This window comes from Haliotis rufescens, unplaced genomic scaffold, assembly GCF_023055435.1.
Source record: "Haliotis rufescens isolate VD_foot unplaced genomic scaffold, xgHalRufe1.0.p SCAF_35, whole genome shotgun sequence".
Lineage (NCBI taxonomy): Eukaryota > Metazoa > Mollusca > Gastropoda > Lepetellida > Haliotidae > Haliotis > Haliotis rufescens.
Genome location: NW_025964057.1, coordinates 2100440 through 2172528, shown reverse-complemented (window position 1 = coordinate 2172528; position 72089 = coordinate 2100440). Strand labels below are relative to the sequence as shown.

Here is a 72089-nt window from a genome sequence, read left to right as displayed (position 1 = left end):
CTCATTTTCGATCAACACCTCACCTGGGAGGCTCACGTCCAAAACCTAAAAACTAGATGCAGCAAAGACCTAAACACCCTAAGATGTCTCACCGGCTCTAACTGGGGAGCCTCCAAAGATACCCCCCTTTCACTCTATACAGCACTAATTAGATCAAAACTAGACTACTGCTGCGCCATATATAATACCCTAGACAACTCTCTAACTACAATACCAAGCCCTTAAACTCATTACACGCACCCAACATGGCTACTCCTACACCTCACTTCAGGCCCTTACAGTGGAAATGCCACTAAATCTACGCAGGGAACATCTATGGCTTAATTTCTGGGCCGCATCCCAAACAAACCCTCTCATCCAAAACTTAATTAACCAAAACATTAGCCTAAGAAACGAAGCTCTAGCTCGCAAACCCCAATATCCCAAAGAATAACTAACTAACTCAATGAACACCAAACTCAAAATCTTAAACAAAACTGCAAAAAATCTTCACCCCTAAACTCAAAATACCCCAAATAGACACAACGCTAGCTAACCAAATAAATAAACAAACCGACCCAAACATAGCTAAAATCCACCACACTTGCATACATACACGAAAATTGGCGAAATTGGTGTCACATATACACTGACGGATCTTCAGACCCGATCTCCAATAGATTAATTATGATGTATTTGTGTATAATTATTATATGTGTGCAAATTGAAGTGTTGAGCACTGTGTTTCTTTGTATATGTTGGTAAAGGAGGAGTGTTGCATCTGGTTTGTTCTGAGCTGTCGGTTTCATTGTAGATATACATTGTTATAATGTGAAATCTCGGCGGAAACGCGGAAAATCGCGTTTTGTAAAACGGTAGTCCTTGGAAAAATCATCTACAAAATATTATCAAAGATTATTTTTTAAAAATACTACGAAAATATTGTGTTTTCTTTGTATATATTGGTAAAGGGAGATAATTATTATGTATTTGTGTATAATTATTATATATGTGCAAATTGAAGTGTTTTAAGTTGAGCACTGTGTTTCTTTGTATAGAGAGAGATTCTTTAAAGGAGGATAATTGCTATGTATTGCTCTATAATTGTTTTGTACATGTATGTGCAAAATAGTATCAGAAGTTACAAAAAACTGATATAGTGGCGGGTAACATTACTGGAATGTTTAATTAGTACTCCACACTGTTAGCGGGAGTACATACTGTCCTTGCAATGATATTGACGGGTGGGCGGTTGAGGTGTCTGGTACTCATCCTGGCGCGGTGCGTGGTATGTGAGTAGACTTTATGGTCAAATGCACAGAGAGGATTAGCTGTCGGGGGTGATTGCATTGGCGGTAACTTCTGTATTGAAAGGGGTTGAGCTTGGATTCGTTTTACGGGGAGGCCGCGATGTGTTTTGTAACATGCTCTCGTGCACATATGCCAACAGAGTGGATTGCACAGAGGATGAAAACTATTTTATCACTACTTAAAAGTGTTGAATTTGGTTTGTTCTGAGCTGTCAGTTTCATTGTAGATATACATTGTTACAATGTGAAATCTCGGCGGAAACGCGGAAAATCGCGTTTTGTAAAACGGTAGTCCTTGGGAAAATTGTATAATGAGCAACCGGATGCGTAAATAACGTGTGTAATATATTCCCGTATTATATTTTATAATACTTGTTCTTTTAATATTGTTATCAATTAGAGAACGAAGATTACCTTGAAAAAACACAACAGCATGCATATGTTCTAGCAAAAGGAAACTTGATATATATTCATTTGGCTTAATTTCTACTTTGGAAAACTTGGCTCTCTAAAAGCTTGACGCTGTATAATTTGGTACGCGCATGGTTGGGTGCAAACCATATGTACATCAATAATAATAATAATACATCATGATGGCAGTTTCAATGTAAAGATTAAGTATTTCTAAAGATATGGAAAATAAATCTTGATAACTGCTTTAATCTTTGATCTAAATAATAATAATGGGAAAATAATAATGGAATTGGTTGAGTGACTAACGTATTCTACATTAAAAGTGACAGGAACGTGATTTACATAATTAAAATATAGAATAATATACAAATTATAAGAGAGGGTTTGTGATTTATTTTGGAATGAAGTCAGTATTTAACTTGCGCTTTCCGACATTATGCGTATTTCGCGCACGGTTAAGAAAAAAAATGCAATTCATTCATTTATAAGTACGAATGCATCAATCCTACATCACAGGACCATGTACATAATTTGTTGAATGTTATTTCGTGAATACACAAATTGCATAACACATTCCCTGAGGACAAACCCAAATTGCCCGTCCCTTTGTGACAGGTGTTAATTAGAGAATGTATTATGTCCTGGCACTTTTATGACATGTAATGAACCTAGTCAATCCCTGGGTCTGTAACAACAACATGGGTCTAATAAAATCAAAGTAACATAAATGTTACGTAATTCGAATTTTAAAAAAAACTGAAAAAATGAAACATGAATATAATTGCCCTTTTGAGGGTAAAATAATTTTGGGAAAATATACGTTTTCTTGTATTTATGGACGACTTCACACAAGCTGAAAAATTAAACATATGTTTATATGGCTATATTTACATACATGGCATTAACATCTAATAATAATATTGATCATGTTTGTTAATTTGTACATTTCGTTGTTATTGGTATCCTGAGTATGTTGTAATAATGCATGTGTTTCTGATCTTATTTGATGTAGATTACATGAACTAGTAGAGTGACTTTCTCTCATCAGCGTGGAAGGATTACCCACACATATACCCTTAATCCTTTGTCAAACAGAAAGAAGTCATATAGATATCATATCTAACTGGTACTAAAAGTTCACTATTAATCTCCTCTGATAACAAACTTACATTTAATATCCCCAAGCTACAATACCAAGCATGCTCATGGAGTAATTATGAGAAACCCGAATGATATCCTGTCTACATGGTCACACCCGGTGATTGTTAAGACATTCAGACAATACGGCAGTCTGTATTCATTTCTTATATCCCAAAAGTCCCCACCAAGCTTCCTTTAATTAACAATTATGATGAGGGGAGATATACATATTGTATTAAATAATACAAATACAAAACAGAACAAAAAAGATAGGTCAACAGTGCGGTTGATGGAAAGGGGTTTCCTAAGAAAAGCTATTTAACTGTTTAATACTTAATACGTGTCTCAAAGTATGTATTAATTCTTACTACTAGTTATTATATATGTGCAAATCCACCCTATATTATAGTTGGGGCATGTGAAAAAATTAATGCAGTGTACCATTGCGACAGCCACAAGAGCATGCATGATGTGTTATCTGAGATGTGTTTTTAAAGCCGATGGAAGCTTAAAGTGACAAAATCTGGTATCATGGCTTAACTGAATATAACATTGTCCAAGTTTGATAATCCTCTTTTTCCGGTGACTATTCCAATTATTAATGGTATCAGGTAGGAATGACTTGGCATAGCATTCAGTTGTTTTGTTTTAAACATATTTTATTGACATATATGGTCAACGGGATTGGGCAAAAGTTAACCAACTTAGGTGGCCCTTTCCCTACTCTGTATGTACAGACATTGATTATACATATATATACACATATACATACACACATACATATACATACGTATACAGGAATACAAACATATACACATAATCATATATACACACGATCATATCATATATATCATATAGTTAAAGTATCAGGTAGGAATGACTTGGCATAGCATTCAGTTCTACAACGTATAGCCTGTGAATTGGTTAGATTTCTTTATTGTATGTAATCACTAACAGCAAAGATGTTTTCCATCTTGTAAAAAGGTGTAATGGCTACGTTGGTCTCACTATACCTTTTCTCGTGGCTTGTACCTCTTATCGCCCCACAAATAGTCCGTAATCAGTGAGTGGGCGAGGTAAAAATTAACGTCTCATCGGCATTATTTCAGCGTCCGTAATGAATTTATGTGTAGACATTCTAGGATTAATTCTTGTTCTTTGGTACATTTATCCAAAACATGGGAGCAAAATATTGGCAATATATATATGCTTGTTCATGACTTATGTAAAAGGGGTTATTTATCTGAGTGAGTGAGTATGGTTCACGGCGGAGGACACCAGAAAGGTATTTAAGACAATTAAACATAGGGCTTACCTCTTTAACTCGCCAATATCAGAATCTGACTGAAATATTAATACCAAAGTCCTTTCATTTTAAGATTAGGTTTTGCACTTTGGCACACTTTGACGTGATATTGAACAGTTTTCTTTTCCCCTGGATTAAGTTTTACTTGCATTCATTCATTTGGTAATTTTCTCCAAATCGGCATTAATATTTTACGCAGTAGTATTTGGAACTGTCCATTTTGGGAATTGGATGGACCCCACCACAAGCACAGTAAACAGAAATTCCAAGGTGAATAATATGTACTATAGTTTGTTGGCTCGACATGCAAGACTCCATAATTTTAGCTATAAAGTCAAAGTAATATTAAATTATTTTTTTTTATAAATAATTCATTGATGTATTTGACATGAGACGTAGCGACACTCATGTATTTTATAATAATGTACAATTTCAATGCCTTAAATCTGTTGCATTAAACAAATTCTTTGATTTGATGTTGTCATATTGTGACTCAATTTGTGTCTAGTCTTCCAAATGTTCTATTGCCAATACATATAGTGTCAGCGCTCATGATCGCCATATCTATGAATGAATGAAAATATCATCATTAATAAACTTACTTGAGCTCAATATGTGTTCTGAAGACAAATCGCTGTAAAGCATCTTGCACGGCTTCGTTCACGTTCACCCTCAAATGTACGAAAGGGAAATCTGCGACTGTGCGTGTTCAATGTTCGAATGCATTTTTGCGACAGGCGGTCGTTTATTTATTAAGATTCCACAAATTCATAAATCACAACTGATGTAGCTGCCTTGGTTAACTGGAGTCAGGATATAACTAATTACAAACTCTGTTCTAATTATGCTAATCGAGGAAGTGCATTATACTGGATGACAAACTTAGTAATCCTTTCACACTAATCTTTGTTTACAATGAACGCATGTCAAATGACTAAATAAACATCCTTTTTTATTTTCTTAAGTAGAAGTATCACAATGGGCGGTGAACACAACTGTTTGTAGAATGATAGTTTCAGAAAGGAATACAAATACAAATATACAGAAAGGGGTTTAAAATGGTTTCTTTCTTTGCATCCACGCATTGTTGTTGTGGATGCGGTTATTTGCTGTCGGAATTGTTTTTGCAATTCAATTAGTTAATTACATGTCACATGACAACTGCATGTCACGGGGGCCTGGACATAAATCACGTGGTGCACTATTAGGCCTATAATAACCCCAACGGGTCGGAAGGGATGGCGCAAGCATATAGAATATGTGGAAAACAGATGTCAAAAAGACCTGAACGTATTACGGGCAATTTCAGGCACATCTTGGGGCACATCGAGGGACACTCAGCTGGACCTCTACAAAGCTCTTATCAGATCAAAAATTGACTATGGTTGTGAGGCTTTTCACTCAGCATCAAATACTGTCTTGAGGCGACTAGACAGAATACAATACAAAGCCCTAATACTGGCCACAGGCGCAGCGACAGGCACCTCACTAGAAGCACTACAAGTAGAAACAGGAGAACTCCCATTGAAACTAAGACGAGAGCAGGCAATATTATCGTTCTGGGGACGAACATCAAACCCTTTGGTTAAAAAGATATGGCAAGACAAAAACGCTCGAGATGAGGCCCTAGCTCGAAAAAATCCCTCACTAAAGCCATCTGGGATATTAGTACGTGAACTCATTCGAAGTCACATTTGCGATGACATTCAGCCTCCAGAAAGTCACTACAAAGGGTTACACCCTCCCTGGACTTTACAAACTCCCAAAGTTGACACTGCTTTAACATCAGAAGTCACTAAAAGAGAAAACCCAACCCTACTACGTTCAGTAGCTATCACTAAAATGCAAACTACCTGGGACAGCTGGGCCCATATATACACTGATGGATCCAAGAATCCTATCAACAACAGTGCTGGTTACGGGATCCATATCCACAGCTCCAAACCCCAAGCACATTCAGTTCGCTTGCCCGATGGTCAGTCAGTATTCACGGCTGAATTGGAGGCAATTCATCATGCACTCAAACTCATACCGGAACTCCCGGAAGCAAAGGCAGTCGTCCTATCAGACTCGCTAAGTGCACTTCAGGCCATCAGTGGAAGAAACTCAAACTCCAGGCCAAACACAGTCAACAATATTCTATACGAATATACAAAACTATCGGAACAAGGGCAACAGGTGGAGCTGTGTTGGATCCCCTCTCACATAGATATTCATGGAAATGAAAAAGCAGACTCACTGGCGAAGCTAGCTCTAGACAAAGCGGATATACAGCCTATTCCCTTCAGTAAACTAGAGATAAAAAGCAAAATCAAAGCCTCCATAGCAAAAAAATGGCAAACCCAATGGGACGCAAGTAAGATCGGCAGATGGCTATACAAAATTCAACCCAAGGTCCAACAAAAGCCAAACTCATACTCAAATGAAAGGAAAATTGAAACTGCTATCTCACGCCTCAGACTTGGTCACAAAAAGCACTATGACAAGGTTTGTTCATCTTGCAATCAGGCTGAAACCATTGACCACCTGTTACTAGAATGTCAAGACCATGCCCCGGCCCGGGCTAGGTTAAAACAAGAATTGCAGTTAGATCCGCTATCTGTCATAGATCTCCTAAAGCCAAGAGATGCAATAGCGAAGGCCAAACTAACTCTATTTCTGAGAGATGGACAGCTGCTCGAACGTATATAAACAGAGCAGCCAAGGATAAAAATGAAATCATATCAATATAAGAAAATAGAAATCATATCAATGCAAAAACAGAAATTATGTGAACACCGAACTCACAATAGATATGTGAACCCTTCTCACACACAGGAGTCCCAAAGAGGGACAGGTCAGCCGAAATTGCCTAGGCAGAAGGCGACCTCTTAAACACCTAATGCAACAACAACGAAGGGATGAACCTTGATTCTGCATCAATTCAAAAACTCCTGAATCCTCATCGACTCTTGATCATCAGAACCATCAAAGGCCGCAAAATACAGTGAGCAACTTTTCTCCCACTTTTCAATTTAAGATGTAGACAAGTACAACACGTTTAGTAACGATTTAAAAAATTGTACGAGTTTCTTAGTGTCAATAATTAGTAGAGCAGACGTGAACAGACATACGAATGGACACGTTATCGACAACAATCCTATATATTTTAGTAACAATGATTAGTTGGAGTGACTAGTATATATTTGCAAAAAATAGATTTATAAAAGTTCAGCTTATTAAGTACAATATACCCATCAACTAGAGCTGCATGTGTCAGGGACCCAATCTAGATAGCGCCAACATCTTGAACCGCTGCGCCGGAAGTAGGTAACGTTTCTAGCTCTTACGTCGAGAAAAATCAGAAATGATTCGCGTGATACATATATGATGTACACATATGTGAACAGCCTCTCGTTATTAATGCCCTTTAATTGTAGTCATCTTACTATTTGATCGTTTATGCCACACAAAGCTATAAGTTCCGTAATAAAAATACGGAAAAATGAACAGATTAATCTCATGGACATATATTCAATAATGGTAGCATAACGAATGAAGTAATGTTTTAATTTCCGTTCCCATAATACTGTTTAGATGAAACACCGTTAGCAACTTGAATGGGAATAAACAGTGGTAGCCGTCACTAGCCAAAGGATACTAGACTATACAAGAACAGTTTTAGCTTCTCACACCGTCCCGACAGGCGCCAACCTCTCAAATATTGCACAACATATATTGATGGCGTAATATGATATTAATATTACATTGTTTCTTGAATACTGTGCGAAGAATATTTTGTACGATGGCAAGATTCAAAACAAGTATCATTATCTTCTTTGCGAGGAATTTAGAAGTTGGAGTATTGAGAGAGGATAAGATCTGTGGATGAACAACATCACTTGCTTGATAATGGTGTAACAACATACACCTAAGCGTCGCTCCTTACTGTAATAAAGACGTTGTTCATCAATATATCTTATCTCTACTCAGTTTTCATTATCGCTAAAATTAGACAAAACTGTAAAAATGGTTTAACATTCAATGTTATCAATATTAATTAACACAAGTATTGTGGTAGCACGGCTAGTCCCTGTAAAAATTTCGTTTAAAATAAATAAATAAAAAATCACAGCGCACAGGGAAATTGAGCGAGGCCCAATTCGAACGGTATTCCCATGTTATGTTCTGTTTTTCTGAAAATGTACATGAAGCGGATTGGTCAAGAAGTTTATATGAAGACCACTCCGGAATACAATGATTCAAAAATGCATACATGATATTGTAAATATATCTAGATTTTTAGACAGGATAATGCATAGATAATATTCGACAGTCATTACATGATATCAATAAAATCGACCTGATGTCAAGCACATGTTATTTGACAAGATTGCAGTAGTCGTGAATTATAAGTGGATATGTTTGAATTTCCCGTTAGGACTGTGGTGAATGAATTATGGCTCAATTCGGAGTAGCTAGTTCAAGAAATGGATGGGATAAATGATAAACATGTAAGGTTCACTCCCAGACATCCCATTAGTCTTTTGTCTTTAGACTTAAGAATGGAAAGGCTACAGGTGTGGATGATATTCCTGCCGAAGTGTTAAAAAAAAGTTCAGTTGATTTGTCGTACATAATTATTAACTATTGCTTTGTAAATGGAACTGTACCAGCTATGTGGAACAGCGATATATCCATCCTATTCCTAAGAGCGGTATGAAGGATTTTAGAAACCCTTTGGTATCATTGTAACATCTATTCCTAAAAAGTATATGCTTATGTACTCAATTAAAGACTGAGTGGCTTGAAAAGGACAATATCATAGCTGATAAGCAAAATGATTTTAGATCCAAATGAGACTGTAGTGATCATTTATAGGTTTTAAACGTTGAAGACGTATAGAAAAAACAAAACAATCAACCTTTGTTACATTTGTTGATGTAAAACTTCGACACCGTTTATAGCGAAGCTGAGGAATATTGGAGTTCGAGGAAAGATATTGAATGCTATCCAGTCGATTGTATGTCGATGTCAATTGTACTGCACGTGTAGGAGAATTTCTTACAGTACGTTTTACTGTTTAACATGGTGTAAAGCAAGGCTGTAAATTATCCCCAGCTATATTTTCTGTCTATGTTAACGACCTGGCTATTAACAATCTCAATTGTGGCGTACTTGTTGATGAGACTATGCTCTCCATTTTAATGTATGCTGCCGATATTGCATTAACTGCCCCCAATAAATGTTCATTACAATCCATGCTTAATGTACTGCATGAAAGGTCAACACGTTGGCAACTGTCAGTGAATATGAATAAGACAAACGTAATTCATTTTAGAAATCACAACCGAGATCATCGGTTTCATTCCTCTACGCTGGGCAAACACTGGTCTAGAATCATATCGTTTTCTGGGACTACGGGTTGACGAGCATCGAGATATGTGAAACTGTGAAAGAGTTGTACAATTCTGCCAGCCATGCTTTGTCTTTGTTTTATTCTGTCGGGTGTATGTCTTATGATGTTTTTATGAAACTGTATGAAAGTCTTGTTGAGCCGGTAATGTTCTATGGCTCTGGTATATGAGGATAAAACGTTAATCTAATCCAAAATAGAGCCTGTAAATTATTTCTTGGTGTTAGTAACGGTACCTCCCCGTTTGTTACATTACATGCTAATGTTTTTAGACTACCCCAAGATTAATAACAGTACTTGTAACGCTTTGATGAAGAAAATGGTTACTATGTAAAAGTTCATGGATTACTAAAGTTGTTAAAATTGCCTGTAATCTTAATATTTATGATGTTATGAATATTAGGACTGCTCCAATGACCCGAAAGAAGAAAATTGCCCAATTTCTCGTAAACAAAGATGAACTGAGCTGGAGAACAGAGCTTTGGAACGATAAACATAACGTTAAGGGCAATACATTAAGAACTTTCATGATCGTAACGTTGTTGCTCCTTATGTTTTAAATACAGGGACCACCGTCGCATTTTAGCTAGTTTTAGATCTGGATCGAAACAGGACGATTTACAACCCCCCAACCCTTTTAGAAAATAGAATCTGCCCGCACTGTTTTAAATTTGTTCATAAAAGTTTGTCGAAAATGAATTTCACTTTATTAAATGTTATGTCCTTTATGATCTTAGAAGTATTTTACTTAGATAATGGTCATCTCTTTTGAAACACGTGACGCATTCATAAAATAACTTCCTCTGTAGGGTTCACACCCAATTGTCAGACATCCCATTTGGCAGGTGACCGAATCATCAGACAGACCAGTCAAGTGTGACCAGTGTATTCGCCTGGTCTAAACTACTAATTACTGTGCTGCTCTCGACTGTGGGCAGAGTAAGCTATTCAAACTCGTTAAGTGATACAGATTAACCAGATTCCTCTATGCTGGGCAAACACTGGTCTATGTAGAATCATATCGTTATCTGGGACTACGGGTTGACGAGCATCTAGATATGTGCATCAACTGTGAAAGAGTTGTACAATTCTGCCAGCCATGCTTTGTCTTATTCTGTTGGGTGTATGTCTTATGATGTTTTTATGAAACTGTATGAAAGTCTTGTTGAGCCGGTAATGTTCTATGGCTCTGGTATATGAGGATAAAACGTTAATCTAATCCAAAATAGAGCCTGTAAATTATTTCTTGGTGTTAGTAACGGTACCTCCAGTATAGCCACTAATGGAGACATGGGTCTCTCCTCCCCGTTTGTTACATTACATGCTAATGTTTTTAGACTACCCCAAGATTTAATAACAGTACTTGTAACGCTTTGATGAAGAAAATGGTTACTATGTAAAAGTTCATGGAGTACTAAAGTTGTTAAAATTGCCTGTAATCTTAATATTTATGATGTTATGAATATTATGACTGCTCCAATGACCCGAAAGAAGAAAATTGCCCATATTAAAAACGTTCTCGTAAACAAAGATGAACTGAGCTGGAGAACAGAGCTTTGGAATGATAAACATCAATGTTTAAAACTACTTTCAACTACTTGTATGTATAGATCATAAACAGCTGGCGTACGCATTTTATATTGATCAAACTGTTATTAAGATCTGTACAAATGTTCTATTTCTTATGTAAAACATAACGAAATACAAATTATTTCATAACATCATATACTTGTCATAATGAAAATAGTATTAAAGCATTATTGTCACATGCAATAATAATACTGTTCGGTATCATTAGTAACCTTTGCAACCACATATTATGTGAAACCTTCTATAAGGGGGGTGAAGAAATTCAATGAAGCAGTGGTAAAATCTAACCATATATACAAAATTGTATAGTTTTGGAAATACCAACTATACCAAATTGTATATTTTGGAAATACCAAATATACAAAATTGTATATTTTGTATATATGGGTATTTTTTCTTGTGTAAAATCCTACACCCCTCTAAAAAACTTGACAGATTAATTACAAAACTCCAAACAGGACACACGAACCTAAATAACCACCTAAAAAAACGTAAAAGACACACCACAGGCAACTGCCCGCACTGCAAACAACCCGAAACCACAAAACACGTACTCATCAGCTGCACCCACTACCAAACACACAGAACCACACTACAAACCACCCTCAATCTAAATACGGTTCCTACTCTAGATGAAATACTAAACCCTCAAAATAAAACTTGAAGGCCCTAGACGTATTCCTAATCAAAACAGATCTAATTAAGCACATCTAAAAACTCATTAATCTACCAATCCAAAATCCAATAAACATACAAACACCCACCTCACCCGGCTCCCTTAGTTCCCTCCTCCACCCACCTCGGCATTTATTCCAAATTTAAACATCCCAAAAATTCAATATAAGCAACCCCTAAAAGCCCCCTCTTGGGTTGCACACACCACTTTCACCCTTTTCGGAATACACTAAATGGTCCGACCAGGCCCGTGTGCGAAATACGCTACAGTCGGAAAGCGCACGTTAAATCTCCTATATCAGTCAGTCAGTTATTATTCTGCCGAGTTGGTCAATTGAACAGTGCAGTTGTTAGGGCTTACAAAATGCCCATGGCAAATTGTGTTACAATTGGTATACAAAGGGTATTTGCCATTTAAAGGATGTATGTGACTCGAACGGCTTTATTCCATTCCCAGAGCTGAAAGACCTTCCCGACCTTTTCTCTACTGCAACAGACCTGTTATCTAATGAATACTACATGTATAAGTAAATCCCTAGCCTCCCTTGTCTACAGAATGTACAGGCGCCGTAAACTTTATATAAACTGTTAGCTTTTATTTTAATACTTTTTATCCCATCCATAATGTTATGCATTGTCTTATATATGCACGTAGGTGTGTAGGCGGGTGTGTTTATGTACGTTAGTACACAGTGCCTCTCATTTATATCATCTGTTGTATTTAATGTATGTTCATACTGTATTCAGTACGACACTTGTATGGTTGTATGTGTGTATGTATATATGGACTGAGGTGTGAATGGATGGATATAGGTATGGTTGTATGTGTGTATGTATATATGGATCGATATGTGTATGGATGGATATAGGTATGGATGTATGGTTGTATGTGTGTTAGTATATTTGGATTGAGGTGTGTTTGAATGGATATAGGTATGGATGTGTGTTAGTATATTTGGATTGAGGTGTGGATGGACCTGTGTATGTATAATACGGATTGATTTATGTTTGATGGATATAGGTATGTATGTAGGTTGGTATGTTAGTATGTATGCTGGTTATACATGTAGGTTAGTATACACGATTGATGAATTAAGTTGTGTGTATATGGACGCATATGTGTATAGATGTATGACATGTATGAGATTGCCGTGAGTGTTTTGTATGAGATTGCTGCGAGTGTTCTGAATGAGATTGTTGTGAGTGTTCTGTATGAAATTGTTGTGAGTGTTCTGAATGAGATTGCTGTGAGTGTTCTGTATGAGACTGCTGTGAGTGTCCTGTATGAGATTGCTGTGAGCGTCCTGTATGCTTACCTGTTTGTATGCTTACCTGTTTGAATGCTTTGAGCGGGATTTTAATGGGGATGTGTGTGAGTTGGTGTGTGGGTGTGGGTGTGGGTGTGGGTGTGGGTGTGGGTGTGGGTGTGGGTGTGGGTGTAGTCATATAAAAAGTTGCAACTAATTTTTCCTTTCTTTTTTTATATATTTTAAATGTACCATTATGTAATTAGTGTCTCGTAGGCCAACTGGCCGGGTGCTGTTTGTTAATGAAATGTTTATATGTCCATATATTTAGTACTGCAGCATGTGACACTTTAATAAAACAATTTTCTTCTTCTTCTTCTTCTTCTTCTTCTTCTTCTTCTTCTTCTTCTTCTTCTGTATTGCATAAAAGGTACTTTATTAGACTATAACCGTTTGCTCTGAAACATCCATAAGCAATGGGAAGATATTGTGCATGATGCAAATAATCTAAACACAATGCAATTAAACATTTCTTCTCCATGGTTTGATGTTCTTAAGACAAGCAAAGGTTCTAGGATATTTTATGATAACTTTTTTTCATCATCTAACTTTCCAGAAATTTGGGAGAAGTGGGAACAAGAATTTAACAATCAAATTAATTGGAAATATGTATTTTTACAATATAGAAAATCTACAAAAAATACAAAACTATTAGAATTCAAATTCAAATTCCAACACAAAATTATATACACTACAAAGGAATTGTTAACGATGAACTTGGTTGACAACAACCTATGTTCAGACTGTGAAAACATTGCTCACGTATATTTAGAATGTTCTTATGCTAAAGAGTTCTGGGGCGACTTTAATGCTTTCATAAATGTTATTTTCGGTCATGTTATTATTACAAAACAAGATATCTATTTTGGAGGTGCAAACAACTTCTTATTAAAACACTTATTGATATTAGCAAAAAGACACATTTACGTAATATATTAAAGGAATAAAACCATGTTTTAAATCATATAGAAATATACTGAAAGACATTTCCATGTCGACTTGTTCCTTGCAAAAAGAAACTATGGAACTATGATTTCTTTCACTAAAAAATGGAGTTTAATTGGGAAAACCATAACGCAGGCAGTTAAGCTTCCTTAATCGATATCTCTTACAATTATTTCACTGTATCAAATGTGAACTTACTGTCATATCACATCCTGTACATTTTGTCATGATATTTACCATGTAATTTGATGACTCTTATGATACGATGACTATGTACCCTCTGGAATGAATAAAAACAATTTAAACATAACAATAACAACTCGATGCAGTGGCCGTTCAGATAGCCGCTTCATGAAAAACTTATTTGATATGGCACTTTGCTTGGTTAACATTCATTTCTGTACCGTCCAGCAGTACAGAACCATCAACAAAATGAACATTGACATTGAGATCATGTCCCACATACGCGGCTCGTTTAAGGAAACTGTGGAATGCCTTGTTTCATCATGAGTCTTGACATGCTTCACAAGAGGATCATCAGAAAAATAAATGTGTGCACAATACAATTCTATCATGAAAAGCCTCCACGTTATCCAACCACGCCCTCCTATTATAACTGGTAAATATAATGTAAGCGATTGAGGGAATTCGAAGAACGAGGGCGCTGGGATCTATTGTCTGACATGATTCTTCGGGTGAGTTTGTCAATACCCTGAATTTCTTGTTTCGTCCAATCACCAACACCAGACGAATATGAAAGGACGGGTACAACATAAATATATGTGGGTTTGACCTTATTGCGAGTGTTCACCTCTGAACTCCAGATTTTCTTAAGTCGACATTTGTACTCTGCCCGAAGTTTTTCCTTGATATGGACATTTTGGAGTTTGTCCCTAACCTGCATCCCTAAGTACGAAAAGGCCTGGCCTTCCATGGCATGTCAATAACTCCCCTTGCATTTGATTCGGTGTCTAGAAGTGGTCTTTTGTTTAAATTATGGACTTCCAATGTTAAGTAAGTAATAGGGTAAGGTATTTCGTTTGATAAGATATATGTATCAGAAGGTTAAGTCCTGTATCTCATTAAATGAATGATTAGCTATTTTTTTATTGTATGTTTGGTGTCCGACAGGGTTGCCATATGTCGCCATTTCTCCTTTCCTTATACATGACGTAGTGCGTCTTTTGCGTGACGTAGACGCCATTTGGGTGTCACGGCTTATTTGGGGAAATTAGTCGTAGTAGAGCAATCACGGCTGGCTATCACCTTGAAATACAGAGAAGGCAGCTGAGTTGTTGGCGTTTAATCGATGGAAGCAGAGTAAAGTTGCTACCACCGACCGCCGTATATATACATCCCAGGCCTTCATAACGTTACATAACTAAAGATCACCACATCCAAGGTGTCAGCGGTTGATCGGCTGTAATTATAACCATGGATGGTTGTGTCATTATTTAAGATTATATTCAAGTAGGTTGTTATATTGCCTAACTGACCCTTACCTCACAGTCAGACTGACGATGTGTGCCGACCCGGTGACTGAAGTTAAGATACTAATCACTGGTTCCCGGAGAGAGTGACCCTTTGTGTCAGCCTGGCTGGGCAGACTAGCATAATGGGCCACTGACTCACAGCTGGAGTGACCGTGTGTTTAGCCTCATATGTGAAACAAAATATCTTGTATGCGGCGGTCAGTTGGTGCGTTCACTACATTGAATTTACTTTAAGACTAGTCGTATTAGTTTACAAATATAAGTTCATTAATATATATTTTCTAATAGGAAATTAGAAAGCTATCACATCCATAAATGATATTATTGATTTCTTCTAAGGAGAGGAAGCGTCCCCTACTAATATATAGACAGAGGTCATATTAGATTGATGATGTGGCTCGACAGATCATGAAACAATTTGAACTCAGTCTTGAATTACCACAGAGAATGAGATAAGCTACGTGTATACTGTTAGAATCATTACTTTTTTAAATGCATGTTTTAAACATATTTTATTGACATATATGGTCAACGGGATTGGGCAAAATGCATGATGTAGCGGGTACTCAATATTTGCTATTTCAGTATCCCAGACATTGAAAAATAATCATTGTTATTCCAACAAACTGAGGAAGCCTTGCAAAGGTTTCGTTTTACCCCGAACGTCACTGTTGTTACCTTATGACGTGTATTTCAACACCAGGGCAAATCAAAGACAACATTTGGAATATGGGGGGATCAGAATGATATAAAGCTTCACTGAGGCAGTGTTTTGTAACCTTGATCAAACAACTTTTGCCCAACAGTCGTATGACGCTCTTTGAAATCCTCGTGGAAAGAACATGCTCGGCTGCTCCTCAAAAGTTGTGAAATGTTGACCCTAAAGGCTGGAGCTGCTGGCATATTGCTCGACACAAAGAGAGTCACCCCAATTGTCATACAGTTTAAACAGAACGTGTTTTGTGTCTTCGGGGCAAATTGGGGACATCCACAGAGTGCGCACTCTATCAATGGAACATGGTCAAGCGACACACATATTTGAAAGCAGCCAGCGATGTACATTCATCACTGAGGTGAAGATTACTTATCGCGGTTCATTGCATACATCAGCTTCTCATGCCACAGCGAGCACGTTTAATTCAGTCTCCCACAAATCCCTGCAATACCTGGTATTTTTAGACGTTGGCAGAACGGGAGAAAAATGTATTGTATGAAATCTGTAAATCTGTGACATAAATATGCCTGCAAATATTCAATGTGTGTCTACTGGAGTACATTGATACTGGACTCGTAAAGACCCGGGGTAGAATAGGTCTTCAGCAGCTATTAGGAATAGCTGCAGAAATAGCTGCACAAAGCTCCACATCCCACACTGTCGCACACAGTATTGTCGTACTGTACGCTGTCGGCGTTTGTTCGACTGATGGGTGGAAGCTGAGCGACAGGATAGCTTTTCGTCCATTGCTTCAAGACATACACAGCCGAAGAGGTATAGTTTTAAGACATATTGTTTTAGAACACCCATCATGTCCGGTGAGCATTTTGTTGTTGTAAACATATATCGAGTACAATCAGTGAGTACCGTAAAGTGGAAATTCTAATCCACATCTTCAGGGTGACTGTCTGGTGAGTTGGACCATCATGTCTGATGAGGTGGACCATCATGTTTATATAAACGATTCCCTGTCTACGGGTAAGTGATGCAAGTGTGAGCACTTTCTCAAAAATATGTTTTTATCGCTCGAGCTTTGCTAGTGACTGAGTCGGACTGCCGGTGTTTACGGGGTAGTTTGTGAACAAACACCCTCGGGGGTCATGGCTGTAGGGTCTCCTGTCCGGTAAGCGTCCCGGATGTTGTATGCAATTGAAAGTTTATTATATTTCATTTTAATATATTGTTGAAGCCCTTTCAGTGTGTCTTGGATATATAGAGAGGCATTAAGCAGTTTTTGTTTGTTTGAAGATCCGGTAATTATTAATGGAATACATATGTTTAAAACTACATGGAAAAACATGTTATACAATTTTTCCACTTTTCGTTTTACAATGGAATTCCAATGGTTAATTTCCTACAAGTAGTATACAAAAAAGCATGAACAAGATTACGCTCGTGATGTCATAGCTCCCTTGTTTAATCACAGTCAACAAAAAGGAGCATCTCCCAAACATGTAAATGCTTGTGTGATTCGATAATTATGTTTCATAAAATGACATTGTAAATAATACTCATATGATGGTTCATGTGTGATGATTCGCAATTTGTTCACTTAGCAACTTTTCAGGACACGTTTAATTAACTTCTTTGAGAGGCATTTAGAAGTTGGAGTACTAAGTAAGGATGAAATATATGGATGAACAACTTCTTTATTACAATTAGGAGCGACGTTTCGGTGTAGGTTCTAACACCGCCATCAAACAAGTGATGTACAGAGTGTGGTTGACAAGCATATATACAGGATTGGAGGCAGTGTTTATACAGTTGAGTAGGTTTAAGATGCAGCAAAATTGCTCGAGTGGAGAAGCCCGTTCAGAAGTTGGAGTACTAGGTAAGGATAAGATATATGGATGAACAACTACTCTACGGGCTTCTAATCATGTAACGTTGTCACAAACCAAACAAACACTATGAATACAAATAAATATAACAGTACAAAATCTAAACAAAACGATGGAAGTGTCAACATTTAACATTTTTTACAATCTGTGCAATAGTGATGAAAATTAGTGTATTTATAGAGAATCTCACCCGTATATCTTTTGATATCACGTACATCCACGAGTGTTGATATATTTGATATCAAAAGACACGAAGGTGATATTTTATTTATCATCCAACATCATTCTTCCAACTTTTTCAGTTTGTAGATGGTAATAAACAGTGTCTTAAGTGTAGAGTACTGCGGACAGCTTCAGTAGCAGAGCCATCAGCGATCCATCCAGTTTTGGATGATAAATACATATGTACGCACATTCATGCAGTAACTGTTGTTTTGTAAGGTGATAGTTCTGTTTGAATATACAGTAACTGTTGTTTTGTAAGGTGATAGTTATGTTTGAATATACAGTAACTGTTGTTTTGTAAGGTGATAGTTCTGTTTGAATATACAGTAACTGTTGTTTTGTAAGGTGAAAGTTCTGTTTGAATATACAGTAACTGTTGTTTTGTAAGGTGATAGTTCTGTTTGAATATACTGTAACTGTTGTTTTGTTAGCTGATGTTTCAGTTTGACTACGCAGTAACTGTTGTTTTGTAAGGTGATAGTTCTGTTTGAATATACATTAACTGTTGTTTTGTAAGGTGATAGTTCTGTTTGAATATACAGTAACTGTTGTTTTGTAAGGTGATAGTTCTGTTCTAATATACAGTAACTGTTCTGTTGTAAGGTGATAGTTCTGTTTGAATATACAGTAACTGTTGTTTTGTGAGGTGATGTTTCAGTTTAACTACGCAGTAACTGTAAAGTGATAGCCCTTCTTCGATATACAGTAAATGTTGTTCTGTAAAGTGATAGCCTTTCTTGGATTTACAGTAACTGTTGTTCTGTAAAGTGATAGCCCTTCTTGGATATACAGTAACTGTTGTTTTGTGAGGTGGTGTTTCAGTTTGAGTATACAGTAACTGTTGTTCTGTAAAGTGATAGCCCTTCCTGGATGTACAGTAACTGTTGTTTTGTAAGGTGATATTTCAGTTTGACTATAGAGTAACTGTAAAGTGATAGCCCTTCTTGGATTTACAGTAACTGTTGTTCTGTAAAGTGAAAGCCTTTCTTGGATTTACAGTAACTGTTGTTCTGTAAAGTGATAGCCCGTCCTGGATATACCGTAACTGTTGTTCTGTAAAGAGATAGCCCTTCCTGGATATACAGTTACTGTTATTTTGTAAGGTGATATTTCAGTTTGACTACGCAGTAACTGTTGTTTTGTAAGGTGATGTTTCAGTTTCACCATGAAGTAACTGTTGTTCTGTAAAGTGATAGCCTTTCTTGGATACACAGTAACTGTTGTTCTGTAAAGTGATAGCCCTTCTTGGATACACAGTGACTGTTGTTCTGTAAAGTGATAGCCCTTCTTGGATATACAGTAACTGTTGTTTTGTACGGTGATATTTCAGTTTGACTATACAGTAACTGTAAAGTGATAGCCCGTCCTGGATATACAGTAACTGTTGTTCTGTAAAGTGATAGCCCGTTCTGGATATACAGTGACTGTTGTTCTGTAAAGTGATAACTCTTCCTGGATATACAGTTACTGTTGTTTTGTAGGGTGATATTTCAGTTTGACTATACAGTAATTGTAAAGTGGTAGCCCGTCCTGGATATACACTTACTGTTGTTTTGTAAGGTGATAGCCCTTCTTGGATATGCTGTAACTGTTGTTCTGTAAAGTGATAGCCCGTCCTGGATATACAGTAACTGTTGTTCTGTAAAGTGAAAGCCTTTCTTGGATTTACAGTAACTGTTGTTCTGTAAAGTGATAGCCCGTCCTGGATATACAGTAACTGTTGTTCTGTAAAGTGATAGCCCTTCCTGGATATACAGTTACTGTTGTTTTGTAAGGTGATATTTCAGTTTGACTACGCAGTAACTGTTGTTTTGTAAGGTGATGTTTCAGTTTCACCATGAAGTAACTGTTGTTCTGTAAAGTGATAGCCTTTCTTGGATACACAGTAACTGTTGTTCTGTAAAGTGATAGCCCTTCTCGGATACACAGTGACTGTTGTTCTGTAAAGTGATAGCCCTTCTTGGATATACAGTAACTGTTGTTTTGTACGGTGATATTTCAGTTTGACTATACAGTAACTGTAAAGTGATAGCCCGTCCTGGATATACACTTACTGTTGTTTTGTAAGGTGATAGCCCTTCTTGGATATACAGTAACTGTTTTTCTGTAAAGTGATAGCCTTTCTTGGATTTACAGTAACTGTTGTTCTGTAAAGTGATAGCCCGTCCTGGATATACAGTAACTGTTGTTCTGTAAAGTGATAGCCCTTCTTGGATATACAGTTACTGTTGTTTTGCGAGGTGGTGTTTCAGTTTGAGTATACAGTAACTGTTGTTGTGTAAAGTGATAGCCCTTCTTGGATTTACAGTATCTGTTGTTCTGTAAAGGGCTAGCCCTTCTTGGATATACAGTAACTGTTGTTTTGTAAAGTGATAGCCCTTCTTGGATTTACAGTACTGACTGTTGTTCTCTAAAGTGATAGCCCTTCTTGGATATACAGTAACTGTTGTTTTGTAAAGTGATAGCCCTTCTTGGCTTTACAGTAACTGTTGTTCTGTAAAGGGCTAGCGATTCTTGGATATACAGTAACTGTTGTTCTGTAAAGTGATAGCCCTTCTTGGATATACAGTAACTGTTGTTTTGTAAAGTGATAGCCCTTCTTGGATTTACAGTAACTGTTGTTCTGTAAAGTGATAGCCCTTCTTGGTTTTACAGTAACTGTTGTTCTGTAAAGGGCTAGCCCTTTTTGGATATACAGTAACTGTTGTTCTGTAAAGTGATAGCCCTTCTTGGATTTACAGTAACTGTTGTTCTGTAAAGGGCTGGCCCTTCTTGGATATACAGTAACTGTTGCTCTGTAAAGTGATAGCCCTTCTTGGATATACATTAACTGTTGTTCTGTAAAGTGATAGCCCTTCTTTGATATACAGTAACTGTTGCTCTGTAAAGTGATAGTCCTTCTTGGATTCACAGTAACTGTTGTTCTGTAAAGTGATAGCCCTTCTTGGATATACAGTAACTGTTGTTTTGTAAAGTGATAGCCCTTCTTGGATTTACAGTAACTGTTGTTCTGTAAAGGGATAGCCCTTCTTGGATATACAGTAACTATTGTTCTGTAAAGTGATAGCCCTTCTTGGATATACAGTAACGTTACTGTTGTTTTGTGGGGTGATGTTTCAGTTCGAGTTTACAGTAACTGTTGTTTTGTAAAGTGATAGCCCTTCTTGGATATACAGTAACTGTTGTTCTGTTAAGTGATAGCCCTTCTTGGATTTACAGTAACTGTTGCTCTGTAAAGTGATAGCCCTTCTTTGATTCACAGTAACTGTTGTTCTGTAAAGTGATAGCCCTTCTTAGATATACAGTAACTGTTGTTTTGTAAAGTGATAGCCCTTCTTGGATTTACAGTAACTGTTGTTCTGTAAAGGGATAGACCTTCTTGGATATACAGTAACTGTTGCTTTGTGATGACGTTTCAGTTTTAATATGCATTAAGTCTCTTTTGTAAAGTGATGGTTCAGTTGATTATACAGTTATACTTTTTTAATTTGAGGTTTACACGATATACGGCTTTACCATTGGACGAGAGGACGGTCACATGACCGCGAAATTGACGTTCATAAGTGTATGAACGACACAATTTGACGTTCATACGTTTTTCAAAAGACCGTGTTCTTGAAATGACGTAAACACTGACGAGACTACTTCCACATTCCCAGGGAAACCCCTGGGAATTCCCTAGCACAAAAACATACATAAGCGTTCCTTCTGATCATTTAGAACCTTTATTCTTGGTCTCAGCGTTTCATTATACGTTGAGAAATGTCAGAGAGCGTGACTGCATGATTGTTCACGAATATCCTCGCTGCGGCCTATCCTAATCAACAAGAAATGCACATCTAAACTATCGTAGTATCGACTCAATCCGTGCCTTGGCTGACATTGACCGTCTCCAGCAATCTATGAATTTACCTTTGTGTCTGTTTGACGCATCTTTATTCACCTTTCAATGATCGGCCAGTTGATCAATGATGACTAACACATGTAACACAGGTTCATTAACAACTTCGGAAATATCTCCCGTCACGTTTATCGTGTCGGCCATGTTGACGTCTTGTACTTGATGTAAATGTATTACGACGCGCTGTTATTGTGACTGACTTACTGAGGTAGTTCTTTACAGACCTTTCTCATCTAGGATATGATTTAAATACATGTGCTGCTTAGGATGTTTCTGAAGAGCATGTTGTGCATCCATACGCCCATGTTACCTCTCTTTTTGAGGAACTATTTTACTCCGCGATATAGCTAGTTGTTGTATGACTGTCAGTGTAAACATGAAGTCACACGTACTAAATAAAATTGTGTTTAGTTATGGCCTACATGTACATCCTTTGAGGTAAGACAAATTATAAGAAAGCTCCGACGTTGATACAGTTTGGCCCTCGCTCTATGAAGGTTCATACTCCAATGAACTCACACAAAGTGAAGGTCAATTCTTAAATAAACACGCCTACTTGAATATACAGTAACTGTTGTTTTGTAAGATGACGCTTCTTTTTAAATATACATTAGGTCTTGTTTTGTAAAGTGATGGTTCAGCTGATTATACAGTAATAAACACGCCTACTTGAATATACAGTAACTGCTGTGTTTGCAAACTATTCTGGGGCAAGGATGCAGATTACTCGGCGCATCTCTAACTTTTGACTCACACTTAACTGATATAGTTTCCAGTTACTGTATCCTTAACGGAAGGAAACATAATTCAAATGACTATGGATAAATATCAACTTGAAGCCGTTCAGCCGTCGATTACTGACACATACCTTATCAGACTATGCTAGCGGACAAAAGTAACAATGGGTCATATTTAGTGGTCTAAATATTATGTTATTGAAAATGACAACATTATATTTGGTGGTTCGTCTTATTTATGTTTTATCATAAAAAATCATTGACAAAACCCGTACCCGCTAGCTGTAAGGAGAGAGAGTGACACGTCCTGAATGAGGGGTGGTATAGCAACTCCATTGACAATGTCAATTTCGGATGCGCCGCTCTGTACGGGGTAACCTTAAGTCTGCTGTTAATGTCCCAGCTATAAGACTTTTTCTTGGCAAGGGAAGAACATCATCTAATATATCTCTTAATTGGCATATAGGGTGGATACCTCCGATTGTCAGACAAAACTTATAATTATGTTGTGTGTCATTTTGAGAAATATGTCTGATCGATTAAATAAGATTATTCTATATAGGCTGGAAAGGCTTGCCGCAAGTCATAGAAATTGGATTTCACGTTTTTCGGCAAAATTTAAATACTAAAATTATTTCTAGCTATAATGCAAAATGTACTTATAGAAGATTATCGGGTTAGCTGGCAGGGACGTTTATGGAAACATAGTGTTAATACTGGCATGGTACACAAAAAAATCTCGATGTTTAAATAGTGCTGTGAAAGATATGTCAGGAGTTGTATGCCTCGGAGTTGCCGTTCTCCCTTTGCAAAAGTTAGGATGTGGTATTGTACCTTTAAAAATTGACAGATATGAAAACTTAAATGTTGAAAACATACTTTTTAACTTTAGTCATCATATTGAAATTGAAGAACTCAATGTTCATTATACGATGATCTTAGATTTACCATATTTACGAGCATAACGGCTAAAATCGCTTTGTAAATCTGTCAAAGAATTTTCAGTCCTTTTTTAATATGAGGTGTATTTCAATCCCAAACCCTGCTTTTTAATATTAAGATGCAGATATTTGATACATGTAATTATGTAATCTGTATATTTTTTGCATTGTCTATCATAACTATACTTTAATGGCGTTTCACTATATTTTATGTATAAACTCCTACTTTATTCATGTTAAACACCTGGTGTTATCACTGATTTTCAGTGACCCATTCAAATTATTTTCACCGGTATCTGGCTTTTTACAGTCAATGGAATCTGTTTCGTTGGATAATCAAGACAGGTTTTTCTCTGGCATTGACGTTTTATAGTTATTTTAAATGGGTCGATATTTCTGCCGGTGTTCTGAAGTCCCGAATTGCATTATTAGCTCAATAGCATTTATCAAATATGCTGAGACAACTACAAAAAAAAGTGTTTGGGCTGAGACATAAAACTGCCCCCGCAAGAGGTTTAACTAAAGCTATAAGTTATATCGATGATCTGATATCGTTCAATAACCATCAAACAGCCAATTCCCTTCCACTGATTTACGGGGCGGTCGGGTAGCCTAGTGGTTAAAGCGTTCGCTCGTCACGCCGAAGACCCGGGTTCGATTCCCGACATGGGTACAATGTGTGAAGCCCATTTCTGGTGTCCCCCGCCGTGATATTGCTGGAATATTGCTAAAAGCGGCGTAAAACAATACTCACTCACTCACTCACTCCACTGATTTACCCTCCTGAACTAGAAATAAAGGTGATCAGTGATCAGTGAAACCGCCTCGTCTGTCTCATATTTTGAACTGTGCATGAAGATTCAGAGTGACACAAAAACTCTCCACAAGACTGTATGGCAAGAGGGATGACTTCCCCTTAATGTCGAGCAATATTCCTGCAGCTCCAGCTGTTGGTGTCTACATTTCTAACTTTTTAGGTACAATCGAGCATGCTCTTTCTTAAAAAATTTCAAAGAGCGTCATCCCACTCTTGCTCAAAAGTTGTTTCATCAAGGTTACAACATTCAAGGCCCCAGTAAAGCTTTCAAAGAGTTTAATGGTAGACATGTGGTGGACATTTCCAAATTTGAGCATCATTGACCAAAATTATGCCCTCTGCTATTCCCTCTTGTGACTTTGACCACATGTTCCCGTGTATTTTTAAGGTGAACAATTAACTAGCCTTTGCATGTGTTTGTGATGGATGCCACCAGTTGGGCAGGTTGCGCTCACCTATTCACGAACACCTGGTACCATCACTATTTGATAGTGATTCTCAACAGTCGGAATTGTACAATCGAGATTACTTGTGGATTTTCCGTCAATACGTTTGTGCTCTCTACCAATGACAACATAACGCAAAAACGACTCTGAAAGACATTCAACAGATTCCTCTTCTCTTTTGGCCAATTATTCGACAGCATCCATAATGATTTTAAAGTTGTGCTCCCAAATGGTAGCAGGTTCCTCACGATATTCTGGTCCATATAAGTCACCCGTGATTATATGACCTACAGGCTTAAAGAAGTATGATGAGTCTTGGCAGCCACAAGTAGTGGAATTTACATCTTTAGCTGCCAAGTTCACTTTCTGGAACACCTTACTATAATTGAACAACCTGGATGAAATGGTGTTCATATACGAAAATGAAATTGTTGGTGGTTCCTGAAATTTGGAATATTGTGGGACATTTTGGTAATCTTATTTTTGTCTGAAAATGTTACTTGAATTTAAGGCAACAATTCCCTTTTTGCAAATTTCAAATTCAAGGACATGCAGTCTTTGATTTAGTGGAGATTTGTTTCTGTTTTGGCCAAGCGTTTCAAACCGACATCAATAACTTTACTCTCTGTAGGCTCTAGTCGATACTGTAGACCCACCCATCAGCAAAAAATGCTGGAGTCGTTTAATTTCTTTCTTTGACAGAGAATAGTATTGTCTTACTTTGTGCAGTCCCAATGATCCAAATGAATGGTATCATTTGTTCTTTGTCCTTTCTTGTGACCATGGCTACGTCGACGTAGATGGGATGCTGGAAACAGACTCAATACATTAAAAAGAATGCTTTCCTAAATTACAGTTGATTAGATATTCCACTTCTCCCTATACATGTATGTAGCAGAAGACAAACTCGTTCTTGAGCATTGCATTTATTACTCTTATCTTTTGCCTGATTGTTCTCTTGCGTTGACGTTTTGTGTAATTTAGAGTCTTTTGAAAAGTGTCAATTTAATTTTCTTTCAGAGAGCATATTCCAGTGATACCTAACTGATTTGGCATAGCGGGATGAACCTCCACAGATCTGCAGCATTGTGTGCAATCATTTTTCTTGTTTCAATTCCTGGATTTGTATGGTGGATAAGTGATCAATATGTGAGTAAATATTTACACGAACATTCATATTGAGTACTTATTTATTTTTTTACGATAACCTCATTGTATCTATATAACGATCTTCCTCTTTAAAGGACACACAGTGTGTATGTGCAGATGTCTTATGATTGAAAACTTTCTTTTAGCCAACCTTCCCTTTATGTCGACCACTATTCCAGCCGGTCAAGCCTTTGGACTGAAATGCTCGTCTACGATTTCAAACATCATACGACTCTTACTCAGGGTTTAAAGGGTTTTAGCATTCAATGCACAAGTGAAGCGCTCAAAGCGTTTTATGGCATACATGTAAACTGTGGGGCAAGAGACGGTATACTGACTTTGTTTTTTTATGTAATTGAAATTTGAAATGAATGTTAAATTTTATTATGTATATTTAACCACCACATATTCCGGCTACATTTTGTAAAAAGTAATCTGTGGCTGGGTGGTTTTTTTGTAAAAATATATTGGTTCAAAGACGACTGGGGAAGAAATGTTTGATGAGTTGTAAATGTGTGCCGCAAAAGGCAAATTTATTTATTTTCAAAGATACCCACCAGCAGTTGGGTATTATGCGAATGTATCTCTTCATTTTTAATGTTTTAAATCAAATGGTATTTTATAAAATAGAATCACGTAGAAGTATTCGATGACTGCTGACTAAGCACCAATGCAGTTGACTTTATGGAAATAATATACCTAACCTGAGATATCTTCATTTGATTTGAAAATCAAACATATGATCAAATCAACAGAAAGTTTGACTTGTTTTTCTCCTCAGTTGACAAATTTGACGCATAAGTGATAAGAATTAATTGACATATTTTGAATTGTACATATGCCTTTTCTTAAGCACTCACTGGTCGCCAAGGCGTCTAATGATCCGCAAATCGCTGTCCGGGCCTGCGCGACAGTATCCTGTCATGACCCGAAATGCAAGATTCCTCCTGTGTGTGATTTATGGTTTGCCAGGACCATACCCGAACTTTCATAAAAAGGATAAAACTCCCAGATTAAACTAAAGACCTAGTATCCCTTTTGGCGCTCCTCCCAATTAACCTGATCATGATCTGACATACATTCATATAACAGGAACATTGTTAAGTTGCATTAAGTGTTTCTTACCTCAACTCAATGTTTCAGCTGGTCATTGGGGAAGTGTACATGTCTAGTGATGGAAAGCCATTCTCGTTTAACAAGATACCTCGACCAGCTACTCAATCTGAAAACAGCGGAAAACCACTTCAGTACTTCAGAAAGATTGGAAGAATGTCAACCTTTTTCTTAACTGCTTTTGCAGTAAATGACCGACCAATAAAGGGTCGTTTGAACATCATCATAAACACCTTTGATGGCGCCCATGTGACCTTGAAGTGTTGCATCATACTCAGCAACCACACGTTGTTGATAACCAATGCATCGGAACCATACAAGATGCCACGTGCGGGTCATTTCCACGCTACACAATACACTTGTTCATTACCGCTTGGGACAGATGTGGTACAGATGTCCCTGACGTCGTCCTCGTGCAGCCATGACGTACAGGATTATATTCCAGTGAAAAGACCAGTCCAACGACCAGGAGGTTTAGCTCTGTGTGGGAAGACCTTATTTGGAAAAGACCTGAGGCCTCAGCGATTAGTGGAATGGATAGAAATCCAAAAGCTACTGGGAGTTGACAAGATTCTGATATTTGATTTGGACAATCCAGAAAGTATACGAAAGATATTTCGGTATTACTCCAAACAAGGAATACTGGACGTTCAGCCCTTCGAATTACCAGGAAGAATAGACGGTAATATTATTAAACAATTTTCTTGTAACGTTTTTTTGTTACTCTAGGTGCTAAGGTTGTGTCACTGTGCACAACGTATGTGGTGTCATCGCACCGTGAAATAACATGTATTCCACTCACAAGAAGTTAACGGTTTGATCAATACTTTTGGATACACTCTGGCATATAGTTTTTCTGTAAATACTCTGTTTTGCTTTAACAAAGAAAACAATTGACTTTAAGAACATTATTCAGATATCTCTTATATTGATCTACACGTTTGTCAAATAAAGTAAAAAATCACTTGACGCGTAGAGATTTATATGACCTACGTTTTTCAGTTGACGTCAAGCACATATAGTAGTAGTTTATTCAGTAGTACAGTTTTACGTGGCAAGATAAGTGGTCACGTGAGAGTTCGTAATTGATGTTTTAAGCGACAGATTTAAGGAGATATACGTTTCTAGTATTCGGCAACTTTAATATTGACTGAGTGCTGGTAGGGCTATAGTGAGGTATTTCTAATACTTGAGTACTTGGGGCATATAACATAATATGATACTCATCAGTAACAAAAGCTAAATTACAATGTGTACATAGAGTCGGACTTATCTACATTTTTACATTGTCTTGATGTATTGTTTATCATCACTGACGTCCTGTGCAATCCATACATGAGAAAATCCGCAAAAGAATAGAAGATAGCGTATTTCTGATGTCCCTTTTTTTCAGTTTCATCCAATTTTCTTAGCATAATGTAACATTGATGGGGATATCTGTATTCATTCTTAATAATCTAATCCAATATTTAACAATTCTCATCTGAGTAGATATATACAGACAATGCCGTCCTGTCTCACCAAGGATAGCTTTGTCAACAGCAAACTTTCCAACTCGCTTGAAGTAGGCTGCTTGGACTTCTTCAATACTTTCTGGATATTTAGTTCCCCAGGTGCATATAATAAGATTGGTGAAACGTTAGAGTCAAAATTTTGCACGCACAAGAAAAATGTTTGTATTGTTGAAATATATTATATATTGGAATAATGACATTTCGAGTGGACAGATTTTGTATAAAATATAACTCCAAGATAATTGTTGTAGGTTGTATTTATCACCGGTTTATCATGAACAGTCCATGCTTCATTACGAGCGATGATACCCCCATTCCGAAAAACAATTGCATTTTCTTTCAAAAATTTACTTTAAGTCCCCACTTTTTACAAAATGATGTAACACAATCAAGTTATCGCTGTAGGCCAATCACAGTATATGAAAATGTCGCAACATCGTCCGCAAATAGAAGGAGCATTAAATCTTTAATACTTTGTGAAATAAAAATGCAATGGCTACAAGATGTTACATTTCTGTCACTAATTCATTTATGAAGAAGATAAACAAAAGCGGACTTAAGATGCATCCTTGACGAACTTAAGACGATGTTTGAAATGATAGGGGTATCTCACTATTAATTTTAAAGCAAGATTTAATGGAGCCGTACATGTTTTTGAGACTTCTGTGTATTTTTCCATGACATCCTTTCTGTAACAATAAGTTTGAAAGTTTTTTTCTTGGTAAAAGGTCAAATGCCTTTTTATAATCTATAAACGCACTAAAGAAACGTCCTTTTGGTCTGCACAGATACTTACTGTATAATGCTTGTGAAGAGAATAGGTTGTCTATTCTAGAATAATGTTCTCGGAAATCAGCTTGTGATTCTGATAATAGGTCATTTAATTCAATCCATGTTCTTAGTCCTCTTCCAATAATAGCATTAAACAACTTTCCAGTCACATTTAGAAGGGATATTCCACTGTAATTATTAGGATCAGCTTTGTAACCTGATTTTAACAAACGTAAAATCATGCCAATATTCCATACCTCAGGGAAAACTAAACTATCCAGAATCTGATTAAATACAAGTTTTAGATGTGGAACAATGCAATAAATGCCCACCTTTAAGAATCCTGCAGGAATGCCATACACCCCTGGTGCTTTCCTGTTCCTTAGATCTTCAATTCCCTAAGTTATCTCTTCCCCAGTTAACGATGACAACAAATCTGTATTCAGTGGGTTATAAATGCATGCATCACATTTGTGGTTATCAACAAAGTCATTTACTTGACGCTCAAAATCTGAAACTTTGACTGTAGACCCTTGATGTAATAGACACTTGAAATAGTGATAAAACACAGACGGATCCACAGTAGAAGAATGATTGGTACATGTATTTCGTAAAAAAATGTTTCACAGTGTGCCAAATGTTTTTGCTGCCATTACTTTTCACAGCATCATTAATATCTTCACTTATCTTCTCTTTGTGCTCAGATCTTTTATGTTTACAACACTCCTTGAAGTTTGTTTTAGCATTTAAGTATCTCGGTAAATTTTCAATACCTTTGTATTTCCTAGATTGATTTAAGTACCTGTATTTTTGTCCTTTTAGCATTGCGCACTGTTTATCAAACCAATCAGGTTGTTGTTGAAAAATACGCCTCCTCTTAGTTTTGAAGAAACATTTTACTGCCACAATACGAAAAGATATCCGTTAATCTACACGTAGCTGCATTTATTACCCACGTGGTGAAGATACAGGTGGTAAGATACTAAATCCGTACGTCACACGTGTGTCGTACAAGGTTGACCTTGTTTTATTCGTTTTGATTGGATAACCGTGACCTCTGTCACACCGGGACTACTTTTTTCATTCATAAAAAATCGCGAGACGTCATTCATTTTGCGATTACAAGGCAGAACTGAAGAAATTCATGAGAACGAGAGATATTTACAAACACTTTATTAAACCAAACAAGATAGTCACACGCATCAAATTCGGTTTGCATTCTATATAAGTTATGCATAGAGGTCCTACAGACATATAATCGAGCTAGATCTATAAATCATTTTACAATGTACGACTGCCGATCGAGCGCGTCCCTTGAGCGTGACGCACCCGACCATTTTCGCAACTTTCAATTTGATTTAACGTAAAAGGATAGGCGTGGTGAAATGAAGTCTGTTTAAACTATCTGGACAGATATCTAGACTTACTTGGGATGATCCGGTTGTGCCATCGGTGTCCCCCTTGAAGCGTATTTTGTGGCGCTGTTTCGGGAGGTGTTGTTCATGAATGAACGAACACGACAGCACGACCAGATCACTTAAAGTTCACAGTTCCGATACAAATCATTCGAAAACTCCGTGGAAGTGTGCTTGACTTCTGATTTTGTGGCCCCAAACATCCCAAATGTGAACAGTAACATTCCCTATCTCTAGCGTAAAACGCTGTGAGTGGATCGCGGTTGTCTTTTCTTATTCTGGTGGCAACCTTGCCCTTCGATCGTTCGAAGCTGTCACTGACATGCAAGCAGATTTGAGTTTGTTGATTTTCACGTCTTCAGTATATAGGGTGGTACAGTTAACATGAATGTCTTTGGCGAACAGTCTGATTTCCCTCTTCCAAAATGGTACGGACATGATATAAATTCAGCTGATAGATCAAGGAAACCAACCTTTTTGATTGAACAGACGGGACCCCGGCAGTGTGATGCGTGTGACTGTCGGTCCGATATTCAAAGCGCGGCGCTAATGTGACATTTCAAATTTTCTTATCGGTGTCCTGCGTACTAACAACATGGCGCTTGAATTACCATAAGTTGAAGACCACTCTTCCAAAAGGATCTTGAGCGTCGGTGCTGGTTTGTTTGCAAACAGAACAGCAGGCGCATGTTGTTAATGCGTATGCATAAACATGTCAACAATGCCCATATTTGGTCATATATCAATATTCATGCGCAACCAGATTTTGCAACCGGTTTCAGTTTGGTCTGTCAACGAACGAAAGTTGTTATGTATTTACACTTAAATATATATTTAACGTGGGTAATAAATAAAATACCACACTCATTCTCGTTAGATACCATTTTTACGAAACACGTGAACTTTCTATGGTATCTGACCTCGCTTTCGCTCGGTCAGATACCATAGAAAGTCCACTCGTTTCGTAAAAATGGTATCTAACGAGAATGAGTGTAGTATTCTCTATTTATGTCACATTCAGCTAATCCTCTGTATTCCGCAAAAACCTGTTCAGTAAGAGTACATCGTACTAATTCTCGGAAGTTCAATTCAATTTAAAAAATATATATATGGTGGGAATCAGTTGTAAATTATTTGTTGGTGGAGCTGATAGAAACGGCTGTAATATACCTTTATGGTACATTTAAGTGGCATATGGTTACATTCCGTACGAAGTAAACCAAAAAATCAGAGTGATTGTGAAAAATGTCACTTGAAATGAGGAAATACTATATCCTTGATGGGATATGCATGTATAATTTGCGGGTGCATTACCTTTTGTGCGCCCATTTAGAATATGGATATTGAAAGGTTTGCACAACTGTAAAAGACATCTTCCATTTGTGTTTACAACACTACCGCTTGTATGTCTTGGATAGTCAAATTAATTTGAATTATAATCTTGTCCAACTGGTAAATACGGAACATCCTCATCCATTACATAATCGGGCTTATTAGACGTTGTTGCGTTAAACTTCCCCCACAAAATAAACTGACAGGTTTCCACAAAATCAAACCGTATCTGCATGAGTTCAAATCCATTTCCTTCTAAATGGTTATACATAGACGAACCTTCTATTCTGGATGGACATAGATAAACCAATAACAGATGATATGGCAATGTTATATCTTTTATCTGAAAAGAAAATGCAATTTTCCCAGTTTTCATATACTCTTCAGTGTAGGCTGAATACATGTTATTAATACCAACTGTCACCCCGCCAGACCATCGGCCGTGATAACCAATTCGTTTGGCGTCACTATGAAATAAGTCATAATGCTGAAATACATTTGTCAACGATTAGTTTGCATTTAAACATCTAGTTTCAATCAAGCAAAACACATTAAATTGTTCTAAAAAATGTCAGAAATTCGACGCCAAAAAGTTGAGATTTACGTCCATGTATATTTCAGAAGCACATATCGAGTCTATCATTACTTGGGTGTTGATCATTTGACTCCGGGGAAACAATAAGGCTATGGTCACTGTCAAGCAAATATCGTCCTCTACGAATCTTATATTTTAGGCCATGGGCTACTTAGGTCCCCCGTGGATAATGTGTGATTGTATCGAGGAAGGGTAATGTGTGATTGTATCGAGGAAGGGTAATGTGTTATTGTATCGAGGAAAGGTAAAGTGTTATTGTATCGAGGAAGGATAATGTGTGATTGTATCGTTGAAGGGTAATATGCGATGGTATCAAGAAAGCGAATTTGTGATTGCATCGAAGAAATGGATTGTGTAATTCTATCGAGGAAGGAAAATGTGTGATTCGACAATGAGGGGAAATGTGTGATTGTATCGCGGAAGGAAAATGTATGGTTGCACCGAGGAAGGGTAATGTGTGATTGTATCGAGGAAGGGTAATGTGTGATTGTTTCGAGGAGGGGTAATGTGTGATTGTATCGAGGAAGGGTAATGTGTGATTGTATTCTAAAAGGGCAATGTGTGATTGTATCTAGGAAGGGTAATGTGTGATAGTATCGAGGAAAGGTAATGTGTGATTGTATCGAGGAAGGGTAATGTGTGATTATATTCTGAAAGGGTAATGTGTGATTGTGTTAAGGAAAGGTAATGTGTCATTGTATCCAGAAAGTGTAATGTGTGATTAGGCTGAGGAAGGGTAATGTGTGATGGTACTGAGGAAGGGTAATCTGGGATTGTATTTAGGAAGGGTATTGTGTGCTTGTATCGAGGAAGGATTAGGTGTGATTGTATCTATAAAGGCTAATGTATGACTGTATCGAGAAAGCGTATTTTGTGATTTCATTGAAGAAAGAGAATGTGTAATTGTATCGAGGAAGGAGAATGTGTGATTGGACAATGAGGAGAAATGTGTGATTGTTTCGAGGAAGCAAAATATGTGATTGTATCGATAAAGGAAAATGTGTGGTTGTATCGAGGAAGGATAATGTGTGATGGTATCGAGGAAAGGTATTGTGTGATTGTATCAAGGAAGGGTTATGTGTGATTATATCGAGGAAAGGTATTGTGTGATTGTATCGAGGAAGGGTAATATGTGATTGTATCGAGGAAGGGTAATGTGTGATGGTATCGAGGAAGGGTAATATGTGATAGTATCGAAGAAGGGTAATGTGTGATAGTATCGAGGAAAGGTAATGTGTGATTGTATCGAGGAAGGGTAATGTGTGATTGTATTCTAAAAAGGGTAATGTTTTATTGTGTTAAGGAAGAGTAATGTGTGATTGTATCGAGGAAGGGTAATGTGTGATTGTTTCGAGGAAGGGTAATGTGTGTTTGTATCGAGGAAGTGTAATGTGTGATTGGACAAGGAAGGGTAATGTGTGATTGTATCGAGGAAGGGTAATGTGTGATTGTATCGAGGAAGGGTAATGTGTGATTGTATCGAGGATGGGTAATGTGTTATTGTATCGAGGAAGGGTAATGTGTGATGGTATCGAGGAAGGGTAATGTGTGATAGTATCGAGGAAAGGTAATGTGTGATTGTATCGAGGAAGGGTAATGTGTGATTGTATTCTGAAAGGGTAATGTGTGATTGTGTTAAGGAATAGTAATATGTGATTGCATCTAGAAAGGGTAATGTGTGATGGTATTGAGGAAGGGTAATCTGGGAGTGTATTGAGGAAAGATAAGGTGTGATTGTATTGAGGAAGGGTAATGTGTCATTGTATCAACAAAAGGGTAATGTGTAATAGCATCAAGGAAAGGTAATGTGTCATTGTATCCAGAAAGTGTAATGTGTGATTAAGCTGAGGAAGGGTAATCTTGGATTGTATCTATAAAGGCTAATGTATGACTGTATCGAGAAAGCGTATTTTGTGATTTCATTGAAGAAAGAGAATGTGTAATTGTATCGAGGAAGGAGAATGTGTGATTGGACAATGAAGTGAAATGTGTGATTGTTTCGAGGAAGGAAAATATGTGATTGTATCGAGGAAGGATAATGTGTGATGGTATCGAGGAAAGGTATTGTGTGATTGTATCGAGGAAGGGTTATGTGTGATTGTATCGAGGAAAGGTATTGTGTGATTGTATCGAGAAAGGGTAATGTGTGATTGATCGAGGAAGGATTATGTGTGATTTTATCGAGGAAAGGTATTGTGTGATTGTATCGAGGAAGGGTAATGTGTCATTGTACCGAGGAAGGGTAATGTGTGATTGATCGAAGAAGGATTATGTGTGATTTTATCGAGGAAAGGTATTGTGTGATTGTATCGAGGAAGGGTAATGTGTGATGGTATCGAGGAAGGGTAATGTGTGATGGTATCAAGGAAGGATAATGTTTGATTGTATCGAGGAAGGATAATGTGTGATAGTATCGAGGAAGGGTAATGTGTGATGGTATCGAGGAAGGATAATGTTGGATTGTGTTGAGGAAGAGAAATATGTGATTGAGGAAGGGGATTGTGTAATTGTATCGAGGAAGGTTAATGTCTGATTGGACTAGAGGGGGGTATGTGTGATGGTATCGAGGGAGGACAATGTGTGATTGTATGGAGGATGAATAATGTGTGATTATATCAAAGAAGGGTAATGTGTGATGGTATTGAGGAAGAGTAATCTGGGATTTTATTCCGGAAGGGTATTGTGTGATTGTGTTGAGGAAGGGAAATGTGTGATTGTGTTGAGGAAGGAGATTGTGTAATTGTATCCAGGAAGGTTAATGACTGATTGGACTAGGAGGGGTTTTGTGTGATTTTATCTAGGAAGGGTAATGTCTGATTGTGTTGAGGAAGGGAAATGTGGGATTGTGTTGAGAAAGGGGAATGAGTAATTGTATCGAGCAAGGATAATGTGTGATTGTATCGAGGAAGGGTAATGTCTTATTGGAGTAGGAGGGGCGATGTGTGATTATATCGAAGAAGGGTAATGTGTGATGGTATTGAGAAAGGGTAATCTGGGATTGTATTCCGGAAAGGTATTGTGTGCTTGTATCGAGGAAGGATTAGGTGTGATTGTATCTATAAAGGCTAATGTATGACTGTATCGAGAAAGCGTATTTTGTGATTTCATTGAAGAAAGAGAATGTGTAATTGTATCGAGGAAGGAGAATGTGTGATTGGACAATGAGGAGAAATGTGTGATTGTTTCGAGGAAGCAAAATATGTGATTGTATCGATAAAGGAAAATGTGTGGTTGTATCGAGGAAGGATAATGTGTGATGGTATCGAGGAAAGGTATTGTGTGATTGTATCAAGGAAGGGTTATGTGTGATTATATCGAGGAAAGGTATTGTGTGATTGTATCGAGGAAGGGTAATATGTGATTGTATCGAGGAAGGGTAATGTGTGATGGTATCGAGGAAGGGTAATATGTGATAGTATCGAAGAAGGGTAATGTGTGATAGTATCGAGGAAAGGTAATGTGTGATTGTATCGAGGAAGGGTAATGTGTGATTGTATTCTAAAAAGGGTAATGTTTTATTGTGTTAAGGAAGAGTAATGTGTGATTGTATCGAGGAAGGGTAATGTGTGATTGTTTCGAGGAAGGGTAATGTGTGTTTGTATCGAGGAAGTGTAATGTGTGATTGGACAAGGAAGGGTAATGTGTGATTGTATCGAGGAAGGGTAATGTGTGATTGTATCGAGGAAGGGTAATGTGTGATTGTATCGAGGATGGGTAATGTGTTATTGTATCGAGGAAGGGTAATGTGTGATGGTATCGAGGAAGGGTAATGTGTGATAGTATCGAGGAAAGGTAATGTGTGATTGTATCGAGGAAGGGTAATGTGTGATTGTATTCTGAAAGGGTAATGTGTGATTGTGTTAAGGAATAGTAATATGTGATTGCATCTAGAAAGGGTAATGTGTGATGGTATTGAGGAAGGGTAATCTGGGAGTGTATTGAGGAAAGATAAGGTGTGATTGTATTGAGGAAGGGTAATGTGTCATTGTATCAACAAAAGGGTAATGTGTAATAGCATCAAGGAAAGGTAATGTGTCATTGTATCCAGAAAGTGTAATGTGTGATTAAGCTGAGGAAGGGTAATCTTGGATTGTATCTATAAAGGCTAATGTATGACTGTATCGAGAAAGCGTATTTTGTGATTTCATTGAAGAAAGAGAATGTGTAATTGTATCGAGGAAGGAGAATGTGTGATTGGACAATGAAGTGAAATGTGTGATTGTTTCGAGGAAGGAAAATATGTGATTGTATCGAGGAAGGATAATGTGTGATGGTATCGAGGAAAGGTATTGTGTGATTGTATCGAGGAAGGGTTATGTGTGATTGTATCGAGGAAAGGTATTGTGTGATTGTATCGAGAAAGGGTAATGTGTGATTGATCGAGGAAGGATTATGTGTGATTTTATCGAGGAAAGGTATTGTGTGATTGTATCGAGGAAGGGTAATGTGTCATTGTACCGAGGAAGGGTAATGTGTGATTGATCGAAGAAGGATTATGTGTGATTTTATCGAGGAAAGGTATTGTGTGATTGTATCGAGGAAGGGTAATGTGTGATGGTATCGAGGAAGGGTAATGTGTGATGGTATCAAGGAAGGATAATGTTTGATTGTATCGAGGAAGGATAATGTGTGATAGTATCGAGGAAGGGTAATGTGTGATGGTATCGAGGAAGGATAATGTTGGATTGTGTTGAGGAAGAGAAATATGTGATTGAGGAAGGGGATTGTGTAATTGTATCGAGGAAGGTTAATGTCTGATTGGACTAGAGGGGGGTATGTGTGATGGTATCGAGGGAGGACAATGTGTGATTGTATGGAGGATGAATAATGTGTGATTATATCAAAGAAGGGTAATGTGTGATGGTATTGAGGAAGAGTAATCTGGGATTTTATTCCGGAAGGGTATTGTGTGATTGTGTTGAGGAAGGGAAAAGTGTGATTGTGTTGAGGAAGGAGATTGTGTAATTGTATCCAGGAAGGTTAATGACTGATTGGACTAGGAGGGGTTTTGTGTGATTTTATCTAGGAAGGGTAATGTCTGATTGTGTTGAGGAAGGGAAATGTGGGATTGTGTTGAGAAAGGGGAATGAGTAATTGTATCGAGCAAGGATAATGTGTGATTGTATCGAGGAAGGGTAATGTCTTATTGGAGTAGGAGGGGCGATGTGTGATTATATCGAAGAAGGGTAATGTGTGATGGTATTGAGAAAGGGTAATCTGGGATTGTATTCCGGAAAGGTATTGTGTGATTGTATCGAGGAAGGGTAATGTGTGATTGTGTTGAGGAAGGGAAATGTGGGATTGTGTTGAGAAAGGGGATTGTGTATTTGTATCGAGGAAGCACAATATGTGATTGAATCGAGGAAGGTTAATGTGTGCTGGTATCGAGGAAGGTTAATATGTGATGGTATCGAGGAAGGGTAATTTGTGATTGTGTTAGGGAAAGGTAAAGTGTGCTTCATCGAAGAAGGGTAATGTGTGATGGTATTGAAGAAGGGTAATCTAGGATTGTATTGAGGAAGAGTATTGTGTGATTGTATCGAGGAAGGGTAATCTGTGATTGTATCGAGAAGGAGTATTGTGTGATTGTATCGAGGAGGAGTATTGTGTGATTGTATCGAGGAAGGGGAATGTTTAAATGTTTTGAGGAAGGATAATGTGTGATTGTATCGAGGAAGGCTAATGTGTGATTGGACTAGGAAGGGTAATATGTGATGGTATCGAGGAAGGATAATGTGTGATGGTGTCGAGGAAGGGTAATATGTGATTGTATTGAGGAGGGGTGATGTGTGATTGCATCGAGGAAGGGTAACGTGTGATTGCATCGAGGGTGTATGATGTGTGATTGTATCGATGGAGGGTAAGGTGTGATTGCATCGAGGAAGGGTTATGTGTCATTGTATCGAGGAAGGACAATATGTGAATGTATGGAGGAAGAATAGTGTGTGATAATATCGAAGAAGGGTAATGTGTGATGGTATTAAGGAAGGGTAATAAATGATTGTATTCAGGAAGTGTAATATGTGATTGTGTTGAGGAAGGGAAAAGTGTGATTGTGTTGAGGAAGGGTAATATGTAATTGTATCGAGGAAGGTTAATGTCTGATTGGACTAGGAAGGGTTATGTGTGATGGTATCGAGGAAGGACAATGTGTGATGTTATGGAGGAAGAATAATGTGTGATTATATCGAAGAAGGGTAATAGGTCATGGTATTGAGGAAGGGTATTGTGTGATTCAATCGAGGAAGGTTAATGTATGATTATGTTGAGGAAGAGAATTGTGTGATTGTATCGAGGGGGGTTATTGTGTGTTTGTTTCGAGGAAGGGAAATGAGTAATTCTGTTCAGGAAGGGTTATGTGTGATTCAATTGAGGTGGAGTGGGGGGTATTATGTGATTGAACCGAGAAAGGGGAATGTGTGATTGTGTCGAGGAAGGGGAATGTGTCATTGTTTCGAGGAAGGGTAATGTGTGATTATATCAAGGAAGGATAAGGTGTGATTGTATCGAGGAAGGGTAATGTGTGATTGTATCGAGGAAGGATAATGTGTGATTCTGTTAAGGAAGGGTAATGTGTGATTCCATTGAGGGGGGGTGGGGGGTATGGTATTATGTGATTGTACCGAGAAAGGGGAATGTGTGATTGTGTCGAGGAAAGGGAATGTGTCATTGTATCGAGAAAGGGTAATGTGTGATTGTGTCGAGGGAGGGTAATGTGTGATTGCATCGAGAAAGGGGAATGTGTGATTCTGTTAAGGAAGGGTAATGTGTGATTCCATTTAGGTGGGGTGGGGGGTATTATGTGATTGTACTGAGAAAGGGGAATGTGTGATTGTGTCGAGGAAGGGGAAAGTGTCATTGTATCGAGAAAGGGTAATGTGTGATTGTGTTAAGGAAGGGTAATGTGTGATTGCATCGAGGAAGGGTATTGTGTTATTGGTCTAGGAAGGGTAATGTGTGATGGTATCGAGGAAGGATAATGTGTGATTGTATTGAGGAAGGGTAATGTTTGACTGCATCGAGGAAGGGTAATGTGTGATTCTATGGAGGAAGTGAAATGTGTAATTGTATCGAGAAAGGGTAATATGTGGTTGCACTTGGAGGGTTAATCTGGGATTGTATTGAGGAAGGGTAATGTGTGATTGTTTCGAGGAAGGATAAGGTGTGATTATCTCGAGGAAGGGTAATGTGTGATTGTATCGAGGAAGGATATGGTGTGATTGTAACGAAGAAGGGTAATATGTAATGGTATTGAGGAAGGGTAATCTTGGATTGTATTCAGGAAGGGTATTGTGTTATTGTAACGAGGAAGGGTAAGGTGTGATTGTATCGTGGAAGGGTAATGTGTGATCGTTTTGAGAAAAGTTATGTGTGATTGTATCGAGAAAGGGTAATGTGTGATTTTGTTCAGGAAGGGAAATGTGTGATTTTATCGAGGAGGGGTAATCTTGGATTGTATTGAGGAAGGGTAATGTTTGATTGTATCGAGAAAGGATAATATGCGATTAAATCGAGGAAGGATAATGTGTGATTATACCGAGGAAGGGGAATGTGTCGTTGTATCGAGAAAGGGAAATGTTTGATTTTGTTAAAGAAGGAAAATTCGTGATTGTATCGAGGAAAGGTAATCTCTGATTGTATCGAGGCAGGGTATTGTGTGATTGTATTAATAAAGGAATGTGTAATTATATCGAGGAAGGATAATGTGTGATTGTATCAAGGAAGGGTAATGAGTGATTGTATCGAGTAGGGGTAATGTAAGATTGGACGAGGAGGGATAATCTTGGATTGTATTGAGGAATTGTAATAACTGATTGTATTAAGGAAGGATCAGGTGTGATTGTATCGAGGAAGGGTAATGTGTGATTGTGTTGAGGAGGGTAATCTGTGATTAAATCGAGGGAGGATAATGTGTGATTGTTTCGAGGCAGGGTATTGTTCGATTGTATCGAGGAATGAAATGTGTGATTGTATCGAGGAAGGGTAATTTGTGATTGTGTTTAGGAAGGGAAATGTGTGATTGTATCGAGGATTATTATTGTGTGATTGTATCGAGGAAGGACAATGTGTGATTGTATCGAGGAAGGGTAATGTGTGATTGGACTAGGAATGGTAATGTGTGAAGGTATCGAGGAAGGAAAATGTGTGATGGTATCGAGGAAGCATAATGTGTGATTGTATTGAGGAAGGGTAATGTTTGATTGCATCGAGGAAGGGTAATGTGTGATTCCATCGAGTGAGTTTAATGTGTGATTGTATCGAGGGAGGGTAAGGTGTGATTGCATCTAGGAAGGGTGACGTGTCATTATATCGAAGAAGGGTATTGTGTGATTGTATCGAGGAGGCGTTATGTTTGATTGCATCGAGTGGGGGAGGGGGCGGGGGGATATCGTGTGATTGTACCGAGAAAGGGTAATATGTGATGGTATCGAGGAAGGGTATTGTGTGACAGTATCGAGGAAAGGGAATGTGTAATTGTATCGAGAAGGGGTAATGTGTGATGGTATTGAGGAAGGAAAATGTGTGATTGTATCGAGGCAGGGTATTGTGTGATTGTATGGAGGAATGAAATTTGTAATTGTTTCGAGGAAGGGCAATGTGTGATTGTATCGAGAAAGGGTGATGTGTGATTAAATCGAGGAAGGATAATGTATGATTTTATCGAGGAAGGGTATTTTGTGATTATGGGGAGGAATGTGAAATGTTTGATTGTATCGAGGAGGAGGATTGTGTGATTGTATCGAGGAATGAAATTTGTAATTGTTTCGAGGAAGGGCAATGTGTGATTGTATCGAGAAAGGGTGATGCGTGATTAAATCGAGGAAGGATAATGTGTGATTTTATCGAGGAAGGGTATTTTGTGATTGTGTGGAGGAATGTGAAAGGTTTGATTGTATCGAGGAGGGTATTGTGTGATTGTATCGAGGGAGGGTATTGTGTGATTGTATCGAGGGAGGGTATTGTGTGATTGTATCGAGGGAGGGTATTGTGTGATTGTATTGAGGAAATTTAATGTTTGATTGCATCGAGGAAGGGTAATGTGTGAATCCATCGAGGGAGTTTAATATGTGATTGTATCGAGGGAGGGTAAGGTGTGATTGCATCAAGGAAGGGTGATGTGTTTTTGTATCGAGGAAGGGTATCGTGTGATTGTGTAGAGGAGGCGTAATGTGTGATTGCATCGAGGAAGGACAATGTGTGATTGTATCAAGAAAGAGTATTGTGTGATTGTATCGATGAAGGGTAATGTGTGATTGCATCAAGGAAGGGTAATGTGTGACTGCATTGAAGGGGTGGGGTGGGGGGTGGGGGGGTGGGGGTGGGGGTGGGGGGGTAATTGTGTGATTGTACCGAGGAAGGGGAATGTTTCTATGTATCGAGAAAGGGTATTGTGTGATTTTGTTAAGGAAGGGTAATGTGTGTTTGCATCAAGGAAGGGTAATATGCGATGGTATTGGGGAAGGGTAATCTGGGATACTATTGAGGAAGGGTATTGTGCAATTGTATCGAGAAGGATAAGGTGTGTTTTTTTCGAAGAAGCATAATGTTTGATTGTATCGAGGAAGGGGAATGTATAATTGTATCGAGGAAGGGTAATGTGTGATTGGACTAGGAGGGGTAATCTTGGATTGTATTGAGGAAGGGTAATGTGTGATTGTATCAAGGAAGGAAAAGGTTTTTTGTATCGAGGAAGGGTAATGTGTGATTGGACTAGGAGAGGTAATGTGTGATGGTATCGAGGAAGGATAATGTGTGATTTTATCGAGGCAGGGTATTGTGTGATTGTATCGAGAAAGGAATGTGTAATTGTATCGAGGAAGGGTTAATATGTGATTGGACTAGGAGGGGTAGTGTGTGATGGATTCGAGGAAGGATAATATGTGATTGTATCGAGGAAGGGTAATGTGTGATTGGACTTTGAGGGTAATGTGCGATGGTATTGATAAAGGATAATATTGGATTTTATCGTGGAAGGGTAATGTGTGATTGCATCTAGGAGGGATATTGTGTGATTTCATCGAGGAAGGGTAATGAGTGATTGTATCGTTGAACGGTTTTGTGCTATTGTATCGAGGAAGGATAAAATGTGATTGTATCGGGGATTGGTAGTATGTGATTGTATTGAGGAAGGGTAATATGTGATTGTATCGAAGAAGGATAATGTGTGATTGTATCGAGGTAGGGGAATGTGTGATTGTATCGAGGGAGGGTAATGTGTGATTGTATCGAGGAGGGCTATTGTGTGATTGCATCGAGGAAGGATAATGTGTGATTGTATCAAGGAAGGGTAATTTGTGATTGTGTTGAGGAAGGGAAGTGTGTGATTGTATTGAGGAAGTGTAATGTGTGATTGTATCGAGGATGGGTAATGTGTGATTTTATCGAGGAAGGGTAATGTGTGATTGGACTATGCGGGGTAATGTGTGATTGTATCGAGAAAGGGTATTGTGTGATTGCATCGAGGAAGGATGATGTGTGATTGTATCGAGGAATTATAATGTGTGATTGTATCGAGAAAGGGGAATGTGTTATTGTATCGAGGAAGGGTATTGCGTGATTGGACTAGGAGGGGTAATCTGGGATTGTGTTAAGGAAGGATAAGGTGTGGTTGTATCGAGGAAGGGCTATGTGTGATTTCATCGAGAAAGGGTGATGTGTGATTAAATCGAGGAAGGATCATGTGTGATTTGATCGAGGAAGGGTAATGTGTGATTGTGCTGAGGAATGTGAAATGTTTGTTTGCATCGAGGAGGGTATTGTGTGATTGTATCGAGGAAGGGTAATGTGTGATTGTATCGAGGAAGGGTAATGTGTGATTGGACTAGGAGGGGTATTGTGTGATTGCATCGAGGAAGGGTAAGGTTTGATTGTATCCAGGAGGTTTCATGTGTGATTGTGTTGAGGAAGGGTAATGTGTGATTGTATCGAGGATGTTTCCTGTCTCCATGGTAAACTTGACTCTTTGGTGTTGAATGTGTGATTGTGTTGAGGAAGGGTAATGTGTGATTGTATCGAGGGTGTTTCCTGTCTCTATGGTAAACTTGACTCTTTGGTGTTGAATGTTAAGGCTGCCCAGTAGGATATCAGGGTTCTGGTCGTAACCGTATCATCTGTGCGTGTATACCAGCATGTGGAAGAGGGAGGATGTTAGGACGGCTTCTTCAAAGCTGGTTATAAGCATTACAGCTGATTCTTTTCCTATTTCAAGGTGTCGCCTATCGGGATCTGTATAAACACCGCCATAGACATGATGGGCAGTTTTTTCAAGATGAGAGTTTTGTCCTGTTAGACTGCAGAGAGAGACTATCGGGATACAGCTGGGTGATGGGTATTGATGCTGATGAGATCATTCTTCCCAGGAAAAATGTCACTTTGAAACCTTTCATAAAGGTAAGACAAAACCTTATGATCCTTTAGTTTCCTTATTTTCTGTCATAACAAAACAGCCGTCATATAGCTGGAATATTGCTGAGTGCTGCGTTAAACAACAAACAAACAAACATTACAAAACATCTGAATATTTAACTGTCTATTCACTTACAGTGATGCTACATTATAAATAACACCATGACGTAATGTACTCTGTCTGAGTTTAATAGATGGGGAACAACGATAATTGCCATCTCCAAAGTGATATTTACTCCATTAGTGAGTGAGTGAGTATGAGTGAGTGAGTTGGGTTTAACGCCGCTTTTAACAGTATTCCAGTTATGTCGCGGCGTGTCAGCTTAATGTGTGAGGAACACCCGAAGTGACGCAGGTCTCAGACGTTGACCACTTCGGTGAAAACTTGAGCACGGGTATGGTGCGGACAAACCTAGAAACATAATCGGGATGAACCGGGATTCGAACCCACAATCATAGGTCTCTCGCGTTCCCAAGGGACGCGGCGATTTAGACGACTGGGCCACCCGTGCCCCCATGGTGAGTATGCTTTTACGCCGCTTTTAGCAATATTCCAGCAATATCACGGCGGGGGACACCAGAAATGGGCTTCACACATTGTACCTACGTCGGGAATCAACCCGGGTCTTCGGTGTGACGAGCGAACGCTTTAACCACTAGGCTACTCGACCACCCCTACACCATTAAGATAAAACAGCGTACATAACTTAACATTGCTGATATTCAAATCTCAGGAACTAACTGCCAAGCACCCACAAGCAGCAGGGTTCCACTTCTACATCATGTTCCACTACACCAGCCACGGCAAAACAAGGAACCATTCTTCTGGCATGGAACACTTAGAATACTCAAGGTCAACCCCACCTCAATGGAAGGCTTACAAGTACTTTTATATTCCCGACAGAGTGGTGATTCCATCGACTCATAAGGTCAACGCCAAAGCCCCTTACACAGTGTAAGTAGTCAGAGTCTGAAAGAAAGTGTTTGATGTTAAAAAAGTCAGTGAATTGTAAGACCGATACATGGACTAGCTCTGTTCGGCCATGACAGGTCGTTCACATGATACATGAATTATCACTGTTCGGTCTTGACATGATATATGTATTATCAAGGAGACTCGTGTTTGCTAATAAGATAATATTTGAAATATAAATGTTTTTTTGTAACCTTATGGGAAAAGTAAATGTGCTTCACATAATGTTCAATGATATTTTTTTCTAAAGTAAAAATATGAATCTTTTGTACATATTCGTGAAGACATCACCACGACTTTACGGTCGCGATTCACAATTTGCACGTGCGTGTCAATGATGTTTGCTTCTTTGTTTGGCGCATGACACTCATCAAACCTAAGGCACCAAGAACAATGGGATTGCGAACAAAAAAAAATTCTCTCTTTTTTTATACATGCGATGTAGTTGATAGATTCAGTATATTGGCGGTGTAGGTGTTAGATTCAGTATACAGGCGATGTTATTGATAGGTTCAGTATATGGGCAACAGTATACAGGCGATGTTGTTGATAGATTCAGTATACAGGCGATGTTGTTGACAGATTCAGTATACAGGCGATGTTGTTGATAGATACAGTATACAGGCGATGTTGTTGATAGATTCAGTATACAGGCGATGTTGTTGATAGATTCAGTATACAGGCGATGTTGTTGATAGATTCAGTATAAAGGCGATGTTGTTGATAGATTCAGTATACAGGCGATGTTGTTGATAGATTCAGTATACAGGCGATGTTGTTGATAGATTCAGTATACAGGCGATGTTGTTGACAGATTCAGTATACAGGCGATGTTGTTGATAGATTCAGTATACAGGCGATGTTGTTGATAGATTCAGTATACAGGCGATGTTGTTGATAGATTCAGTATAAAGGCGATGTTGTTGATAGATTCAAGGTATTGTCGACGTAGTTGGGTTTTTTTATTTTTAATATTTTTATTTCAATTCAGTAGACATAAATGTAACATTGGTAACATGTATATGCTGATTTATTGAAAAATTATAATAAGTAGGCTGATAATGCCTTCCATTTTCTGTCGAATCTATTAATACTACTATTTTTCATTGCGATACATTTTTCTTTTTTACATACATCTCTCAATATTTGTATGAAAAAGAAAAGCATAATAGAGTTTTCTTAATGTTTGTGGTTGAAAAGGTAGTTGTTTTTGTTGTAGCAAAATAACTTATCCAGAAGGGTAATATGAATATCATATGAAAATTTCGTGTTAAGGTACATTTCAATTTCTAACCAAAATTCCTTTACCATCATGCATTCTACATTCACATGGTATAAGTTTTCAGATTCAGAGACACAAAATGAGCATTTATCAATATCCATTAACTTAATTTTCAATAATTCCTTTTTGGTATGTAGAGATCTATATAATTATGAATCTGTACTGGACATATATTAGTTTAACATCATTTGTACACATTCTACAATCAGAGAAAACAATGTTCCAAAAAATGCTTTGATTAAGTTCATTTTCCCATTTATCACACATCAGAGGAAAGTTAGCTGTAGCTATGAGTTTTTCATAAAATATGCTGGAGCCCTTGATACTTGAACTTGATACTTGACAACCTTGGCCCCTGTATACGGGCCTATTCCAAAGAGTATTATTATCATTCATTGCGGATTAAAATATAAAACGCAGCAAACGGGGCGTGGGTTGTCAAGGCATTGTCAGGTAGGAATGTGAAGACTCCCCAACACTGCAACCTTCTGGATTACCCAGATTGTCAGACGGGCTGTATTCCTGGTAGCAAACTCGGGTACACTCCTATTGTCAGTCAACAGATTGGGAGGTACCAAGCCTAAGGCATCGAGAACAATGGGTCGGACAACTTGATACTGGGGATGCAAGCGTGACATTTCGAAAGCGAGGTCCGCACATTTGCCCTGTTTTTCCTCAATCTTGTCAGTCACATTAGTGTCAAGAGGAACAGAAAATTCAATGATATAAATGATTTCATTGGATTTATCAAAGAGGACAAGATCAGGTTTGTTGGCCTGGATACTGTTACAGTGCAAACCATTTCAAAACTTTTATTTAAAAGAGTGCAATCCATTTCAAAACTTATTTAACATTTCATATATCTAAATACCTAACTGGTTTAATATGTTCCAAGTGCACCGAAATTCTACGCCCTTTGTCTGTTTAATATATTCAGCAAACATTCGGCGTATCCCTTCTTATCATAAGCCCCTCCGGGCAGGATCTCCAGCGCTATCTATAAATTTCAATTAACACCTCCTTACGTCGCCGGATCTTACGTATATAAATACACGTGAGACAATGACCTTGTCACACGTTCCGTAATACCTCGCTCTACAAAACCCGACTGACATGGTCAGTCAGGGAGACAGCCAGAAGGTAAGTGACAGAGCGAGTCTCCACCCGGGAACATTGGCCACTCGGTCCCGGTGTGCGTTCTGTCACGTTACTATCAACATGTACCTTTTCGACTCATTTCAACCTGCATCAATAAACATGGCTGCTGTCGTCTAAACTTCACCCCTGAGTTTTGTCATCCGTCATCACCCTGAGCTATACCATCCGAGGGCCGAAACGTACGCCCTTGGACAATGTCTGAGGCTGTATACGGGCCTATTCCAGAGGATTTTGTATTTATCATTTTCCATGACGCCGGGGGCGTAATATTATTATTATGATTATGATGATTATTATTCTTTGAAAATTTACTTTACGATAATTATCGTTTTGTGTCTGATAAAGAAGGTTGGCATGTCATATGTTCAACGACAGAATTGCTACTGGCTTGGTTTCGCAAAGAGACGCCATACCGATTGCTTATTGATTGATAGTGACCTTGTTTTCAAGAATATATTTTTTTACAAAAGAGATGTCACCTTATCTTTTATCTCTGCCATTGATGTTTCAATTTGTTCTTTCAGACCTCGTGTGTCACCAAGTGATGGCGTTATTCATCACGTGCGTCCATGCCATCTTAATGAGAGCGTCTGCTTCCCTCCAGGCTCGGTTATTGATGATTCTCTTCTGAGATTTGAGGCCGAATTGCCACAGAGAGTTAAACAGGCGATGAAAGAAATGGTGTAATTGGTGCATGTATTTTCTTTACCTGAATTCACTGAGTTGTAGAAGCTAGTAATAAAAGATATATATTATTATTGATGCAAACGTCGTCTCACTCATTAAACAATAGCAGGCATAATTTCCATAATTACTTGAAAACAGACCCTGGCTACTCACCAAATGAAGGCGGAGTTGGCCGATAACTGGGTCACCCTCACCCACTACACTAGAACAACCTCAAACGTAGTCAGGAGAAATAACATTTTTATTCCGTACAAATAATCTTTATAAATACAATGTAGAACAATGTTGACACAAAGAGGTACCAACATCCGTGATCTAAATGAAAAGTTTAGGCCCTTCCATGTCAGACACTTTGAAAATGTCATGCGATGTGCCGTGGGGTAGCCTAGTGGTTAAAGCGTTCGCTCGTCACGCCAAAAACCCGGTTTCGATTCCCCACATGGGTACAATGTGTGAAGCCCATTTCTGGTGTCCCCCGCCATGATTATAGCTGGAATATTGCTAGAAGCGGCGTGAAACCATACTCACTCACTCACTCACTCGCCATGCGACCACCTGCGCTACGGAGGCTGTTGACGTCACAAGATCAGTTTTCCTTGTCACCTAGTTTTCCTAGTTCAGAGAAGTGATACACATAAGAAAGATAATTTATGGATGTCAACTTCTTTATTATGGGAAACATGAACATTTCAGAGTATATATTTACTCCTCATAGCATGTATTCACCTCATGAAGGAGTAAGTATATACTCCGAAACGTTGTGTTCCCCATAATAAAGAAGTTGACATCCATAAAGTTGATATCCATACATTATCTTTCTTACCATTAGCTTGGTTTATTGGTGTTTTTATGGGAAGTCTAAATGGACAGCGCTACCGCGACGAGATCATCGTCCTTGTAGTTCAACAAAACAACGTGAATGTCATCCCCTGGCCGGCTCACTCCCCTGATCTCTCACATGTGGGATTAGATGGATCGGCGCCTTCGACGTCAACCACGTGTTCCACAGACACTCCAGGAGGTGAGGTGAGGTGAAATGGAGTTTAACGTCGCGTCCAAGATTACTGTACTTATATAGCGACGTGCATGTACGTGTGAGTGTGTGGCTGCTTGTACTAGTCCGGACTGATGCCGATTTATAGTGCTAGCACACTGAGATACCATGCCGCAGTTTAACATGGATACCCCACTCAGACACAGTATACTGACTCCCAGCCGACCAGTGTTTGTTTTAGCCCCTTAATGCCGAGCGCCAGTCAGGGTAACAACAAGTACAATCTTTTAACGTCTTTTGGTATGACGCGGTCGGGGATCGAACCCCGGACCTTCCGCTCTCCGGGCGGACGCTCTACCACTAGACCACGGAGGCGGTCAGACACTCCAGGAACTTCGAAACATGATCCAGCAGATATGGACAGATATCCTACAGGACTTTGTGCGACGCCTGGTGAATTCCATCAGACGAAGATGTGTTGCTTCCATCGCAACCAAAGTGGACACACACGCTATTGATTTGTAAATTGACATTTTGGCATGTTCATGGTTTTTTTATGAAATCACGCATTTTCTGAAGTCAGTATTGCAAATTAAACCGTTTGAATACTCACAGGAGCCTTTTATCTGTTGCAAACCAAATTGTTTCAGATTTGGTAAAAAACATAACTTTGCATTAAATCTTATTCAATGTCACAGGAACTTGTGGCTGTGCTTTGTTCAACTGTAGGGAGGAGTTACCCCAAGATTTAGCTGGCTATTTATGTTGTAAATTGACCGCTACTCTATGAGCACAGACCCGTGAAGATCCGGGGTAGAATAGGTCTTCAGCAACCCATGCTTACCATTAAAGGCGACTATGCTGGTGGCAAGAGACGACTGAGGGGATCAGGTGGTCAGGCTCGCTGACTTGGTTGATGCATGTCATCGTATCCCAATTGCATGGATCGATGCTCATGATGTCAGTCACTGGATTGTCTGGTCCAGACTCGATTATTTACTGACCGCCATCACATAGCTCGTTAAACAACAAACAAACAAACAATTTATAGGTGAACTAAAAAAACAAGACGGACATTCATAATATATTACAAATCACTTTATTGTTAAATTTCTCAATAACCTGGCGCAATGTCTCCAAGTTCTGGATCATAATAGGGAATATTATACAATTCTCCCGAGATCAAGGTGATTATATCATACAATAGACCATCCAGAAATGAGACAAAATAACATATCTGGGAAAGTGAGCTCAGCTTCCCTGTTCCCCAGGAGTATCACGACTTGAATGCGGGAAGCAAGTGGATCAAGCAGAGTGATGGTGGTGGGCGGGCTCAGGGTATTCCGATACTCGGTAAGCTCAAGTTGAAAGATAAGGTAAAACAAACTGAAGCATCTTAGGATTCTTTAGTGAAGCCGACTGTAACTCCATTTTGTTAAAGGAATTTAATGGTATCTCATGTTCAGCTTTAGGCACGAGTCTTCTTTTGATGGTGGGACAGCCCTTCGTCAACACAAGACGTAAATCAGTGCAAGAAGATATTTGCAAATATCCCAGCAATATCACGGCGGGGGACACCAGAAATAGGCTTTACACATTGTACTCATGTCGGGAATCGTAATCCGGGGCGAGACGAGCGAACGCTTTAGCCACTAGGCTACCCGACCACCACTCAACAATCTATAGAAATATCTTATTTAATATAAGCAGTTGGAAGGAAACTGAAAAGAATCACAAAGATTTATGGTACAAGACTGTTATCACATGTGGTTTCACATTAGTGTTATATGTGTAAGAATAACATGGCGTAGCAGCATTGCACACAGATATATACAGACAACATGCATGCAGTGTGGATAACATACTAACTTAGTCCCACAACTGATTCACTACATCATACCCAGTAGTCAATATCAGGCTTAAGAAATAAAAGAATTGGTTCTCAGGCAATGGCTTCAGAAAATATAGTGCGGACGGGTGGGGTTTCTTTTTTTATTGCTTGTTCAAACTACATGTAGTATGTAACCAAATAAACAGTTGTGTACCATCAACCTGGGAAAGCGTACAAACCCCTTTTGCCACAATGACCATAACACGAGATACACAATAAATAAATACACAGTAAAGCAGTGGGCATGTAAAGGTAAGTAACTGTGTATTATATTGGATCGCATTGTTTTTAAGTCTCAGGATAATTTTCTTTTTTTTAAATGTAACAAAAAAGAAACGTGTGCCAGACTTTATGATGATGCGGGCTGTCCCTGAGAACCAGGACTATAATATCTATAGCTGTAGATAGTCTACAATTGGCTGATGATGCGGTGAATCCTGATACTTTGTGTCATGACGCGAATCGCCATACAAAGCAACCCAAGTTGAAACCCACAAAGCATGTGAAAGGTTACGATAATGAATTCAAACTACTTATCTCCAATATCGTTACAAGAGTTCTCAAACCTCTGTTACCTCAACTGACTCACATGTACATGTCTGATGGAATACTTATCTTGTAGGGCTGGGACGGGGCTGGTGGTTACTGAGTAGGTCCCGGGTACCCACAGGACTACCTGGACCCGTGGTTAGTCGCGTCATATATTGTTGAATGATAAAAAAAATCACTACTACAACTACAGGGTTACCTACAACTGTTAATGTTCGGATATCTTCCTTACTTTAGGCACATTCCTTCTGACTTTTTTACGTTTTGAGCAATGATACAGCTGCAGATGACCAGATCGTTTTATAGGTGTATCTCAATACTTTTTACAAGGGGTACGGCAAAACAATTCCTAATCGGACATTATGTACCCAACTTTGATACCTTCAAAGTATCCGGGTAGGGTCGGGTAATAGAGGTAGGGTACCCGGGTAGTATCTTTGGACTGGTCCCAGCCAGGTGTCAGGGGATAATATATTAAATCACGTCAAGGGACGCAACATTTTTAATGACCCAATACCATCAGATATGTATCCTATTTTGATCAAATGTATTGCAACAGCTGTTAGTCAATGTGTGGTTATAAAATGCAATTGTTTAATTATTTAAAGACATTTGATTTAATAGTACAACTAATATGACAAATAATATTCTGAAAATACAATTTTTGCATCTTTTCATATATGACTAGTTTCTTAATTGTCATATTTTAATCTGGAAAGATACATTTTGGGAATATAAAACATTTCATGAACACACAGTGCCATTTAGAAAGTGGTCAAATATAACAAATGTTATATTTGGGATAACACTTTCTGCAGATTCTCATACTTCTTTGGGTTGAGTCCCATCCGGGATTCGAACCCACACTGCCAGAGTGAGGCACCTAATCGCCAGCACACATTTCAGTTCAAAATTACATGTAAATTAATATTATAAATTCTTATTCAAGATTACACATACATCATAATAAAGACACACTTAGGGACAAACATGTTCAAACCAAACATATGGAAGTCTCTTTATTTACAATACTGTTCCTATGGCTACAAGGCATTGGAAACATGGTGTTTGGGAGTAACTACCATCATGTATTCCCCATGAGATACATGTCCACCACCTCATACATAAGATCTTAATTCAAGATGGTTCACAATCCAGCCTTGACAAAAATATTATGACACAAATTCCTGTGGGATTAAAATTAATATCATTAATCAAGTTGCTACTGGATGTGGAGGAATTTAGTGAGTGAGGCTTTACATGGTTTTAGTGTCATCACACAGGGAGGCAACAATGTGAAAAGACAATGTGATTCTGTTTAACCCTGTGTGTGTGTGTGTGTGTGTGTCTGTCTGTCTGTCTGTGTGTCTGTCTGTCTGTCTGTGTGTGTGCGTTTGCGAGTGTCAATGTGTGTGACTGTGGTGTGTGTGTGATTGTGGTGTGTGTAAGCGTGCTTGTGTATGCGTGCGTGAGTGAGTGAGCGAATGAGTGCAGAGAAGCAGTATTTAGTCACATGGAAAAGGGTCAGTGTCTGAAATGACTGCCGGTAGTACATGTTCACAACTTTCATGACCCTACATCATACACCTGGTGCTGACAGACCAAGGCCCCTACTCAAGAATCTGGGATTCAAACCATGACCAATTGATTGTGGCAGCAATACCATGGAAGCATATAAACACGGATTACTTCCAAAAGCTAATCACATCTATATATCAATTACACACAAGTCGGAGGCTCTTTCAAAGGCATATCAATATTTACATATCAGCAGGATCAATGTAGCGGTAATAGAAAGCGAAAGTGATATGCATAGTACATGGGTTTAAAGAATTATCTCCCTTACTAAAAAAACGCTTTGCTGACAATTTGTTGTGATGGAGACACATGTCGGAGAAGGGGGGAGAGTTTGATGTTTCGATGCAAATACGAAGGAACAATGCTGTTCACGGAGTCTAGGATGTTTGTGAGTAACTATAGATGTTGTATGACGTGCGATGGCTCCCGTATCTGACATGCACAAGAATAAAGCCTTGAAATTTGAATCCTGTGTTTACAGTGAGTTTCATGTGTGAATGGCGAAGTACCACTATCATCAGCCATGGAAGTTTGTCTGTCATGGGACAATGACAACAGCAGGTCAGTACACACAATGGAGGAAACAAACAAGTCTGCAACATTTCATAGCTGCACCATGAAATAAGCAAAGAAGATTCAGTAACACAACATGAAGACATTGAAAACAACAATGGAGTATACACTACAAGAATTACCTGAGATGCTACGTATACTAAATTTCTAAAACAAACAACTAACCATGCAAATTAAAAGACATTTTTGAAGTCCTGGCAGCAGAGTAGTAACACTGGTCAAATGAACACCTTGTTGGTAACATTGCTGCAGTTGTTTAATGTCACCATGATCAGCAGTAACAAGCACACACCCAGTCAAACATAAGTTTCCAATACTGCTGTTTTGAAAACCAACATCCGATCTAACACAGAATTCTATGGCAGATTTAAAATTACACATTTCCAGATCAGTGTCATGTAGTAATCATTTTTGGCACCATATCAGAGTTGGAAGGTTGTTTTTTTCAAATATCAAATAAATTTCAAAACAATCATGCCAAGCAACATCTAAACTGAACTTGGAACGGAACATCATGGACAGTGCATGAAAATGATAACGTAGTAAAACCCCTTAAAAAAGGCAAATTTCTGCCAGTCCTCATACCTAACTATTGGGCAGTTTGGCAAGGACTAAAGGACTAGTGCCTATTTCTAACACTGTATTGTAAATCAGATATTCTAACACAGCTGACTACAGAACATGATGTCTAAATACCTTCAAACTGTGGTGTCTGTGAATTTTATTTCTATGTGTCCATAAATATGATCATGAAAATATGCCCGATGAATATAAAGAGAGTATTATACCTGTCTACATAGGCGGGATTTCTCAACATCACAAAAAAATTCGATTACAAACATCTTAAATTAAAATTTGATCTTATTCTTCTGATATGATTTGGATCATAATATGACTGATTTCAGGCCAAAAAAAAAACAGTTTTATAACTATATGCTTTTGATCTTTATATCTTTTGCTCTAACCGAATCGCATGAATATTTCATGTATATATACATTTATACACATTTGCAATCAATAGTGTTTCAGTTCATTGCAATGGGAATATGTCAATCTCAACATTAATCACTTTCATATCAATCTGCGTCACCTTGCCATACAAACTGTCAATCCCTCCCAGTGATTTCAATACACCCAAATGGCACAACACTTGCAATAGTAGCCAGTATCAATCAATCAGTTTATTCATATATAACTGTAAGGCCACAGGCCCATAGTACAGAATACATGACAATGTGGAAGCGGTTAGGAATGTTACAAGGATTCATTTCTTAATAACATGGCATGATATATAAAGAGAGAGAGATTTTGTATAGCCGTTTTGCTCACATGTGAAATTAAAGAGATAAACTTGTATTTATTTGGATGTACATAGTATTTCTGTTCAAGATATTTTTTCCTTAAATTATCATATTTACAACATACAAGTAGAAAATGAAATTCATCTTCGACAACAATTAAAGAACATTGTTTACATAATCTTAAACATTTGGGTATTTTGTTGTGCCTGCCAACTTCAACCATTAACCTGTGTGAGCTGCATCTAAATTGTGTTAATGATATTCTGCATTTTCTTATATTTACATCAGTTAAATATTTTTCTGCGCATATTTGCATTTTAAAATATCTATAATATTCGCATTTGCTAGAAACATCTACAGTAGATCTCCATGTTTGAAAGTACATGTCAAAAAGCGTCTGCCTTATTTTCGATATGAACATGGCATGATTCTCTAAGAAACATTGGTTTTCCCAGATGTAACCATACCCACATTTATACAGTAGACATTTAACATTGTATGCCCAATTTTGATCTCCATTCTTTTCATACAATAGCATCATATTATAACATTTTTTTGGCAATCTACTTACTGGCATTTTTAGTTATTTTAACCAGTATCTTATGATTTTTAAGTAGTGATATATATACAATGGCATGCGACCACATTCACCATAAATCATTACGTTAGACGTACTATGTTTAACACCAAGAAATCTTTTGCATGCGTATAAATGAACGGATTCAATTTCTTTAGCCTCTGCAAAACCCCATATTTCTGAACCATAGGAAAGAATAGGAGCTATTTTTGTGTCAAAGATTTTGAAAAAAGATTTATAAGCACACTCGCTAAAATGTTCAAACGTTTGTAAAATGCCCAATAGCATCTTTTTAGCTTGGATTGCTGCATTACATATATGTCGGTTCCATGATAATTTACTTGAAAATATTACACCAAGATATTTATATGAGGTTTCAGTTTGGAGTAATTGTCCCCGAAAGTACCACTTTTCGTTTTTTGACAGCGTATTTCCTTTGCTAAATACAACAATTTTTGTCTTATCTAGATTAACATTAAGTTTCCATGTATCACAGTACAATTCTAGATGATTTATCAAAGTTTGTAAACCTTTTACAGTACTCGAGAACATGATTATATCATCTGCAAATAGTAACATAAATATTTTTATAAGTTCAGATGTAATTGTATACCATCATCATAATTTCTTTTGATTTGGGCTGCAAGCTCATTAATAAAAAAACAGAACAAAAAAGGGCTTAATACACATCCTTGGCGTACACAAGTATGACATATAAAAGAATCTGAATACATGCCGTTTTGTTTAACACATGATTTAACTTCCTTATAAATACCACATAACAATTTACCCATTTTATTACTGACACCATGTGAATTAAATAGATACCATAACTTATCTCTACAGACTGAATCGAATGCTTTCGAAAAATCTACAAATATAGCATACAATTTTACACGTTTACGTTGAATATACCTATCTATAAGAGCCTGGAGAATAAACATATTATCAGTGGTTGTAACCTTGTCGAAAACCTGCTTGCTCTTCCTCAATCTTATCAAGTGCTTCCGACCACAATACCAAGCGTTTATTAATAATGCTAAGAAATATCTTACTGAATATACTGGTAAGTGTAATCCCCCTATAGTTTTCAACATCAGTCACTGAGCCTTTTTTGTGAATTGGAACGATAGTTCAAAGTGTCCAACCTTTTGAAAGTATTGTATTGTATTGAATAATATTTCCAAATACGACAGGGTATTATCAAGAGAGTATTTAAAGAATTCTGTTATAAGTTTATCAAATCCCGGGCTTTTCAAGTTTTTCAGATTTTGAATAACAGATTTAATTTCTTCTTTTGAGATTGGGGAATCTAATATTTCCGTTGCAAAATTGATTTCATCATTATCAAAAGAGATCAACTGGAAGTTATTTGTGGAATCATCACCGCTGAAAAGATTTTTGAAGTAATTAAACCACTCATGCATTTCTATGTTACTTTTAGTTTCCTTCTTTTTGCTGATGTTTTTCAAGGTCGTCCAAAACTGTTTTGATGAGCTGATACTTTCTTCTAGTTTTTCTCTGCTTCTATCCATGAAATTTTGTTTCTTTTTTCTGCAAGTAGCTTTATACTTATTTTTCGAATCAGTGTACTTAGCAAGTGAGTCTTTATCCTTTAATTTTCTGAAATGGTTTAAAAGAGTGCATCTTTCCTTTTTTAACAACTCACATTCCCAGTCAAACCACTGTTTACTTTCTCTGTTAGGGGTTACTTCCCTTTTCATTACATTCCCTGCATATGTAATAGCTTCTGTAAATAACGATACACTTTCATCAATATTTGTAAAGACAGAATCAATAGCTTCTCTTAGGAGGCATGCAAAGGTGTCTGATAACAGTCGTTCTTGGAAAATATCTGCTTTGCTGTTATCCCACTTAAACATTGAATGACTATGGTAGGCGTTGTCAAATGATGTTTTTCCACCTGAATGAAGCGCTCGTAATGACATTGTGATAGGCAGGTGCTGTGATTCGTGGCGTGACTCAATATCAAAATGTTGGCACAAGTCAAATATATCTATGGTGCTAATAATATAATCGATAACACTTGCTCCAGCATTGCCAACAAATGTAAAATCACCTTTCTCGGAATCACTTCCACAGCGGCCATTCATAATGTGTACATTTAAAACAGCACATAAATTGATAAAACATTTTCCAAAGTTATTAAGAATAGTATCGTTTGAATATCTACACAGATTAAACCTGTCTAAGAGGAAGTCCCAGTATGAAGTATCCTGGCCATGGAGATATTCAAGTATATCATCCTCTACATAATCTGGCTCTTTGCCAGTTCGAATTCTTGCATTAAAGTCACCCCCTAAAATGCACGAAACGTCACCAACATCACCTAGGATGTCAAGCAGTTCATCCTGAAATAGCACTATACCGTTTTTAGATCGAACATTACTGTCGTACCATGTAGATCCTTCTGGGTGAATATACACACAGCAGTATAACACGTGTTTTTCAAGTCCAAACAGTGACCTGTCTAGTAATAGATATACACCATTTGCTGTGATCCATGAGTTTTTAACATAAGCTAAAAGATGCCTTTTTACGTAGACACAAATTCCACATGAAGGTCTTCCAAAATTTGCTATCTTGTCTGCTGTCTTAATAAAGTCGGTATATTCGCAGAACGTATCATCAAAATTTAGTTTCTGGGTCCATGTCTCTGTCAAACCAATTATGTCAAATGTTTTTAAAAATGATAGACACTCACAGTCTGATAACTTTGAGAGCAACCCTGAGATATTCCAAAACACTAGTTTCACAGCATTAATGATACTACAAGTAGGTTCAGACGACGCCCCCTGTATATCCGGGCCCTGGCCACACCCCTATCTCTTCTGTGTCGGTCTCCCACCCCTGCCTGCGTTACCTCTGTCGGCCCGACGTGGGTTGTTTCCGTCACGTGACTCGGGTCGAGTCACCTCTGTATTTGCACGTGAAGCGTACGTATCACGTACAGGAGCAGACGACAGTTTACCACCTTTATAGAAATAATGTTTGCTCGGATCTTGTTCTTTGCATTGTTTTATTTCTTGTAGCCAGTAGTAGCCAGTAGTAGCCAGTAACCATCAAGAGTAGGTTCACCTTTTCTTCAAATTCTTATGACATACGCTGGGACAATGAATGCATCTTTGACAAAAGGACAATGAATGCTCCCTTCATTACACAACAATGAATGCCCCCTCCACTACAGAACAATGAGTGCTACCTTCACTACACAATGAATGCGCCCTTTACCTTTCCATCATGAATGCTCCCTTAACTACGGAACAATGAGTTTTCTCTTCACTATAGAAAAACAAACTCTCTTTGTAACTGTTGACTTCTACAAATAATGGCAAATATTTTGACATTACTTCTTACATAAAAAACCTGAGAGTAGTTTGATTTCGAAATCACAATACATTGCATTACCAGTTCTTAATTTGTCCAGTATACTTTTTTTAATGGAAAACCTCAAAAAAATCTGTACACTAACAATACTCTAAAATGAACACAAAATTACAACATTCAGTCAGACAAAAGAGGAAATAATGTTTAAAACAAACTTTGCAACCTAACTTGAACATATTACAGTTTTAAAAATATATTCACAAAAAACGTTCAAAAGAGTACATGATTTTCGTATTTTAAAAGACTGAATATTTCAAACAAAATCATGAAACTAAATACTTGGTGAATGAGTGAGGGAGTGAGTGAGTATGGTTTTACGCCACTTTAAGCAATATTCCAGCAATATCACAGCGGGGGTACCCATTTCGGGAATCGAACCCGGGTCTTCGATGTGACTAGCGACCGCTTTAACCACCAGGTTACCCGACCGCCCCCTTGGTGAATGAATGAGTTAAGATAAATGAATGAATACTCAGAGGTACTGAGCTGCAAGGAATGACAAATGATGAGTCCTAAGGTGGTGACTGAATGTCGACATTACACACACAATATCACTGATGTCATCGTATTGTTAAACGTTCCGATGATGTCATGAGTTTCCATGAACAATGATGTCATAACAGATTGTTCCCAACAATACACCTGCATGACATCATATCACTTCAACTGACCATGACTGAGAACCACAAAACACATGTATATAAAAGACATGAGGGTGAATGAGTGAATCTGGATGAATAACACTATTAGTAGTTTCAACCTTGACCAAAACCCACGCAATAAAGGTACAGAAATAAATGTTGATACTTCCTGTTTCTTTGGAAGTAACCAACCTGAGGCCGAGACAATGAAGAAGAAAGTTAACTCTCCTAGTCATATGTCTCTACCAACTAGGGTAGTAGTACCTGTAGGGACCGGGTAGCTTGTTCAACTGTTTTATCGACCCTGTTATTTGTAATTCACTACTTTACTTCATGAAGACCTACACCAAAGCTTAGAGAATGTCTTGCGAAGTAATATGGACTGGTTCGGAGATTATGTAGCACTCGAACTTTAATTAAAAATCTTTCTTGTTTTCATGCAAAAGGTTTAATCTGACAATGAAAATTGTACAACTAAGAACTAAGAGTGTTGTGTGGGAATGAATGAAGAAATATAAAAAAATTATTTTGGGTAATGTCTTGGAAAAATGGCCAGAGATTTACGAACATTCCTGTAGCAGCAACCCAGGACATTCTGCATCATTTTGGCACACTGAAATGTCTTTGTTAGACAACTTATAACCTCCATAATGGTAAATTGAGCAATAACACAAAGCCATGGCACAACAGCTCACCTGGATATGTAGTTTAAAATGTCGGCAAAACAGCCACTCCTCAAAAATTGCTGTCTCCATTGACAAGAAAGTCGTGAAAGTAGGACTTTCCTATAAATATATATTCTTTCATTAATATTGCTGGTGGCACAATCAAAGCATTTAATAATGTACACAACAAAACACATACAGTAAACTATGGTTATAACGAACTCAAAGGGACCACTAATTTTAGTTCGTAATAAACGTAGTTCGTTATAAGCATATATACAGCATACGTACAACAAATGCCGGGACTAAAAAAACAAGTCAGGGAAGGCATAACACTTTTTGCAGGAGAATGTTTTCTACTTTGTTCCATAGACATGTATATTATTCATATCAACAAAAGTATGACATGAACGTGGTGTGTTCACTAATGTTGCCAGACAATCCCGGGTCATAAAATCGTTACAAACATGTTCCTTTGTTCCTTGCGATTAGTATAGCTTGTTTCATCTGACCTATATGACCAAAACCCCGTGAATATTATATTGGTCTTCATGCTTGTCGTAAGAGGCAACTAACGGGATCGGTTGGTCAGGCTCGCTTACGTGGTTGGTGCATGTAATCGTATCCCAATTGCGTAGATCGATGTTCATGATGTCAATCACTGGATTGTCTGGTCCAGAGTCCATTATTTTGCAGACCGCCGTCATACAGCTGGAATATTGCTACCGGCGTTAAACAATAAACAAACACAAAAACATATTGCCAAACTCCCTGTGGCAGTCAAGCAATTCAAGCACCTGTTGAAGAAGAGAGTGATAAAAGGGACTGTCGGTGTAGTCCTTTGAGAGGAGTTGGGATAATTCTTTATTCTATTAACCTGTGGTAATATGGATACGGGTGGCACAATTGTCTAAGGCGCAGGAAATCCATGTTCTGTGTCCATAAGGTGTGCCAGAAAAAAATGATTGGGGATACGAATACCAGACTCCCCCTGATTGTTTTCTAGGGTGGTCAGCACCATACCCGTGTTCGTGGGTTATACCAAAGTGGTAAACGCCTAATGCATACATCACGTTCTCTCCCACATCAGGCTGACAGGCTGTAATATTAAGGTAGCGCTATTTTTCAGGGCATTATCATTTGCAGAAGCACGAGGCCTTCCATTAACTGCCCGACGAAGGAGGGCAGTTGAAATGACCGAGGGCTTCTGCAAATGATGATGCCCTGAAAATAGTGTTACTGTTATTATAGCTAAATGGATGGAATTTGTTATCAAATAAAACGAAACAACAATATCGGTTTTGAAACATTTACTGCAATCAACATACATGTGGCTGACGCACTTTTACAAATATGGAAACGTAATAGAACAAACCAGATGACGTCACTATTGAACGTGACGTCATCTATCTCTCTCCTATGACGTCACCTAACAACGGGCGTGATAATGGCCTGTCGTCAAGCAATATGAGGGCATTATCAAGTTACAGTGGCCGGCTCATTTTTGATAAAATGCAGGCGGTTTAATAATAATTCTATCCATTTTAGGTATAATACTTGTATAACGTGGCGTTAAATCAAACTCGATCATATCATTGTATGTGCTTTGTCATGGTCATTAACCGTGGTTTATGTCAGGGAGGAGTACACCACATGTCCTCATTTTTCTGCTCAATTACTGCCCGGGTCACCTAATCACCATAGAGTCCAGAGTGATCATTGTACGAAAGTTCCTCTCCAGAACAAGTAAAACGAATTAGACAGAGGCGCTTTCGGAGAACACATCCATTGTGAGACAACTTATCTCACTGACGATTAATTCTAAAAACATCACCGTGATACCCCAAGTTAAGACATAGAACAATGTACATGTATATCTTTTAAATATGTTACATGAGAGATTACTATGAACACTTATTCCGGGATACTGGTGCTATAAATGACAAATTCATTTCTCTGCCACTGATTTTAATGTGTCTTCAAAATTGTGGTTTTAAGTGGTCAAAACGATTGCTGGACTATCAACAGTTTTAGGGTAGACATAGATTTATGCTGCTTTTGTCAGTTTGAAACTACACTCTGCTTTCCCTGCATGATGCATAACTAATTTAACAAATACGACCATTCATTACGGTAATAGAAGTTATAAAATAAATCCCATAATAGCAAAGATTAATGACTAACGAAGCATGATTTGTGGTTCATTTCCCCTTAAAACATTGTTCTATCATGACGTCATTTCTAGAGATTCGAACATGCGCTGGCAACTTCACGATGTCGTATATATGACGACGTTTTGTTTAAGAGGGGAGTGTCTGGTGAGTTGTTTCCAATAGATGAAGCTGGGTAACGCAGATAAACGGGATGGTCGAACGATCGCATCCCAAAGCGTGAGAGATATGTCAACTGATACTGGGAGAAAAGGTACAGATGATTGACTACCCACCTGTGCATAAAATGAACTTGTCCGACATTGCCGAGGTCGGATTTTATTGAGGGACTCATCATTATTTAAATGCGGGTAAATATTTTGTGAAGCTTGTACATTTTATCATCATCCTTATACGGGATGTACACGATGTTGATATCTCATATAATAAATATACTTTTCAAAGCGTTAGACAACTAGTCGTGAAGTAAGTTCATATTTATTGCGAAAAAACACAGTCGGTAACCTTCCAGCTAATGACATCCTCGCATATCTAGGGCATTATATCTCCCTTCTGATATGGGGGCGAATTTGTCCCGGGTATTTATCATAGTGTAATCCCCTGGATATTCAAACAGCTGGAATTTAACGGACTGAGTTACACAATGAATATTAATTTATTCACAAGGCTTTAAAATCTGATTCACAGAGTAGCGTCCCTGAGTGGCATCCCTGCCAGAATGCTATGATCGTTGGTTCAGATTTCAAATTATTGGACATTTGTGTATGTCTGTATAGGGTTTGGCCATAGAAAACAGTAAACGATTCACGTCATTGCGACACGATGTCCAGCAATAACCAAGGTGACATACTGAAGCCTGCCAATCTGTGTTGTGAACCTGATCCTTAAATAGGATATGTACAGACAGCTCTATATGAATAGCAATAAAACCAGACAGCTCTATATGAATAGCAATAAAACCAGACAGCTCTATATGAATAACAATAAAACCAGACAGCTCTATATGAATAGCAATAAAACCAGACAGCTCTATATGAATAGCAATAAAACCAGACAGCTCTATATGAATAGCAATAAAACCAGACAGCTCACCCACAATTATACACTACCTATTGTTCGAAATCTGAAACAGAGAAAACACACTTGAACCATTTCCTTGTGTATTTGTTCACGGGCTATTTATTGGCGGTTGCATAATTTGATGTTATTATCATGAAAATATGCTTGAATGGGGAGGGGCGCATTGGGTGTACTTTTGGAAGGGGGTGGGGCGTGGGTGGGTGGGTGTCTGTGGATGAGGCTTGGAGAGTTGGACGAGGTGTGGGGTTCGGAGAGATAGGCTGGGGTGGATTGTGGTAGTTGGCGAGAGCTGGAGGGGGGGGTTATTGGTGGGGTCCGGTGTAGGTGTAGTGTGACAGGCGTGTTGTGACGGGCAGTGGGGGTGGGGGAAATGTAAAATATTGGTCATTAGTTTTCATTTGGCACAGTAACAATCACCGTCAAAACCAGTTAAACTCAAACCCGCAATATTTCCTGAAATGGATACAAGGACAGTGTGAGTGAAAGCCTACCACAACTCTTCCCTGTAGGCGTCAGCTGGAGTTGTATCAGATGAGACTATGTATAATTTCCGACATGAAGTGATAATTAATATTATCACTTATTGCCCTTCCCTTTGGTGGAACGGGTTTGCTGCTGACAAACAATAATCAGGTCGAATCTGTGTTCGACCGTAAGTCATAGGCCCCTGGCACGGCCAAGGGACGTAACTCTCCACGGAGAGTAGCGGCATATTACACGAGTGGTTCATCCGTGTGCCTATATTATAAAATTATCATGATATTGCTATTGTTACTCTATTATGCTGTTTTATAATTTGCTAAAATGGGTGTACCGTTTTTGTCTTTGTGGCTTAGATTATATTTCCTTTCCACCTTAAAACGCTCCCTGTTTTAGAGAAGAAACAATTGATTTAATTGATAGTGAAATATCAAATAGTTTAAAGCAGGAACTGGTGTAGTATTTGATGTTGTGGATGACGTCGCTGATGACATACATGGTGCTGACGTCATACCACAGGACTTGTGCGAATATTCTAAAGATATAGAACAATTGCAAAATGATATACCTCTAACAAGAGTAAATAGAGGCACGAATCATGGTATAAAACTTTAAATATTTAATTTGAATATTTGTAAAAATAACATTTTATTGATAGTCAATGGAAAAGTGAACTCTGACAGAGAAGCGGGGAAACCGACACGCGAGGATAAAAGCAATGTGGACTGAATGGTATACTGAGGGGGAAAAGAAAGTATACCGAGTTTGTTTTTTATGTAATTAAAACTTGAAAGAACTGTTGGTAAATTTGATTATGTCTATTGAACCATTACCCATTCCTGCAACAGTTGTACAAAAAAACAATCTGGGACTGGGTAGTTTTGTCTAAAATGAGTTGGTTCAATGAAGGCTGGGGACCCCTACCTTGTTTGAAATGTTGTAAATTTGTGCCGAAAGGATTATCATCAAAATATATAAATCAAATTATAAATTAAAGAATAAAACAAACCATGTAGAAGTATTCTTTGAGTGCTGACTAAGCGTCAGTGCAGTTCATATCTTGGATTTAATATCGCTAACTTGTTTCTAGGTTTGTCAGCACCATACCCATGCTCTTGGGTTTCACCGAAGTGGTAAACGTCTGAGACTTGCATCACTTCGGGCTTTCCTCCCACATAAAGCTGACACGCCGGGATATGACTGTAATAATGTTAAAAGCGGCGTTAACCCCAACTCACTAACTCACTCACTCACTAATATCGCTAAGTTAAGATATCTTCAAATTAAAACAAACATGAGCAAATCAACTGAGAGGTGTTGTTCCTTTGTTCGTTTGTTTATTACGGCTAAGTTATTCTGCAGCATCATTTGTTTTTACGGTGGCCCATAAGGGACATGGAGTCTGTTTTTCCATATTTTGATATTTCACTTACTTTTGTCGTTACCTTTTGTAAATAAACACGATTTGTCTTACAAATATGTGATAAATCATGTGTAAAGAAGATATTGAATCGCAGAAAAACAAAAGCGAAAATGTCAAAAACTAAAATGAAAATACAGAAAACTATTTACACCGCGGTGGAAATATTATCACAACGCTGGAAATAGTTTTCTGTGATTTCATTTTAGTTTTTGACATTTTCGTTTTGGTTTTTGACATTTTCGTTTTGGTTTTTGACATTTCCAATTTAGTTTTTGACATTTTCGCTTCACATTTCCGCGACTCAATAGCTACTTGAATGTACATTTTCCATGTTTTCGGTTGTTTTTAAACATGATTTATTACATATTTGTATGACAAATTGTGTTAATTTGCTAAAGGTTACGATAAAAGTAAGTGAAACATCAAAAAATTGAAAAACAGACTCCATGTCCCTTATGGGCCACCGTAGGTTTTGCTGGGTGCGGCGTTAAGCGAGGATTACACCTGCCCGTCTCTCGAACGTCCACAATGCCTTGTTTATCCAACTATCAGTCACTGGCGAGGAAGTCAGTATAAACTTGCAGATGACGTGTCATGTGGATGACATCATGTGTGACACAGACACTTGGCATAGGTTGGACACTCGACATACAGAGAGTTTTTGAGACACAATCAGTGTTGATCATACTAACAAGATATAGGCAGCTGTTCACCGCGTATCTCAAAACAAACCGTGCAAGGATGATATCAATGGGATTGTTGATGAAGAAAATTAGCTATCGGCCTTGTCCCAAGATTAACTTTGACACGGCGAAAGAGGCATACAAGTCTGAAATATAATAGAGCATGCCCTTTTTATCAAATTACAAAGAGAGTCAAACGACTTGCTCAGATGTTGTCTGATCATGGTTACAACATTTAAGGCCTCAGTAAAGCTTTCAAAAGGTTTTATGGTAGACATGTGGAGGTCATTTCTAAATTTGACTCATCAGTGACCAATCTTATAGCCGGTGCATTTCCCTATTTAACATGTTCCCGTAGTTCTTTCAGGTGAACAATTGATTTGTCTTTGCATGTGTTTGTGATTGGTGCCACGGATGGGGGAGGATGTGCTCATCTTTTCGCGAACACCTGACATCGTCTCTATTACATAATAGTTCACAAGCACATGATCATGAAATATTCGGAATCGTACAATCGAGTCTGCTTATGAATATGGAAAGGGTTTTGTCGCTTTTATTTACATGTTAACCGTGTCTGGTCGTTATAATGTTATAACCTTGTTAGAGAGTAACTGACACCTTTACATGATGACTGTGACTGGGAGTTATAATATTTTTTTGGTTGTTTGTTTGATTGTTGTTTTACGCCGCACTCAGCAATATTCCAGCTATATGACGCCGGCCTGTAAATAATCGAGCCTGGAGACCTATTCTACCCAAGATCTCCACGGGTCTTACACATTTTGAAACGATTGCATTAACTTTATTGGTTTCCAAGTATGTTAATCTTAGAGATACAATTATTCCTTCACTGTGTGAAGCAACACAACCAATGTTAACGTATGAACAATACGGCTTTGAACTGCACGATAAAGACTTTTGTTGCATATGTGAAACCTTATCGGTAAACAAACGCGACAAAGCCCTTTCCATATCCATACGAAATCTGCGCTGGAAGCAGAGCCGATTGTACTCCTCCGACTATATCATGAGTATGTGTTTATGAATCCCCATCCAACAGTGATGATAACAGGTGTTCGCTTGTGGAATGTGAGTTTTACCTTGCCGCATCACAACATGGGATCCAGACTGTCATATGGATTCGATCTCAAAGTCACCTCTTACGACAAGCACAGTCGCCTTTTATGGCAAGCATGGGTTGCTGAAGTTCTGTTCTTCACGGGTCATATGTTACTGTTTGTGTGGTTTGCGTGTTGAGGCACATTTCCAGCATTTCGGGGATAAGAGTAATCGTGTTCAGTTCTTTGCATGTCTTGTGCGTTTGATATAGATGCGTTTTTTGAGGTGAGGTGAAATGGGGGTTTAACGTCGCGTCAAAGATAATGGCACTTATATAGCGACGTGCATGCACGTGTGTGTGTGTGTGTGTGTGTGTGTGTGTGTGTGTGTGTGTGTGTGTGTGTGTTTGTGTTTGTGTTTGTGTGTGTTTGTGTGTGTTTGTGTGGCTGTTTGTACTAATCCGGACTGATGCCGATTTATAGTGCTAGCACACTGAGATACCATGTCCGTGCTCGTGGGTTTAACATAAATATCCCACTCAGACACAGTACACTGACTCCGAGCCCTTCAGTCATTGTTTAAGCCCCTTAATGCCGAGGGCCAGACAGGGTAACAAAAAGTACCATCTTTTAACGTCTTTTGGTATTACGCGGCCGGGGACGCTCTACCACTAGACCACGGCGGCGGTTTTGTGTTTTAGATTTGAGAGGCAGATGAGGATGTGGATGGTTGGAGTGATCAGTAGGTTCGACACCACCGACTTCCCCTTTTGAAATATCACACGTGAACCGACGTCCAGTTAAATACAGATAGTTTCCTCGACATCACCATTGTCCGATGTGATTTCATCTCAACCCTTCTAAAATGCATTCTGTTTAAGGAATACATTTAAAGGTTAGGATTTTATTTCTTAGTCTTTAGACATCATCAGCCGTGTTTTGCGATAACAGACGCATTATCATCGCGTTCAGTCAGCCACGATGACAGTTGTTTTGTTGGCCACATACGTAGACGTCTGATGCAGTGCCGTGTGTGTTACACACGCTGGCTTTGTAGGATGCCCGGACCTTTGTACCGGCCGGAAGTCCACCACACCCGTGGTCACACGCCCACTCCTTGACCTCCCGGTCACACTCGGTGCCACATGTGATGAGTTCCCGGGCTCTGCACGGACAGTGGACAAGACGCCGGCAGTGTTGGATGGAGCCAAAGTCTTTAAAGACTTGTCCGTAGTTGTGGTTGTTGACAGCCTTGCAGAAACAACTGAAACGAAACAACAGAAACAACTGAAAGAACGAAACAACAGAAACAACGAAACAATGCAACAATAGAAACAACGAAACAATGCAACAATAGAAACAACGAAACAATACAACAGAAACAACGAAACAATGCAACAGAAACAACGAAGCAACGAAACAATGCAACAGAAACAACGCAACCATACAACAGAAACAACAAAACAATGCAACACAAAAAACGAAACAATATAACAAGTAAACAAAAGAAACAAGGAAACAATAGCAACAACGAAACAATGCAACAACAGAAACAATGAAACAATACAACAGAAGCAACGAAACAATCCAACAGAAACAACAAAACAATAAAACAAGTAAACAAAAGAAACAAGGAAACAACAGAAACAACGAACAACATGCGGTTGTTTTGCGCGATATCCCAGGTGGTCTTTTCACGAAGCTGTCTTAGCTTATCTTATCTTAATTTTGGACAGAAATTAAGTCAGGGTCGGACATGTCTCAGGAGTTTACCGAAGTTACTATGGTGGCCAAAAGATGGCATGTTGAAGAAAGCGATTCTACAATATGGGCCTGTTGTATCATCCCTGACCACAAAAACGAGTGGTTTCAACTTGAATTTACACAACTCGAACAGCAGATGGTAGCAAACACCACTGATGAAAGTTAACGATCATTCCATACAAAATGTTACGCGTTACAGTCGTTGGCTCCCAAAACAACACACCTGTCTCGTATATTTCGGTTGAAACACCAGCAGGGTTTTTACAAGCTATCGCAATGACCGTGACCTTTGCTTGTCACGGGCAGTTAATTGATATAGAATGAGAGTGTTTTCCCATTTACTACGAATACAACGTATGAAATATATAGCGTCTAATGGGGTGAACACCTTGTCGATTATGTAAAGCGGGATCACATGCTGTTTGAAAATCATTCAGTCCATGAATGAATGTTCCACTGCGGATGCTAAAGGAAACGATTAATGTTTAATCTTCGCGATCGGTGTTCTTAAGATATATAAAGTCGGTTTACAATCTAGGTTGGTTGGTTCATCCCACATCCCTTCCCAAATGATCGGGGGGCACGGGGGCCCAGTCGCCTAAGGCGCCGCAATTCGCTATGCAGAGTTGCCTCCCTTGGGCACGCCAGAAACCTATGATTGTGGGTTCGAATCCTGGTTCGCCACGATTATGTTTCTAGGTTTGTCAGCACCATACCCGTGCTCGTGGGTTCCACCGAAGGGGTAAACGTCTGAGACCTGCATCACTTCGGGCTTTCCTCCCACATAAGCTGACACGCCGCGATATAACTGGAATACTGTTAAAAGCGGCGTTAAACCAAATTCACTCACTCACTCACTCACTCACTCCCAAATGATCGACTTTGCTGTCGGGGAGCGTTGCATAAACCACGTCTCAGCTGCGGGACATCCTTGGATGCGCCATTGTCACATGCTCAGTGTTCCCATCTCACACACAGCCAGCTAAAGGATGTTTGTTCAATATGTTGGATGCAATCTCTCTGGGGTTTTTGATTATTCCGATACAACGCATGTATTTCTTGTCCTGGTAGGTAGTGTAAACCTAAAGGATATCCCACAGAAATCGTGACTCTATAACAATAAGAAGCACATACTGGGTATGTCTTATTTTCGTTTCTCTAGGGAGAAGTTCACGGATGAAACTAGCATCAGTGAAATACAACTCGCGAACTTTCAAGATTTGTTTTACTTCATAGATGCCCAGAGGACATGCATAAACAACCATACTTTGTGTTCCTTAAAATCAGTATTCTTACGAATATTTATATATTGTTATGAATATTATATTTATTTATACAGCAGTTTATTTGATTCATGAAAATAGAAGTTGGGGTCAAGTGATACTTGTACAAATATTTGGCGTTTTATCGCTTTGACCAACTGCGTTAGAATTTGGTGCAGTTTTTAAAAAAATGTTATGTTGACAAATTGGTTTTATAAATATCGGTTTTAGGGCCCGATATTCCAAGACACTAATGTACATATAGTTGAGTAAGGGAATGGAATGAAGTGAGAAAATTGTCAAAATGTCTGCAAGATTAAACAGCTGTTTTAATATTTCAGGCACGCATATTAATCTCTTTGTTATAACAATGTAATAGTAACCACACACAATATGGATAATTGCTTTCTAAATGACAAAATATATTCATTGTAAAAATGATTTCGTTTTGATATTTTAATTTGTATTCATTATCTTTTTTTGTACACTGCATTTTATCAAATAGTTCGACCATTCACATACGTATTCATATTTAATATATTTTTTGTCATCTATTTTAAAATAGAATTTGCAAAAACATAAATCTTGCCTAAGATCAAAGTGAATGCATTTTGTGTGTATTCCGAAAAAGGTTATAATACAAGTTATTATAGCTATATACATTAAACATTTTTGGTATTTCACATTTTCGTGTTTTTCACTTTCGTTTTAATCTAGATATTATTTATAATTGTACTCTTAAAGCAATGATATTGCCTTCTTTCAAAAGCGAAAGATCGTTTCCTTGTATTAAACATAGCCTACTCTACACTTCTTTAGCTTTCAAATTCAACTATCAAGTGTCCGATAATTTAAAGTTTCAAGCTTTCTCATGGCTTATATTCAAATCATTTACAACACCTCGGAAGTATAAGTGGTCTGGGTGATTTCAAAACGAAGCGATTCTTGAATCGCATGGCAACCGAGTTACGAGTGATCGAAAATAGGTTTGTAGAATAGATTTTCTACCAATGAAAACATTTCAACGCTATTGACCGAATCCGTACTTATTCTTTGGTAATAGTACGTTAGTATAATCTTATTAATTATTTAGAAATAATAATTATGTCCGATATTGAGCGATCACCATTATTTATTTATTTTCCTTTGAAACTTTCTGATGTCATTTCACCCCGAAGTTGTTTCTATCACTGAGGATTGGTTGGTTGGTTTGTTTTATTTAACACATTCTGGTGCTGCCATAGTACGATTAATGTAGAAAAGTAGTAAACTTACAATATCGGTAGGTTTACCGACAGCAGGGCGGTGCATTTATCTTTTGGATTTGCTGCAGAGATACTCTTGGAAAGACAATCGACTCAAGTTGCATGTTTTTCAATTTGGTTTCACTGTGCGCTTAAATTAGAATGGTGTAACACT

At 38.2% G+C, this 72089-nt stretch overlaps 1 protein-coding gene across 2 annotated transcripts; it reads left to right on the top strand.

Moving 5' to 3' along the window:
* The first annotated feature begins 16748 nt into the window (after positions 1-16748).
* Positions 16749-48647, top strand: LOC124134423. Of its 2 annotated transcripts, none has more exons than XM_048381127.1 (6): positions 16749-17043; positions 26198-26326; positions 27470-28121; positions 44276-44457; positions 45207-45427; positions 48410-48647. In XM_048381127.1, the coding sequence occupies exons 2-6, from the start codon at positions 26240-26242 to the stop codon at positions 48570-48572; spliced, it is 1305 nt and encodes a 434-aa protein (XP_048237084.1). In that variant the 5' UTR covers positions 16749-17043; positions 26198-26239; the 3' UTR covers positions 48573-48647. The 2 variants fall into 2 exon arrangements, with proteins under 2 accessions (XP_048237084.1, XP_048237085.1); XM_048381128.1 differs by having other exon boundaries at positions 16749-17087.
* Positions 48648-72089: the final 23442 nt, after the last annotated feature.

Excerpts from the sequence above, each read along its gene's own strand:
- LOC124134423 (XM_048381127.1), top strand. The coding sequence starts at position 26,240 with ATGAACCTCCACAGATCTGCAGCATTGTGTGCAATCATTTTTCTTGTT. Across the intron at positions 26,327-27,469 it reads GGTGGATAAGTGATCAATAT|CTGGTCATTGGGGAAGTGTA; the intron begins GTGAGTAAATAT and ends TCAATGTTTCAG. Across the intron at positions 45,428-48,409 it reads GCCAAAGCCCCTTACACAGT|ACCTCGTGTGTCACCAAGTG; the intron begins GTAAGTAGTCAG and ends TTGTTCTTTCAG.